Source organism: Mus pahari, chromosome 16 (genome assembly GCF_900095145.1).
Source record: "Mus pahari chromosome 16, PAHARI_EIJ_v1.1, whole genome shotgun sequence".
Classification (NCBI taxonomy): domain Eukaryota; kingdom Metazoa; phylum Chordata; class Mammalia; order Rodentia; family Muridae; genus Mus; species Mus pahari.
The window spans coordinates 49,133,684-49,189,185 of record NC_034605.1 but is presented as its reverse complement, the minus strand read 5'-3'; the positions used below and the strand labels follow the sequence as shown (position 1 = coordinate 49,189,185).

Here is a 55,502-nt window from a genome sequence, read left to right as displayed (position 1 = left end):
AGAAGAGCAGTCAGTACTCTTAACCGCTGAGCCATCTCTCCAGCTCCCTCCCCCCTTTTTAAATGTAGACATTTAGTACAATAACTTGCCTCTTAGAACTACCTCCATTTGTCCTTTAAGTTTGGGTTCATTGTGTATTCATTTTCATTCAATTCTAGGAAGTCTTTAAATTCTTTCTAAATATCTGTCTTGACTCATTTTTCATTCAGTATTGAGTTTTCAGTGTCCATGAATTTGCAATCTTTCTGTTGTTTCTGCTGTTGGAATCCATCTTTAAGTCATGGTTATTAGATAGGATGCAGGGTACCATTCCAGTTTTCTTGTATCAATTGAGACTTGCTTCGTGTCCACGTATGTGGTTAATTTTGGAGAAAGTTCAATGAGGCAGTGAATATACTCTTTTCTGTTTGAGCAAAATGTTCTGAAAATAGGTATGTGTGGTTCATAACATCTGTTAGCTCCAGCATTTCTCTGCTTGGTTTTTGTCTGGATGGCCAGTCTATTGGGGAAAGCTGGGCCTAAAATCACCTACTATCAGTGTATGAAGGTCAATATGTGACTAAAGCTGTGTTAGTGTTCCGTTTGTGAGCTTGGGTACGTTTCTGTTTGATACATAGATGCTTATAATTATAATATCCTTTTGGTGAATTTTTCCTTTGATGAGTGTATAATGTCCTTCCCTAGCTCTTCTGATTAGTTCTGGTTTAAAGTCTATTTTGTCAGATATTAAAATGACTACTCCAGCTTGCTTCTTAGGTCCATTTGCTTGAAATACTTTTTTCTCCATATTTTATTTTAACCTCGAAGTTATGTCTATCCTTGATGTTAAGGTATATTTCTTGGATGCAACAGAGGGATGGATCCTGTTCTCACATCCATTCTGTTAGTCTTTATTTTATTTTATTTTATTGGGGAGCTGAGACTATTGTTATTGAAAGAGATCAGTGAGCAGTATTTGTTGAATTCTATTATTTTGTTTTTGTGGTGTGTGCTTTTCCTCTTTTGATTTGCTGGCCTGGGATTATTTACTCTTTGTGTTTTCTTGGGTGTGGTTTATCTCTTTCCTTTTAGCACCTTCTGTAGGGCTGGATTTGCAGATAGATACGGCTTAAATTTGGTTTTATGGTATTTTTCTCTCTCTATCGTGATTGAAAGTTTGCTTGGCTATAGTAGTCTGGACTAGTATCTGTAGTCTCTTAGATTCTATAGAACATCTGTCCAGGCTCTTCTGGCTTTTAGAGTCTCCAGTGAGAAGTTGGGTATAATTCAATTAGGTCTGCCTTTGTATGTTACTTTTTCTTTTCCCCTTGCAGCTTATAATACCCTCTTTGTTTTGTATATTTAGTATTTTATTACGTGCTGAAAGGACTTTCTATTCTGGTCTAGTCTACTTTGTGTTCTATATGCTTCTTGTACCTTGGTAGATGTCTCTTTAGGTTAGGAAAGTTTTCTTCTATGATTTTGTTGAAAATATTTTCTGTGTCCTGTGTTTCTTCTCCTTCCTCAATTTATATTATTTTTAGATTTTTTTTCATAGTGTCCAAGATTTCCTGGGTGTTTTATGCCAGGAAGTTTTTAGACTTAACGTTTTCTTTGACTAAGGTAGTCCTTTCTTCTATCATGTCTTCAAAGCTTGAGAGTCTCTCTTCCATTTCTTGCATTGTATTTGGTGAGGTTTGCCTCTAAGGTTCCTGGTTAAGTTCCTAAATTTTTCAAACCCTTAGTCTGGGTTTTCTTTATTGATTTTCTTTCCAGCTTTGGGTCTTCAAGCATATTTTTCATCTCTGTCTGCTGTGTGTGTTTTCAGAGATTTCTTTAAGGGGCATATTTATTTCCCCTGTAAGGACTTCTATCATATTCATAAAGGTTATTTTAAGGTCCGTTTCTTGTGCAATACTCGGGGAATGCTTGGTAAGGGTACTGGGCTCTAGTAGAGACATATCGTCCTGGCTATTGTTGATTATGTTTTTATGCTGGAGCCTACACATCTGCATGTAGGAAGACTGTAATTCTAGGTGCTGATATCTGGTCTTGTCTTTGTTGAGTGGTATTTTGTTCCTTCGTCTCTGTTGCTCTCTCTTGTTCTTAGGAGAGCATGGTGACTGTGTGTTGCATGGTAGGACATTCTTCTGGGATTGGTGTGGCCACTGGGAGTCCCAGGTAAAATGTATTTCTAAATTAAGAGCTGACAGGTAAAAACAGGCGTGAGCTAGCAGTGGGGTTCTGAGGAAATCTGTAAGAAGGAGGAGAGCAGGGTGTTCCACCATGATCTGCTTAATCCCCTGGGAATGAAGTCAGAGAGTGAGGAGAGGCCAAGGACTGCAGATGGAGTGCTTCAGATCTGGAGATGAGGCTGGGGGATTAGACTTGAAGGGGCTGAGGTGGAGGTAAGGTCTGCAGTTATCCTACCTGCTTCAATGGCTGGAGGGGCCTGGGGGTTCCAGGAAGTGGTTGATGAGGCTGGGACTGGGGCTGGGATAAAGCAATGAGCAGAGGGAAGGAAATTTAGAGGGAAGATCCATGTGATGGACTGCAGATAGAAACAGAGAGGATGGAGAGGTTCTAGCAGGTGGTCTTTTCCAGAGCTAAGAATGAGATTGTATAAGGGGGTTCATTGTATTTGGAGGAGCTGAGGGAGAGGTGAATGTCTGTGGTTAGTCTAGCTGCTTCTTTGGCTGGAGTGGGTGCTGGTTCGTGGGGTTCCTGGGCAATGTCTCAAGAGTCATTTATTTAAACACAAACTTTAATGAGCATATAAGAACAAGGAAATTAAAGAAAAAAATGTTTATTTTCTGTCTAATAATGGTCAACTTGAGAGTCTTAAGACTGGGTCATCTATACCTGAAATGATGTTTACTGAAAACATTTACAGATAGTTTCACTGTTGGACATTCCAATCAACTCTCTTCCCATCTTGCAGATGTAAATGGTACCATTAAGAACATAAGCAGTTGTTATTCAAGAGTCTTTACAGAGACAGGAAGTTCACATGCCTCACCCAGTTTCCACTAAGAAGTGTACTGACTGTAAAGGTTTTGCTTCTGCTACGTTTTTGCACGTTCAACTTTATGTTAAGTAGCGTGATCTTCAAGACATGATGACAATGATGACACTCCCCTCTACTCTACATTGTCACTCACCCTCTGCATCCATGGGAGTGCCGGATCCAGAGCCATCCATGGGTCTTGAAATCTAAGGATGTTTTCTCCCTCGTGTAAGATGCTGTATGACTGCATACATCCCCAGCACTCTCTACATCATCTCTAGATTACTTACTGTGACTAATTCCGTGTAGATGCCCTAGAAGCATCTATCATACTGTATAGCTTAGGAAAGGAAGGCAAGAAAAATAGCTGTATGTGCTCAGCACAGATGCTATTTGTTTTCTGAATATTTTCTCCCCACAGTTAGTTGAATCCTCAGATAAAAAAATCCACAGGCACAGAGGAACTGCTGTCATATTTCAATTCAGCAGACATATCACTTGATCCTCTTAAAGGACTGCAAACCAGAGCACACAAGTTTGGGGAAAACTATTATTTCAATATTTATAGAGTTTGTGAATTTAATTTGTAGGTACTACGTGCTTGGCTGGATATAGTATGTGGTGATTTAAACATTATTCATAGACATGAGAATGATACTCAGTTTGTCCTGTCCCCTCGTGCAACTGGTTCAGCCACTCTACCATTTTGTAAGACTGGCAACTGTCACTATGGCAACACACTCTCTCAGAAGAGTCCCAGGATGGATAATAAAACATTGTGTTGCTCAAGTGTGGCTTTATTGAAATAATACCCTATAAACATTGGGGCATATCCTAGTTTCCAGTGTATTGTTAAATACAGGACTTCATTTGATGCATCTCTTTAATGGAGATTCTCTACAGTGCACAGACAAGGCAGAGACACCAAGACTTTCCAGGGTCATACTGGAGTAACTGCTGACTTGACTGGTACTGATTCTGCAGTGGCTTCCTTGCCTGCTACCTCAGTGGCTTGAGAACATCTAAGTTCTTGAACAAAGAGAAACCCAAGGTTCTCTTCTGCAAAGTCCCAAAGGAAAGGCAAATGAGAGTCGCTAAGAAGTTCCCAGGCCAAATCAGGACTGTTCCCAGCTGCCGGATCCCAGCGGGAAAGGCCGCTCCTGATTCTAGAAGATGAGTTTGCCTCTAAACAACGTTTACACCTCACTTCTTTTGTACCCAAAAGTCTCCAAGATACAAATGACAAACATATTAACAACCATTGCTCTGCCCTGCAGGAACTGAAAATAATCTGCTGTCAAAGATAGACATCTGTCAGGAATTCCTACATAGAATGATAAGTGTGAACGTGAGAGGACACGGAGAGACAGACAAGAACTGAGCAGGGGCTGGGGAAGTGACCTCTGAGATGACACAGGAGAAACAAGAAGACATTCACTCATAGCCGTAAAGAAAAGAGGAACATAGGGAATGGCATATACAAATACCAATAGGCGCGCGCGCGTGTGTGTGTGTGTGTGTGTGTGTGTGTGTGTGTGTTGACTCCAGGGAACTAGGAAGAGTCCATTTTGGGTGTAAAATCTAAGTTCCTTACCAGAAATTCAGAGCCTCTTTTGTTTGTTTGACAGAGTCGCATGTAGCCCAGGCTGGCCTTGAATTTATTACGTAGCTAAAGTTGACCACGAACTTCTGATCCTCTTGTTTCCACCACCCAAACACTTAGATTATGGGTATGTATTACCATACCTGGTTCATGTAGTGCTAGGGATGGAATCCTGGATTTGTACATACCAGACAAGCACTCTTCAAATGAAGCTACAACCCCAGCCCAAGAGTGGAAGCAAACCAGTGGTCTTCCGGTTAGCAATGGACCTCCTATCCAAAGGAGCCCCAGACATAGGCAATGCGTATTTTTATTTTAATCATTTAGGTGTGGGGGTAGGAAATTGTGGAGCAGAGGTCTTAAAGCAGATCACAGTTGAGTAGAGGCTGAGAAAACTGTTGGATGATGGATAAGGTATGGATAGGAGAAAAGTGAAAAAAAAATTGGATGGATGGATGAGATCTTCAGAATGTAAACTTGGAAGATTGGGTTCTTGACTGGATGTGGGTGGTTAAGGGAGGGGACACCCAAGAAATAATTCCAGTAAGATGAGCACAGCAGGCTCCTGAGCTCAGAGAGCATGCTGGGAAGAGAGGAAGCACAGGGTTGACCCTCAGCCCCCTTAACTCCTCCTACTCTTCCCCAAATCAGAGTTTTCATCCTTCACCATGAAGAGTGAATGATACTTTAGACATCTATGTTACTTTGTTTTCCATGGAAAGGGTGACCCAGGGCAGCTCCCACGAGGGACAGTGCTCTCCCATAGTGTGCCATCCCCATCCCTCAGACTTGACATGACTTTCACCACTAGGTGCAGATTACTTAAATGGTATAGATAAAACTATAATTAAACCAACTTCAAGGCGTTGCTTTATTCTTTAACAACAGAGAATTAAAACATAAGAAACACACAGAATATTAAAACACGTAATATATACATCTATGCAGTTTGTCATAAAGGACTCATCCGCAGGCGCGTCCAAGGTCAGAAATGAAAAGGGACAATTTCTTTTGGCACAAACGTAATTTAGGTAAGCTGGCATGGACTTCGAATCTAAGATCTCTAGTGCTGGAGCCATTGTGAAGCTACCCCTTTTTGGTAAGTAGAGCCTTTAATTCACTCAACTAAAATCCATCCCCTGATGCTCACAAAACCGTCCCTAAATCCAGGGCAGAAGTCTTTAAATAAGTAGAGACAGTCATTTTTAAAGACTATAAGACACACTAAGACTGTTGCTACTGGAGAGCATGGATCATTTTGTGAAACCTATTTTTAAAACGGCGTTATCAGAATATATTGTCCTCTTGGTTGTAATACATGTCTGACTCCACAAGCTCCAAACCTGTACAGGAGTAGTTCCGGTTCATCTGGGCCGCATCACTTTCACTCTTCTTCCTCTTCAGTGGCTCTGCTTCCTGCACATAAGACTTCTCCAAAGCAGGGGCGCTCACAGCTGGAAGGTCTTTTGTAAAGGGAACCTCCACCCTGCCCAGTGGTTCAGCTTCGTCTGAAGGGTTAGCTGTGGGCAGAAGCCGGTCACTCCGTAGCCTTTTTCTTATTTCCTCCTTTTTTGTCTGAAAAGTAATATTAAAGAATGAAAAAGAACCCTGGTGACGATTTTCTACACGTTCTGTTCATATTGCTTGTCACGATCACTTTCGCTTACTCAGCCTTGGCACAGACGGTTTCTGGGGGAACCCATGTCGAAAGAGACAAACATAGGGCTTATCCTTACAGACTACCCTTGTAGTCTAGTCCTTGTTCCCAGGGCTACCAAGCAGGAAGGAAGATGGGAAGGACATGAGACTAAAGCTATGTTCCTGAGGGACGGTGGGCTTCTGGTTGTGGGTTCAGGTGCTCACAACTGCAGGAGCTGATCTGGTGGTCGTCAGAACTCACTCTTGGCTCAGTACCCACCCCTGCCCGGGTTGTCCTCTTTTCTATAACCCCAATGGTAAATTCCCCCAAAGTTGACTTTATTCAGAATAATGAACAGTATTTATTTAGGCTGTATAGATGAAACAACAATTTTCAACGGAGTTCATGGTGCTGCGTCATTTCCACAACTCAAAAGTAATTTCTGAGAGGTGTGTGTGTGTGTGGGGGGGGGGGGGGGACAAAAAGCCTTGTGTCCTGTGCAAGAAGCACACAGGTCTTTGAAATGCAGAGAATCCGCGCATGCCGTCTGTCGTCTGTCTCAGGCTGCTGATAGGCCAGGTCTGGCGCATGCTCATTCGAGCCAGCAGGTAGCTCCTCTGAGTCAGCAACCACTGCTCATACCTTTCGGCGCTCCTCTGCCGCCTGCATCTTTTCTTCTATGTCTTGGATTGTGAAATCCTTCACTTCCTTTTTCACCTTAAGCTTTTTCAGTCTGGCTGGTGGCTTCCTCAGTGGCTTTTCAGTAGTGTCCACCTGGAGGAAGACATTTCATTTTTAGTAGAGACGTGATTTATTGCCTTGGCCAAGGAGAGGAGCAGGAGCGAGAAACCGTTTAAAATGCATATTTCAAAACATAAACTTTCAGCTGGCAGATAAATGCAATAAAAACTTGAAATCTGTTAAGATCAGAATTATTTTATTATTACTATTACTAATATGCGTACCTGCGTGCGCGCGCGCGCGCGTGTGTGTGTGTGTGTGTGTGTGTGTGTGTGTGTGTGTGTATGTATGTATGCAAGGGCATGGATATGTATCTACATGTGGATAGAGGTCAGAGGACAACGTTATGGGGTCACTTTCCCTTTTCCAGCTTAGGCATCTGTATCTTTACCTGCTGAGACACAGAAATCTTGGTGGCCCAACCACAGAAGTTTCAATGGTAAAATGTATTTCATGCCTTCAAAACACCAGGTTATTAGGACAAGGGCCAAGAATGTGCACCATGGAACCAGATGGCAGAGGACTCATGACAGAGATCTCAAGGCTGAAAACTAAACAAAAAATATGGAGGTGGGATGTGTGAAAGTCTAGCTCAGCATAAGAAATTCAGATTGTTTGATTAATCTATAATCTTCAGTAATAGCAATTGATTTCATAATATTCCATGTGTTACAAATTATTTTCACTTGGCTAGAGATTAGCTTTTATTACTTTTTGATCTTATGCTGGAGAGAGATCATTAGCTGTTATTGAGCAACAACACTTTGCTAGGCTTTGCTATTGGTATTTGACAGAAGTATAAAAAAAAATTCTCATTTTATATGAACGGCTACTCTTTCAGCAGTTCAGGACAGCAATAGTGACGTTCTAGTTACTTATCTAGTTATGAAAAGTAAAAGTATAATACAATTATAATAAAGGGCTACAAGGTTTTAACTTGCATCGTTCTCCAAAAATATGGCAAATGTAGCATGCATTTAGAACAGGAAATGCTAATCCTCTCCTCAGTCACCCCATCCACCCTTCAATAGGAACCTAGTTTTCAAATCTCTCCCTCCCTCCTTTTCTCCACTCCCCCTGCCGTGTGTGTGTGTGTGTGTGTGTGTGTGTGTGTGTGTAGGTATGCATATCCTATGGTACATAGATGAAGGTCTGAGGTTAGCCTCAAATGGCTGCTCTTGCCCCCCACTGTGTTTCAGAGAACACTTAGTTACTGCTGCTTATGCAGGATTGCTGGCCCTAGAGATTCATGGGATCCACCCGTCTCCACTTTCCACTTAGTTGTCAGAGGGCTGGGATGATATGGACATAAATGACCACAGCCAGCTTTATGTGGGTTCTAGGGAGCCAAACTCAGGTCCTCAGAGATTGCTTTCCCTGCAAAGCCATCTCCACAGCTCCTCCTTTGAAAGAGTGTGCTGTGTCTTTCTGGATATTCTCTGCAAGAATCTCTCTCTCTCTCTTTCTCTCTCTCTCTCTCTCTCTCTGTGTGTGTGTGTGCACGCGTGTGTGTGCATGTGTGCGTGTGTGTGCGCGTGTAAATATATAAATCTGAAAGGTAAGTGGGTACTTATTCTGAATCCATCTACCTACCAAAGACTTTGCAAAGCCTAGAGAGATGGTCCAGTCAGTAATGTTACTTGCTTCACAATTATGAGGACCAAAGTTTGACCCCCACCTCCCACAATGCAAATAGAAAAAGCAAGACAAGATGGCATGCGTTGTAATACCAGCAATAAGGAGATAGTAAAAGGCACAAATGCAGGCATATGCAGGCATATACAGGCAGACATATATATATATATATATATATATATATATATATATATATATATATATATGCATGGCATCTGCAATACTAAATAAGATGTAAATACACACTGCCCATGTTTGCTTTCATCAATTAGTACAGACACCTTTCTAGGTCAGTGTATATAGATTTATTATGAGTGTGGGGTGTAGTTTTTAATGAACTCCAAATCTTCATAAAATAAGACGTAGAGTTCATTAAAATAAACCAATATACTGTTCTGGAACATCTCTATAGAGATTTTTCTTTAAAAGACAACTGAGCTATTAATATTTATTATAATTTCCTAAAGACTGACTCATCAGAATAAGGAAAATAGATCAGGCAGACAAAGAGAGGCCATTTGACATAGTAGAGAAAGGCCAATGATGGGACTCAGGCTTGTTTTTGGATCCCAAAAGTGACTTTCAGTTAATACACTCTGTAAACTTGATGTCCTCATCGGCAACACAGACTAACAGCCTCTCACAGGATCAGGTTTTCTTCTCATTTGTTTTCAAGAGAGGAGAAAGCCTGCAATTCCCACTTAGTAAAGGCAACTACATCTCAGTGAGGCCAGTGCCTACTTTCAGGGGCAACACGTAACATCTCGGCCGCTGGCAGAATTATCACAATGAGGTGTGCAGACAGGAAGGGCGCCAGGAGCAGATGACAAACCAGAACAGGAAGTGCTGAAGCATACACAATCATGATGGGACAGGGGATTGCCATTTTTAAGATCTAGGATCCTTAGGAAGTCTTTACAGTCTTTTTCATTTTATTATGGGTGTTTTGCCTGCCTGTATGTACAACGTGCATGTAGTGCCCAAAGAGACTAGAAAGGGCACCGAGTCTCTGGGAATCAAAGTTACAAATGTCTATGAACCACACTGTGCTCAGAATTGAACCCAGGACCTCTGGATGAGCATCCAGTACTCTAAACCAACAAGCCACCCTTCCAGGCCCATCTCAGAAAGTCTTTAAGAAGGAAAACTCTCACTGAACTCGTGGTTCTTTACAACCATTGGGATGATTTTACGTAGTATGAGGTTTTTCAGTCCACAAAAACTGAGCTGTTCAGTAAAGCAAGTTCCCCCTGGCCCTCATTTTATGTTATTCTTATGACATCTGGTTCTTAAGCTTCCTGCTGGCAAACGCCACTTGCTGGAAAGAGGGACCTACCTGCTATGGAGGCTCAGACTAGAGATACTTTGAAATTTACACAAAAACCCTCATTAGGCATGTTCGCTCTCAGAAGGCTAAAAGATAACGGCAACCCAAGAGCCAATTAGGGAATGGCAAGCCAGACATCTCCAAACAGTCTGAATCTTGACAGAAATTGCCAGCCAATAAAAGATCTGAGAGCAGTTTGGGTTTTCTGGTAGGGGAAAATGCTTCCTGTGACCACCCCAAAACGACGCCTAAGGTTTAACCCTCTGCCTCCCTTTGAGTCGTGGACTGTACCTCTGAGGGCCCTTGTCCTTTTTTTGACTTTGATATGTTACGCTAAAACCACCTCCATAGCAATCGGGCTCTAGGGGCAGCTCACTTTGTAGAGTGCTTGCCTCATGTGAGTGAAGATCTTGGTTAACTCTCCAGTACTCCAGTATACAGCACTCTCCAGTGCTGTATAAATCAGGCGTGGTGGTGCGTGGCTGTGATCCCAGCTCTCAGAAGGTGGAAGCAGTGAGACCACCCTTGGCTAAATAGTGAGTTCAAGGCCAGCCTCGGTGACACAAAACCTTGCTTCAAGACAGACAAAGAAGACAAAATGAAAAAAAGAGCCCTATAAACAGATCTGTATTCTTTACAGATGAAGTTCGGGTAGGCAGGATCTTTGAAACCGTGGCGCTTACAGGTCTTAATGGTGTTCGCATTATGCACAGAGACGTCTAGACTCGAAATCTCAAATACCTTGAAGTCTAGAGAAGCTATCAGCTAAACTGTGTTCACTGGGAATAGTGTCAGAAGACTGAGAACTCTGAGCACAACACTAGGTGCTAAGAGATGAATCACATTTTTGGCCACGATACCCGTGCAGGTCTGCCTTACATCCGCTGCGTGTTCCTTAGGGCTTTCCTAATTAGCTCTTGACCTACAAATGAACCCACCTTGGTTATGCTTCCTAAGGGAGTCTCCTGCACTGAAGAGGCCAAAGCTCCCTGCAGCCTGTCCTTTGGCCTCCAAGCCCTCGGTGAGGGAGGTCGCTAGCTGTGGTCACTGGCATATTATTTGAGTCCTATCTCAACCAGTTTCCTCCATACCTCTCCAGGAGGCTCAGCATACAATATTAGAGAGTCTGCTGCCATGGGAAGTCCTTAACTACAGCGAAGGTGACCCAGTCCAGAAACAGAGATGACAATAACCTTTGACCAGGCAGGAGGAATTAGTAAATAATTCACCAAGTTTGTGAAAAGCAGCCAACGTATGCTAAGAGATGCAGGGGTGTGAGTTTGAGGTCAAAGGTACATGAAAGCAATAACATCCATGAATGCATGTAAGCCAGGCATGTGTGGATGCAGAAGTTGATCTCTACCACCACACACATTGACCCAGTCACATACATCTGTGTGTACTTACAATGCAGTCACTTCAAGACTCATTATAATGCTTTAAAATACCTGGCAGGTTCCTTCTCTGAGCTAATAGTCAGCTTCTTATTGGTTCCCTCTCGTGTGTGTGTGTGTGTGTGTGTGTGTGTGTGTGTGCAGGTATGCATGCATGTGTATATGTGCACATGTGGATGCCAGAGGTGGATGCTGAGTGTCTTCCTCTATTGCTTTCAGTTTTATTTATTGAGACAGAGTATGTTAGTTAGGGTTATTATTGCTGTGATGAAACACCACAACTAAAGACTACTGGGGAGGTAAGGGTTTATTTTTCATTACAGTTCCACAGCACTGTTCATCACTGAAGGACAGGAACTCAAGCAGGGCAGGGACCTGGAGGTTCCCGATGCAGAGGACAAGGAGAAGGGCTTTTTTTTTTTTTGTCTTGCTTCTCATGTCTTGTTCATCTTGCTTTCTTATAGAACCCAGGACCACCACCCTAGGACAGCGCCATGCACAATGAGTTGGACTTTCCTCCATCAATTGCTGAGAAAATGCCCTTTGCCAACAGCCTAGCATTACGGTTGTCTTAATGGAAGCTCCCTCCCCTCAGATGACGTTAGCTTGTGTCAAGTTGGCATAAAACTAGCTGGCACACAGGGGCTGTCACTGAACCTGGAGCTCACCAATTTTTCAAGACCAGATCTTCAATGCAAATTGGTGTGGCCCTCTCTGGGGACCTCAGTTCAGAGTACAAACATGCATGAAAACTGTTTATCCAGAGAGGACCTCATATGTGATAAAATAGAGGGAAATAGGTAAAGGAGAGAAGGTGCTGTGTTGGGTACAGATATTCCATGGACAAGCCGGGAGAGACTGACTTCCTAAGATGCTCCCAGATTAGTATAATGAAGGCACCTCACTTCCAGCATCCTTTATTCTTTCATACCTCAAGGGAAAATGGGGTGAAGGATGAGAAGAGGCAGGGGAGGAGAGACATATATCTGGAGTTCCCCTGTGTTTGCGAATGCCAGTGCCCCACACCATATGCTTATTTTTTTCAAGCAGTCTCACACTTACCCTAGCTGCAAGTATCATGCATTCATTTTCTCCCTGCTAGGCATGGTGGCACACACCTGTAATCCTAGCACATGGTCAGCTGACACAGGAGGATGGCAGGTTTGAGAGAGGTTAGGCTATACAGCAAGATTCTACCTCAGAGAACAAAACCCAACAAAGCTGAAATTCCCCCAGAGCGGGGAGGAAGTACCATTTGAGCATTCTGCTGGAAGCATCGCCTCTTGCTAAACGCTGGCATTTGTGTCCATTTAAAAATTATTTCCTTTGTATTTCCCCTGGTTCCTTGGTTCGATTCTTAATCAATTATGAAGCTTTCTAAAAATACCCTCTTCTTTCAAGTATGAACAGTGTAACTTCTCAGACTTTATACGACTCCCCGTCCATTGTTCTATTTTAACTGTGATCTTTTTATTTTAGTCCCCAACTTTCCACCAACTATCCAAGGCATGTGCTATGTCACATACTCAAGCTTATACAAGCTGGACGAGGCTTCAGCTCTGGCCACAGCACTCACATCTCCTCCTCTTTATCTCTGAGATTTTCTGGGGGGTGATCTCAGTCTTTTCTTTCTTAAAAATGTATTTTCAGGAATTGTCTTTTAACAACAAACGGTTGTGGTCTACAATTACAAATGCTCCGGCCCTTCCCGCCCTGGCGATGAACACAGCTTCACATGCAGGCTTATGGCCACAGTGGCTCTTCTCAGGCTGGGCTGTCCATGGAGTCTTCTAGAAGGTTCTGAAAGCATGGCAGCCATGTCCTATGCTCAAGCATTAGTTCGAGGTGGGATCTGGGTCTCAGTATTTTAAAATCTTTCTAACTCTGATGTCAGGTTAAAAACCAGGACATTGGGTTATAAAACAAACAGGGCTGTGCGTGTGTTGCCTCTCTGGCCTGTTGTAAACCTGGCTTATACTGGAGCGGGCAGGTTTCATACCACAGAGGAAAAAATTGTGGTGTACTTGTGAACTGTGACATGAAGTACTTTCGAGAGCATCCTATTCATGCTTCCTATTCTACCCTGCTCTACCATACCCTACCCTGCCCTACCATACTCCACCCTGTCCTGTCCTATATCACAGCAGAATTTACTTCGAGTTCACTTAAAGATATCAAAAGTCAAGCCCGTCATTTTCATAAATAGATGGATTTCTTCCTAACCAACCTGTGCATTCTCTTGTGAGGTAGAAGTCAGAACTCATTCACCTCCGGTAACTGGCTCGCTAATGTGAGCTGTGATTGTATTCCCCCACCCCCACCCCCATGTTAGCATCAAGGAGTTACTGCATTTCCCCTGAGGAGCCATCGCTTAGCAACAGACTGTTTCTGTAGGTCTCCCTCCACTGGAATTGCTCTCCCATCTTTTGACATGGTTTCTGTTTTGTTCCCCAGAGACTCACCCATAGTTGGGGAATAGCCTCTTCCCTTCATTACAGCTGTTTTTCTGGTAAATTCAAATACAATCAGATATTTATCATCTTCCAAACTGTACTGGATCTCAAAATATTGCAGAAATGTCAAATGACATTCTACTTTTTCCTTGCTGTGATACACCCTGATAAGAGAAACTTCAGGAAGGAAGTTTGTTTTAGCTCATGGTTCCAGATAAAGACTATGATGCCACAAAGTCCCTGATGGGACTCTGGCCAGCTTAAGCATGGTGAGCATGGCTCTGGCAGGCTCTGTACTTCTCCCCAATTCCTTCTGCCTTGCTAAAAACTATTAGATTGCATTCCCAAAGTCTATTCCCTTATTTGGCTACTTCCTCCTTCTGAGGCTAATTACCAAGTCTGGCTATCAAAGTATTGAAGTCCAGCAACTAAAGCCATCTTTGGTTCACTTAACGAACACACCCAATCAGAGCATACCACCACATTCTAGCCCATTCTGATATATCTTTCTTAGGTTGTTGGAGATGAGAAGAACTGTGGGTGGTGCCATTCCCTAGGCTGGGAAGAACTGAGGGTGGCACCATTCCCTGGGCTGGGATCCTAAACTGTAAGAAAAAGAGGAGGTGAGCTGAACATATTTAGCATGCTTTGCTTTTTGATTGTTGATGCAATTTAATCAGCTGTCCCACATTTCAGCTGTTAAGACTGAATGGTACCCCTCCCCCACAGGAGGGGATGTTCCTCCCAACCCTGGATTAGGCATAAGCCACACTCAAATACCTGTTTTGTTAGAGAGATCCTTCCTCAAGTGGGGAAGAAAAGTTCAAGTGGCTGCTTTCTGACTCAGGCAGAAAAACAGCAGCCAATGACCTTGCAGGTTTGATTTTTTAGAGGAAAAAAAGGAGCTCTGTGTTAGATCGCAGCATTAGGAAGGTTGGGAACCACTGTTCTAACCTCTCTTTTGCCCGACTCAAGTGATAGCTGGGAGCCTTGACTTAAAAACAAAAGAACAAACAACCAAATTATTTACTTTTCTTCAGAGTTTTATACAGAACTTACTAAAAACTTTAGGGCTGTAGACGTGAGTCAGCCTATGAGACCATGAAGAAACAGAAGGTTCCAGAAGTTGTTCTTGCCGTTACTTTTCTTTGCTGATTTGTCTCATTTTATTTATCATTTTTTGATCTGTGATCTTTTTGCCCCTCCAAATCCCTATAAAAACGTGTGTGTGTGTGTGTGTGTGTGTGTGTGTGTGTGTGTGTGTGTGCTGTGTCCCCAGACACAGTGAGACACATCTGTGATCCCAATGATGAGATGAAGAACCAGGGGTAGCCCTGGAAACAGGTGGGCCAGCCTATGTGGTAAAGTTCTATGCTAGAGACCTTATCTCAAATAATAGCTGGAAACCATCCCAGGACTTAGATTCTTCTCTGATCTCCAAATGTATGCAGTGCACACACACACACACACACACACAGACACACACACACACACACACACACACACACTGCATCCCCACATGAATGAATATACATCCACACTGCATTCCCCATATGAATGAATACACACACATACACACACACCCACACACAGACACACACACACTGCAGCCCCACATGAATGAAAATACACACACACTGCATTCCCCACATGAATGAATACACACACACACACACACACACACACACACTGCAGCCCCACATGAATGAATATGCACACATACTACATTCCCCACATGAATGAATATACACACACATATACACACACACACACTGTATCCCCACATTAATGAATATAGACACACAATGCATTCCCCACATGAATGACTACACACACACAGGCACACACACACACACACACACATGCGCGCGCGCACACACACACTGCATATCCCCCTCATGAATGAACACACACACACACCTCCCACATGAATGAATACTCACACACACACACACACACACACACACACACTGCATCTCCCACATGACTGAATACACATATACACAGACACACATTCACTTAAGTAAAAATTTAGAACTGGAGATGTTCATCAAATCAGTTAAAATCAGAAGAAAAATATTTTTCACGTTAATGTCAAACAAAGACAAAACAATATGAATCAATGAAGAGAAGTAGCAGGGTGACAATTTCTGGAATCTTGTTTCCTCATGGTCACACCTGTTCCTATGTCAGCACATCTGCTGGTGCTTTGGTATTTTGTTTTGTTTTTCCTTTCAGATAAACTGCAGTTTAGTTTTATATTCTACAAGGCAACACTTAATAAAAATTGCTGATAGTATGAAAGCTCGTTATTTACTGGGACTTATTATGCCCAAATTTAGTAAAGCCTGAAGAATGTTTTATTGGCCTCATTAATCATTAATGATCAGGGTGATTCTGAATCCACTGAGAATCACAGTGTGCGGAGAAATAATGGAATTTATAGAGGACAAATCTGGCTTAGATAAATGCTACCATTTATACCATAGGCCCTGTATACTGGAAATAATGAGTTGTGATTTATCACATTTCGTTGCTAATTTTAGGTATAAGCAAATGTTAATTACAAAATTACTTGCCATGACATCATACGACTCTCCATTTCTAAATACTTTGCTCCGGCTCTGTATGATTCCTTGGACAATTAGCTCTTCCAGGATGTCTGATGACTTTGGCCGCTCCCAACTCTCCGGGAGTTGGGGCTTGTTGGTCAATCCATTGGCCACTGGGTCTTCTAAAAGGAAAAGCATAAAGAAAGAGAAATGTAAGAATAAAGAATTTATCACTTCAATGCCAATGGGGACTGGACAGAGAGAGTGCTCTGTGGGTAAGAGGGCTTGTTGCAAAGTCATGAGGACCAGAGTTCAAATCCTCAGCACCCATGTAAAATGTCTGGCATAGTCATCATATCTCCAACTCCAGCACTTTGCAAGGAAACAGGGGATTTGGACGAAAGGATCCCTGGGGCTTGCTGGCTGTCACACTAGTTCCAGATCTAGCAAGAGACCCCGTCTCCAGGGAACAAGGTGAGAAGTGATAGATCAGGATACTTGGACATCATTTCCTAGCTCTATGCTCATAGGCATGTGCTCTCGCACATGCTCTAGCATACACAACACACACATGAACCATCCTCACACACATGCACACACACACACACACACATACACACACACACACACACATACACACACACACATACACACAAAGTAAAGAACTTAAAAATGCTAAGTGCATGCCTTATACAAGTTAGTGAGTAAAAATCTTGTCTCAATAGTGTTCTCTAAATATCTAGGTTTCTTTTCAACACTTTTACCATCTATCTATCTATCTATCTATCCATCCATCCCATATTTATCTATCTATCCATCCATCCATCCATCCCATATCTATTGTCTGTCATCTATCATCTATCTATCTATCTATCTATCTATCTATCTATCTATCTATCTATCTGTTATGTGTATGTGTGTGTCTGTATGTGTGTCTGTATGTGTGTGAGAGTGTGTGTGTATGAGTGCATGTGTGTATGTGTGAGTGTATGTGAGTATGTGTGAGTGTGTATGTGTGAGTGTGTGTGTGTGTTGATGAAGTTGATTTTCTCCTTCCACCAAGGGTGTCCCGAGGATTGAACTCAGGTTGGCAATGGCCATCTCCAGCCCTAGTATCTGGTTTCCATTATAAAGCTCTGCAATTTTTTGAAGCTCAAGTTGTTGTTGCCTTTACAGAGGAAAAGAATCAGCATAATCTATTCTTTATTGAGCCAGTCGCATGTGACCACAATCAAGTCTTGTCTCTGGGCTGCTATGGACAGCCTTTTTGTTGTAACAACGTCCATATACTCTGGTTGGATGTCACTGATCTGCTCCACTAATTACAAGGCTCAACTCCAGCTAAGGCGTGAGACATTCTTCTGGTGACTCTTATGAGCTGCTGTTTGGTTTCTATGCTTTGTATACAAAAGGTAAACAGCACAAGGTTGCCAAGGGCTGTCTGGTTCTGCAGCCCTGGTATACAGTTTCACCATCTGCTAAATCTACAGAGAGAAAGCATGCCTTTTCTGAAAGAGTCCTTGAGTCAGACCAGAATTGGAGCTAGAGCATGATCAGCTCAGATCTTATTAATGACTTTAAAGATGAACCCTGGAGCCAGTCACAGTGGAGGATTTATGAACTGCCCTCTTAAGAGGCCTCCTCATTGCAAATCATCCATTCGAACAATCAACCACTTCCACACCACCACATCATAAAATAAAGGGTGCCTGCTTGTTGTCCCAAAGATGGCCCTGCTTCTCAAGTCAGAAAATGACACTGTGCAGAGCCATCTGCAGTAAGTGCTCTTCCAAAAGCCTACTGTCAGTGGATGGAGGCATTTGCAGCTGTTCCCAACCTCCGTGGTTACAAAGACAACTTTCATGAGCTTTTGTGGTTTGAAAAACATATGCAGAGACAGCTACACATGCTGACCAGCTGTTTCTCATTTCAGACCATTAATCCACCTGTCACGAGAGAGGGCTCTGACTGACTATCACATGGCATCAGTAAAGGGCCAGTCAGCTCAGTACTTTCCAGGGCTGACTCTTCAGCCTCATAGGTATGTGAAATGGAGCCCATTCTTACTGCCAAGTACTTGCATATTTTTATAGAAAGCGCTCAAACACATAAGCAGAGCTTGGTAACATAAGGGACAATTCAGTGCACAGGCCATAAGTAAACACCTCCGTAGATTCAAAATGATTTTATTGGTTTCACGATTGTTAAAAGGTGGGCTTGCCAGGAAGGGTTACCATAGTAACGATGACTGCTTACTGAGTGTTTACTCACCTTACTATGTTAAATGCTTTATTATCTATATAGTACCCAGTTCAAGTACCGATCTGTGAGAGAAGGTCTCTAGTCCCTGTTTTACCAAGAAGTACACTGATATGATATAAGTTAATTGCTCAAGGGGGTGAGACTTGTTAGAGTGGTAACTGAGACTGAATTCAATTTCAACACCAAGTTCTCAGCCTCACTAGTCTCTTTCCTAAATATGATATAGGAGTAGTGGGACCACAGGTATTCCATCTTTCTCCCAGATGTTTCCAAAAAATATCACTAACATAAGGAAGTGAATGTAATCATTTCAACCCAATGCCTTGTGGTTCTGCTAAAGTATTTGTCTTAATAAGTAGAGTAAATACCCTAGACAGAAGTTCTTAGGAAATACCAATCATTTTAATTCATTCTTCTGTGTTTTGGAACATTGGAGCATATTAGGTAGGGCGAGGGGTTAGAAATAACCCTGTGCTTCTGTTTTGTTATGAAGTATGTTCGTGACTTCTCTCACTGCTGTGACAAAAAGCAACTTAAGGGAGAAAGGAAGGTTTTAGTTTGGTTCACAGTTGGGAGAAGTACGGTCTTCATGGAGATGAAGGCATGACACTGGGAGCAGTTTGGTCTGTAACACTGACTAAGAAGCAAAGACAGTTCTCATAGTTTCCTCCCTTTTTCCTTTTTAATTCAGTCTAGGACCCCAGCTCTTGGGGCGAGGCCACCTACATCCACTGTGGGTCTTCATTCACTCTGGAATCATCCTTACAGACGCAGCTGAGATATGTATGTCTCATGCTTGTCTTATGTCTTCCTTTCTTTTTTTTAAAATATTTATTTATCTATCTATTTATTTATTATATGTAACTACACTGTAGCTGTACACTCCAGAAGAGGGCATCAGATTTCGTTACGGATGGTTGTGAGCCACCATGTGGTTGCTGGGATTTGAACTCAGGACCTTTGGAAGAGCAGTCGGCGCTCTTAACCGCTGAGCCATCTCACCAGCCCCTATGCCTTCCTTTCTTAATCTAATTAGTTTACAATTGAGACTTAATAAAACCACCCAAATGGAGGAACAGAGTAGGAGACAAAAGGCCTGAATATATCAAGGTCTTAAAAGATAGAAAAGAGCCTTGGCGAGAGAAGCACTTGCAAGCACAGGGGCTGGAGTTTGTATCCCAAGAATCTGAAGAAAAGATGTGTGCATATCAGATTCTACCTGGAATCCCAGCATGCAGGAAGCAGAGACAGGGAATCCCCAGAGCTAGCTGGCTAGTTAAAACATTAAGTGCTGGCTTCCTCAAGACATTCTGCCTCTATATCAGGCAGGCATCAACTGAAGAAGATACTTGATATCAACCTTAGGCCTCTATACACACACATGCACCTCTACCCGGATATGTACCCCCGTATAATGCAAGCATTATTCTATCGGTTAGATCTCCTAGAACTGGATTTGCAAGTGGTTGTGAGCTACCTGACATGGGTTCTGGGAACCAAACCCAGGTTCTATGTATCAGCAGTAAGGGCTAGTAACCACTAAGCCATCACTCTGGCTCCAATCCTGGCTATTTCCTGATCCTAACGTGTAATCAGAGAGGAAACAATGGGGATGTGAAATAAATGTTTTCCCTCTAAATTAAAACAATGTTCATTCCCTCCAGATCTGTGCTGGTCACTTTGTTCCAAAGGCTGACCAACTATAAATACCATGTCATCAGTCAACAGCAAGACGGAGCTCAAAGGAGGGGAAACCACAGCATTGCCTCACAAGGGCCACAAATAGCTTTGAACTAGCACACCAGATCATAATTGCTTCTTTTATGTTTTTACTGAGTGTTCTCTGATGTTGTAGATGGGGAGAGTTAGGGGGGACAGTTTAGTGAAGGTTTTATTTATTTTTACAAATGTAAACATTTCCCTTAAGAAGATGACAACATTGTGAGGTTTACATTCCCTTAAGCCCTGTGATTTCTACTCCTAAAATGTGTTTTCAATTCTCAACAAGGGTTTTTTGTTTTTTTTTTTTTTAAGATGGCTTTAATTACTTCACCCACAAGATTAATGACTAGCTGTATTTACGCACATGATAAAGGCCTAAGAGTAAATTCTAATGTCTTGGAGATAAGAACCTTGCCATAGAAAGTACACTATGACCCCCAAAAGAAGTGATCAATGGGATGTCAGATACATGCATTATATATTTAGAGGTCTGCCAGACGTCTGGGAGATAGCAACAAGAACAGAGGCAGAGGTTACCTGAATTTATTCCCTTGTTTGTTTTACTAGGAGTTGGAGAATTTTCTGGAATAGTCCCAGGCAAGCTTCCTATCTGTGCTTGTTGGTCCAGACTTTTGGTGTTGTCTACAGTGTCCTTGGGCCATGCAGCTTCAGTTTGGGGACTGCAATTCTCTTTGGAAGAAGTTACTCTGACATCAGCCTGTGAAAAGACAACAATTTAGTGAGGGTCAAGCTTTCTTAGGAAAAGAACAATATAGGACTGCTTTGTGAGCTTTTACCAGTTAGTGTCTGCAGTACTCTCTTTAGAAATTACAGCCTGTGGATGTTATGGTATACAGCAAAGTGAGCTGGCAGATGTGATTAAGTAATGTTCCCAAGATGGTAAACCTTTTAGAATTTTTCACAAGAACCCCAGATGGAATCACAATTGTTCTTATAAGAGACAGGCAGAGAGATGGGGTTATGGTTTAAATATAAAATGCCCTTAAAGGGCCATGTATTGAAGACTTGGTCCCCAGCTGGTAGCCCTGTTGAGAGGTGACCGAATCACAAGAATGATAATCTGCTCAGTAGAATGACTCCTTGATGAATCATAGCTGAATAGGCTTAGGGTGTGGTACATAGTTAAAGAAAATAAGACACTAAGGAATGTAGTCTTGTCTTCAGACCCTTGCTCTTTGCTCTCTCTACTTCCAATTTGCAATCAGATGAGCAACTTTGCTCGATCACGCTCTTTGCTCTTATGCCTTGATTCACAGCAATGAAACCAAGTATCCATGGATGGAGACCTCTGAAACTTCTAGCAAAAATAATCTCCTTACGTTGTTTGTCTCAAACATTTGTCATAGTAATAGAAAACATGGAAAATTATTGATACTATGAATCCCATTAGTGGAACCACTCCTGATTGTGTGATTCAGAACCTTATGGATCTGGATTATTGGTAGAAATTTAGGAAAGTTTAGAGATACAGGTTGGAAAGAGCTTAGAATAATGTAAGCAGAGTTCAGTGGGAAATCATGAATGGACCATAGAAGTCCAGATTATCAATAGAAATGCTGAGAGTAAAAATGTCCTCGTGAAGTTTCAAATGGAAATAAGAACTCTAGTGAGGATTGGACAAGGGGCCATAAATTTAAATTCTGGCAAAGGACTCTACATTTTACCTATGTCCTGAGGATTTGTGTAAGGCTAAATTTCAAGTTGACAGACAGACTAATTTACTAGAAAACATTCTCAGGAAGAATATATTTACATTGTGGCATGGATATTGCTGGCTTCTTTTAGCCTAATTTACAGTGAGACCTGGTAACCAAAATCAGAGCCAAAGGAATATTAAACAAACAAACAAACCAAAAAACCTAGCCATATAGACAGAGAAGGACTATGTTTATAGTTGGTAAGGAAATTATCACCAAGTACTTGGCTTTGAGATAATAGGGAAAGTGCCTAGAAGAAAGTTCAGGAGTTGGCCTCGCGGCATCCATCAGTGGCTCATTGTAACTCGTATGAAAGACTTGGTTTTGAGATGAGAGCTTTGGAGAATCTGCCTATACAGGTCTACCCTGAAGATGTTTTTCTGTGTTTAGCCATCCATGTACATAGAGACTTCAGAGGGTATTTCCCCCTAGGAACAGTCCTTGGTGGCATTCACATGACACTAGCGTTTAAGACATCTAGAAGACAAGAGTTCTGGGATGCTGGAGGCTTCCACCAAGTTCACTAAGGAAAGTCTGAGGAGCCAAGCAAGTACACGGCAGGGTTAATGTGCTTGCAGTTGTGCCCCTGAAAGGGAATAACAAGAGGTCGCAAAGGTGAAGCCTAAGCTGCAACAGAGATCCTGCAATGTCATGGAGAACAAGGAACGTGTACTGAGGCAATTTCTGCCAGTGATCACCGGCGGCTGGGGATAGGAGTATGGGCTTTGGCCACCAAGGCTGCGGGGCTGGGGTTCTCCAAGCCACTGAAGTCCACATCTTGCCACCTCATGTGTCTGATGCCCAACGTAAAAAGGGAATTTACTGTTTGCCCTGCTGAGTTCCAATCTGGTTTCTTCTTCTTTCCCACTCCTCGTTTTGGAACAGAAATGTTTCATCTGTGTGACTCTCCTTTAGAAGTATATAACTCTATAATTTTCTCTTATTTTTTTTTATCATTGCTAAAGATCAAATTTGGAGCCTTGTATGTCGGCTGTAGGCAAATGTTCTACCATTGAGCTATACTCACAGCTTTTAGAATTTTTATGGGGACTCACAGCTAAGGGTTTGTTACAAGTCTTAGTCTAACCCATATGACAGGGTTGCACAGTAGGGCCCAAAGTCACCATTTTGAGCCCTACTATGGACACCAAGATTAACAAGACCACAGACACCAAATCATGTGTGAAACTAGAGATAGATATAAAAAAAATGAACATTTTAAAAAATGCAGGTTTTGTTGTTTAGCATGTAATAAAAACCCATTAAAATAACCAAATAATGTAGAAGAGAATCATGGTGGTATACAAGTCTGTATCAACTGAGATAGGCTATCGTAGCCAGTTTTCTAGCCAAACTATATAATCTAAGCATTGTGGAGAAGGGATTTTGCAGATATAATTGTATCTACAACCCATTGACTTAAAGTAGAAGAGATATAGTTCACCCTTAAAATATGTAGTTGACAGTCATTTGTGTCATCTATTTTCAGCACATCCTTCCCCAATGAAGGGAATATTCTTTAGATTGTCTGGGTGGGTCTCTTCTAATTAGTTGAAAGGCTTCTGGAGTAGACCTGAGGTCTACCGGAGGGAGGAGAAAGTATGACTATAGGCTGCTATTTCACCCCTAGCCTGCCTGTTCCTGGCCCATCCTGTAGAGTTTGGGTATAGCTGACCAGTCTCCTGTAAGCATTCCTTTGTCATACAAATCCACCCATCTACTCATTCATCCAATCATCCTTCTGGGTCTGTTCCTCTGGGAGAATCCTGACTGATACAGAGACTCAGTAGAAAATGGTAAATACCAACCCCTGGACAGAAGCATTATCAACATGTTGGTATTATTGTCCCCTAAGCATATTTCCTCATTGAAGACTTTAAAAAAGATAAATTAGAACTGTCTAAAAAGCCAATGAAAGGGAGTTCAGAATCATTCAGTTCTTGGGGAACTATAAAATAAAAATTAAAAGTTCCTGCAGAAAGTTAATTATGGAGTAACTGCGAGGCATGAAAACTCCACTCCCTAGTTTATGCCCTAGCAAAACGAAAAGAGCGTTCAGGTAAAAAATTTGTGTGTGGTGCCTATAATTACTATTCATAATGTTCAAAAAGTGGAAACAACTCAACTCAAATGTCTATCAGCTGATGGTTAGGGAAAGGAAGTGTATCATAATCATTCAAAAATATTATTTAACAAGAACAGGAGATTAAATACTGACACACATCATAACATTGACATTTAAAAACTTTCTTAAATGAGAGGCTCCAGTCACAAAGTCTGTTCATGCTCAGACCAAGTAGACTCAGTCTTGGTAAGTAGGTTCAGAGACTATGTAAAGCAAAGGGATGTGGGAGCAGGGGCAGTGAGGGGTAGAGAATCAGCTGCTTATAGATAGTCTTTCTTGGGGGGAAGGATGTGCTGAAAATAGATGACACAAATGGCTATCACCTACACATTTTACGGATGAGCTGTATAGTACATGAATTATACTACAATTAAACTGTTATTAAAAATGAAATAGGTTAGATTCTTTGTGAAGTCATATATTTGTGCGATACATTTTTCCACATTGACAATATATTAGAGACATTTACCCAGTTTGACTTCATTCTATTTAATGGTGAAAAGTAGTTATTTATGGACAATAGTGTTTGTTATTATATAGTTGACCATGTAACCACACCATAATTTACTTAGCCCATTTCTGGGACTTCTAATTTTTCAGTATTATAAACCAGGTTAAAATTATAGTTGTTCATATACATAATTGTTAGCTGATTTTGTTACAGTTCCCAGATGTATGCATTCTACCTGAAAGCCTGTGCACTTTCAATACTCTATCTATTTCTAGAGGGTTCTCCATAAGCACTGTACCAATTCATAAGTCCCTCTTCCATTTTTTATATAGTCTGCAAGCCACTAATACAAGACACAGGTCCCTGTGAAACTTTTCATAGTCTCATAGCAAAGGAATAAAAATGTAGTGTGTTTTTCTTCTATCTGTTCACCGTCATAGGCATCATCACCAATAATGAGAAAACAGACTCCTGAGAAGCGCTGTCTTAGTTGGGGTTATTATTGCTGTGATGAAACACTATGTCCAAAGCAACTTGGGAAGAAAGGGCTTATTTGGCTTATACTACCGTACCACTGTTCATCATCAAAGAAAGTCAGGACAAGAACTCAAAAAAGTCAGGAGCTGATGCTGGAGTCAGGAGCTGATGCAGTGGCCATGGAGGAATGCTGCTTACTGGCTTGCTCCTCACGGCTTCCTTTAGCCTGCTTTCTTATAGAACCCAGGACCACCAGCCCAGAGATGGCCTGACCTACAGTAGGCTAGGATATCCTCCATCAATCATTAATAAGAAAATGTTCTACAGGCTTGCCTATGACCCAGTCTCATGGAAGTATTTCTGAACTGGGGGTTCCCCTTTTCAGCTGACTATAGCTTGTATCAAGTTGACATAAAAGTAACCAGCATGAGAGCCTATACATAGAACATACTTATACCACACACAATATATAACATGCACATGCATGTGTATTATTTGATATGGAGAGAGAGAGAGAGAGAGAGAGAGAGAGAGAGATTGCTCTTGTTTCTTTCTTGTTGTGACAAAACCATCCTGAACAACAACAACAACAACAACAACAACAAATCGACGTAGGTGAAGAAAGGAAAGGATCTTGTTTCTACTTCCAGTCCATCACTGGAGGAAGTCAGGGCAGGAACTTAAGGCAAGAACTAAAAGCAGAAACCATGGCTTAATGTTGCCCATGAATCACTTTCTGGCTTGCTTGAAGGCACATGCTTAGCTAGCTTTCCAATACAGTCTAGGGCCACTTGCCTAGGGATGGTGCCACTCACAGTGGGATGGGATCCTCTACGTCTACATCAATTAGCAATCAAGACAGTCCCTCCACAGACATGCCCAGAGGCCAATCTGACTGGGAAATCCCTCAATTAAGGATGGCTTAAAGCCTTCAAGTAGCTTTAGGATATGTCCAGCTGACATAGCTGACCAAGATACTCTGTGATGCTTTCCTTTCAGGGGGTCATAGTTCCTGTTGAGCTTAAAGATCTATAAGCCCTATTGTGGGTTCTTTCCCTAGTTTTCAGATGCTTAAAGTCAGTAATAGTAAGAGGGATATTTTCACAAGTTCATTGCATTTTTCAACTCATGTTCTCTCTCTTTTTTTAAACCATCAATGTACAATGGGACCTGTAAAGAATGATTTTGTCATTTAGCATTTCTAAGTAGAGATATTGAAAAATATAAGAGGCTTAATGACAGCCACACTAAAATTGTGACAAAACACCACTTAGGAACTGTGCGGAAATTTGAGTGTGAATAAACCAGAAGAGCTGGCTTTCTTCCCCACATTCTGCTTGGAATAGATTCAAATGACCTTACAATGGTTTCCTCATCACCAGAGTTGCTTAGTTTGTGATGGGAAACCCAGCAAGGGTCTCTACCCATTTGTGTTTACAGACAGACGCTTTTGAGTCCTGGCAGTGGATAAAACTTAATGTGTAACAGACAGAACACAATCTTTCAGCATCCCCTAACATATACCAGCCTTCAGTTTCTAGAAAGAGATGAAAGGTTTTTCTCTTTGGAAAACTAAGAACATCTTTCAAATGACATGTCAATTTGTAACACGTTTTAGGAACGTTGGCCCCATTTCATGATCTAGATTGAGGTAGCTGTAAGAGTCACCAGCATTATTGACAAATAATTGAATCTCATTGGGGATGTGGACAGCAGTGCTCAGATCTGCCTATGAGTGCAAGGTTTATATTGTCACACTAGTATGTATTACATATTTATTGACCTATCTGTATTACATAAGAAAGGGTACTGGGTATTGTTACAGAAGGAGGATGGAAGGTTCCCCCCCACCCCCAGGATGAAGTTGTCAAAGTATATGGTCAATGTGCTTCTACACTTTGTATATTTCAATGCCTTGGAGATAACACTTTTGTCAAGTTTACCATTAAAAACTTAGCATTAAAAACAGCTTGTCCCAAGTCGACAGCTGTGAGAGAGTTACCAGCATTCTGAAATAAAACATCAGTTAAAAAAAGACACCAGTTTCACTATAGGCAGGTGTCTGTTGCTTGATTTTTATGGTGTGTGTGTGTGTGTGTGTGTGTGTGTGTGTGTGTTTAAGTAGTGTAAGTACTGTATGTATTTCTGTAACTTCTTTTGGGAAACATATTTTCCAAACAGCTTGGCAGGAATTACTTGTTGATACTCCCTGAGCTGAAATCTTCAATCACTTCGCAAGCAGCAGCATGTGTAAATACATTTGCCTGTGGACCTATGGGAAGACTTTGTTCCTCAGAACTAGAATTTTTGCTAATTTACTTCCAGTAATTTAATTACAGATAGCATCCCCTCAAAACCCACTCAGGATTGACTCTTTAACGAGATTTAAAGAGGGCCGAGAAATGGCTCAGCAGGCAAAACTCTTGGTTTACAAACATGAGGACGTGAGCCTGGATCTCCAGCATGCCCACATACAAATCTGAGTGCAGTGTGAGCCTGTAGTCCCAGCGTCGGAAGACAGAGACAGGGAACCTCTAGGGGCTTATGGTTAGCCAATCTAGCCAGTGAATGAGCGCCAGGGTCAGTGAGAGGCACTCTCTCACAGAATAAGGCACAGGGTCAAGGAGATGGCTCAGTTGGGAAAAGCACTTGCTGCTAAGCCCACAGACCAGAGTTTGATCCCTGGGACTCACCTGATGGAAGAAAAGAACTGACTTCCACAGGTTGTTCAGCGACCTCCACTGGTGTGTACACACAATATACAAAATGCAATACTCATATTGTAGTGAGCAACAGAGGAAGGTACCCAACATTGACCTCTGGCTTCCACAAATGCACGTGTGCACACGCCCCCACCCCCAGCACACACATGTGTACCCACACAGACATGTCTGCACATACACATGCATACGTACCATTTTAAGATGTAACTTAGTCCTTTTTGCGGTCAAAAAGCAAGCCTTTTAACAGATGTTAGGGAAAACTATGAAGGATCCTCCATGATCACTCATTAAGTTCTAAGCTCTCTCTTTCTCTTAATCTTAGGCCAGGAATGTTGAGTTTCTCATATAGAAAAAAAGAACATTTCTCCTACTGAGAAAAGCTGCTCATGCTTTTCCTGGTATGATGCATTATTTTTCCTGCAATGCCTTCACACCTATTGAGACAACGGTAAAAGTGAGCTGGAGGTCCATAGACAACCCCCAAGGGCTTTAATTTAGAATATATTCCAAAGTAAAGAATGAGAAGAAATGTAAATGCTTCATATACGCAAACACGCTCATCTCAGTGTTTTTATTAATTAATTAATTTATTTATTTGATATCACTGAATTCCTAAACTCGAGGGAATGTCATGGAGGCATTGCTATAGTAATGGTCACTGAGTGCTTAATTAATAATAAGCCTACCCTTCCCAGTTCAGATTTGCAAAGTCAAGTGCATGGGAAGAGAAGATGTATTCGGGAGTCAAGTGAGTCTGTTTTCCAGTGATTTTAACGTTGAGCTTCCTCCCAGTCACCATCATTACTCCCATTAAGCTGCCAGAAGACAAGAACAAAGTAGGGGATCTGGGGGGTGGGGGAGGGGAAAGCATGGGATCACAAGGTGTCCGTTTGTGGTTGGTTTGTCTGAATCAGTGTGCTATAGATAAAATGGCAAAGACCGGCTCTGTCTGTAGGGACAGCTCACGGTGAGAGAGGATACAACAAATGAACAATGTAAGCTCTCTCCTCAGTCCAACAGGAGACGGTAGGTCAAGCTCGCCAGCATGGTGGCCAGGAGCAGGTGTCCAGAAGCAGCAAAGGGAGGAGTGACAAGGAATTGCCTAAAAGATGGGATGTGTTACCTTTACAGGGAGAAGGGAAAACCTGATGGAAAAACAGAGGGTACAGTGATTCCTGGGGGTGGAAAAGAAAGTACCCGCTGAAGGTTTGCTTAAGACAGGCACGTGGGCAGGAGAAAGCTGGAGCAGGCGTCAGGGTTAGCTCAAGGGTAAACATGGACATCTAAGCTAAGACTGGTAAGGGTTTATATCAGGATAATAAAAATATTGCCCTAACTTATTTTCTGCTGCTATTCTGTGTGAAATATGGGTGTGAGCACTTTATGTGAGTTGAACTTACTCAATTCTCATAAGAACGCAACAAAGATAAATACCATTTCTGTCATTTTATGGGTCAGGAAATGGACACTGTAGCAGTTAAAGGATTGGTTTATAAGCACGTCTGTGGGACACTGCCTTGATTGTCAGTTGACGCAGAAGGTCCCAGTCTACTGTGGGCAGTACCATTCCCTAGGCAGATGTCCTGAGCCTATAAATGAGACAATAAATAGCCTTATCCATGGTTTCTGCTTTAAGTGCCCCCTTAAGTCTCTGCGATCTAGAAGTGTGAGCCAAATAAATCCCCCTCCCAAGTTACTTTTAGTTATGTTATTTGTCACAGCAACAGAAAGAAAACTTGACAAACATCCAGGACCCTTTGTAGACTCTGTGGTGGCTTGACAAATACACTAATCTTTCTGACTAGTATAGGTAACACTTGGAAGGACTTGACTTGTGGCCCTGACACCTGGTCTATATAATAAAACCATATTTAGTGATAATTACATGGTGGAGCAAATGAAAGTAGCTATAAAAGAAATATGAATAGTGAAAGATTTCCTACATATAACCCCACCTGAGAAATTAAATAGATGAGTAGTCTGAGCATAGTTAATCTAAATTTCATAAATGTATTTTTTTGGGAAAAGAGAGGGGAAATGTGGAATCAAAGCAACAATAACCGAGGTGCCCAGAGAGCTGCCTTGGAACTCATGAGCCTGTGGAAGAGAAGGGCCTTCAAAGCAGAGGATAGTGCTGTGTCACCGGGTGGGGTGGAGCTCTGCGCTGAGGGATGGATTGAACCCTCATTAGTCCTGCTGAGGAACAGGACTAGGAATGACCTTCCATAGGGCCAGGGAACAGCATGGGAAAGGCAGCGAGGTGTGGTCAGGCCCGGAAGGAAGCACTGTAGGTCATTTGGCCTGGAAGAGCAAGAGTCTGTGGAGATGAGGGGTAGTACAGAGAACACGACATTAGCAAGCGAGGGTAGAGGGTTAGTACAGGATGGGGAGGGCTTTCTTGAGAAGACAGGAGGCAGTGTGTTGGTGGAGCAGTTCGGTTATGACAAGAAGAGCAAAAGACCCTGTGCCCAAAGTCATCCTTGGCTACATAAAAAAAAAGTATTGATACCTTAATTAAACTCAGACAATCACTGTTTGGAACAGAAAGCAGACCATAGCATTTGTATGGGTGGCATCTGGGCACAAGCTTCTCTCAGAGCACTAGGGGCTGAGCTATGGAGCCCTGTAGCACACCCCAGTAGGCTGGCTGGCTACCCATCTATTTATCTATCTAAAGATAGGCTCTGTCCTATCAGGTGTGTCCTATCAGGTGTGTCCCAGGTTTGCCTTGAACTCACTCTGTAGCTGAGGATGACCTTGAATTCATGATCCCCCTGCTTCCTGGGCACTGGGATCACTAGCACACCTGAGTTCTGCATTGTTGGGATGAAAGCCAGGATTTTTGCATGCTAGGCCAGCATTCTCCCCACTGAGCGACAAGGCCCCATCCTTCAGGCTTGCTTTTTACATCTGCTCCAGGGGCTCAGATGTGCCACACCCGTGCGGGGGGTACCATCACTGGCCTGTGAGCACGCTCACACCATGAGAAGACAGTGGACAGCAGCCTTGTGGAAATGGTGAAGAATGCCTTGTGGAAACGGTGGCCCTGAGTGGCTGCGAGCTGCTTCCTCCAGCCTGAGAAAAGGAGTTGCAAGTTCTCCTTCACTCTTTGAAAGTGCAATTTTGATGGAGTATGTGGTAGCCCGCTCCTTGGGTCACCCAGATGAGTTGAGGTCTTGATACCGATGAGATGCCCATTCTATAGGTGAAACTATATAACTTTCCTCACAGAAGAGAAAGAATTCTAAAGAGACCCTGTGCCCTTCCCTCTAGTTATTTGACTAGTGAGACAAGGGTTCCCCAGAAGTTGGAATTTCTCCCCAAGTCTCAGGTTAGGAGAAGGAACGGCTGAGTTTGTGTCAGAGGCAGGCTTTGGCTCTTCCACACAGGTCTGACAGAGTCTGGAGCTGAGACCATGATGGAGTCGGTGATGGGCCAGACCATACCAGGATCAGGACTGATTCATTATCGGTGCTTCTTGCCCTAAAACGTTTTAATTACATTCGTATGTGTGTGCGCACATTTATGGAGCGCAGGAAATAGTTTTAAGCAGTCAGGTCTTTCCATCTACCATGTGGCACCAGGACATTGAACTTGGGTCTTCAGGCTTGGCATAAATACCCTCACCCACAAAGCCAGCTCTTCCTCAGTTCAGACCAACAGGTCGCCTCAGGACTCCAAAGACAGACTTGGGGAGACTTTGAATCTCTGTTTTTGTTCTTCCAATGTGGCCACATTGAAAAAAATTTAAAAATTTTTCTACTTTCCACTATTTTTTTTTTTTTTTAATGGGCTGATGGGGTATAAATGGCCAAGCCTAACTTATTAGGTCTGTCGGGGCCTGTTATTGTAGAGTTGGGGAAGGATGATAAACAACCCAGCTTCTGAACCCCCACTGCCCTGTGGGAACTTCCCCCAATATCTCCAGGTAAATGATACAAGCGGAGGCACAGTGGATTGGAAGGGGAATCTTAAAAACCAGGTTCCCTCTAGCTTTGTCCCCCCAACCCCCAAAAGCTGAACAACCTAGACGATGTAGATGGATGATTGACAGAGCTCTGTGTGCTGTAAAGAAATACAGAGGACGGGCTGTTCCAGGACTAACATTAGCTGGTCCTGCTCAGGAACTCCCACCTTCGCATGAGACATTAGGCTGATGGCAGAAACCACTACCCCTCCCATGAACCTGCATCTGCCTGCCGGGGCTGTGACCTCAGGCATGTGTCTGTAGACACAGATATACAGAGGCACGCACACTTTCTTGATTTAGAGACACCAGCCAACAGTGGCAAAATAAACTCCTTGCTGTCTCTTGGTTCACACTCAGTCACAGACCTACTAAGAGGGTGGTAAACTGCCCACTGGCTCCAGATCACTTCAGAGCTTCCTAAGTGTGGAAGTGTGGGAAATCTGAGTCTCCCTCTCCTCTCCTCTCCTCTCCTCCCCTCCCCTCCCCTCCCCTCCCCACCCTATCCTCTCTTTTCTCCTCTTGTGTCCTCCCTTCTGTTCTCTCTGACAGTGTCTTGCTACGCAGCTGCAGTGTTCACTATGTAGTCCAGGCGTGTGCTCCCACAAGGTCTGTGTGTGATTGTCTGTTACCTTGGATCCCTCTTCCCAGCCCTTCCTGGGAGAGGGTATGCGGCTCTGGCTCTGGTCCTCCGTTTGCTGGGAAGGTCCACAGCCCATGGCTCCTCCTCTCTAGGCCGTGCCCCCCCGGAGCTTCTATCTTGTCCTGGAGTCCTTGTTCCCCAGTCAGGGCCCAGCACGCCCTCCTCCCATACCTCCAGGCTCAGCATCTGGGCAGTTGCTGGAAACTGTTGCCATAATAAACAGGCGTCACAGTCACATAGACCTGGGACCTGAGTGAGCGTGAGCGAGGATGTGACTTTTGCAAGGGAAAGGATCTGAGAAGCCATCCAAATCTCTTCTAGGAGGGAGGCAAAGGAAGGGCTGAGTCTAAGCAACCTGCTGGACTGGACGTTCATTTCTTTTTCTTTGCCTGTGCCGCGGGGCACGCCCCCATACCCCTTATCTGGTCCAGGCATCACATCAGCAACAGCCTGGGGCAGGCCACGATGTACACAGCCAGCAGAAGACAATTAAATGCCACAGGATGGTCACACAAGAAATAAACCCCGCTTCATGGATGAAAATCACCCAGGACCACAAATAGCTTTGTGGCTGCCAGCGGGTCTGGAAATCATTTTCGACTTGCAAAGTCCACTTTAGGAATGGTTGCACAGCAGGGCGGGAGCGGGGGTGGGGTGGGGAGGGGGAGGAATCTCTACATTGTACAGAGAACGAAACCAAGAGGGTGTCATCCCCCCCCCCCGCCCCCGCCGCCCCTCATCAAGAGAGGTGGAGCAGGGAACTGCGAGCTGCCCACTCTAGCAGTAAGCTTCAGAACTTTAATCCTCTTTCCCTTCTTGAGGACTAAGAAGGTGAAGTCAAAAAGATGCGTGACAGGTCTCAACCCTTTGTTTTCAAGGCTATAAATTTAGGCTTAGGGAAGCCACATGACTTTCCCAAGCTCTCCAGGGAGCTAGTTACCAGAGGAGGAGCTGTGACCAGGACCCAGGGGGCCAGTTCTGTCCCTCTACTTCTCCAAACAACTGGAAAATGCAACCCAGGCTTCCTGGAAATGCAAGACTCCCAAGATCTTCCCAATGAATCAGGAGGCCAGCTTTGCTCTAAATAGCTAGATCATATAGCTGCTTTACTGTGTACATTTGTTTACAGCAGTCCAGGCTGACCTCAGCTTACTATACAGCTCAGGAAGACCTTGGAACTCCACATCCTGCCTCTGCCTCACAAGTGTTGCGATGACAGTGTGTGAAATTACTTTAAATGTTTTATTTTTGGCCTTTTTGGGACAGGGTTTTCCTACTTAGCCTGATCCTCAGTACAGAACACTGGCCTGTCTCTGACTCACAGAAATCCCCCTGCCTCAGCCTCTCAAGTACTGGGATTAGAGGTGTGAATCATCATTTTGGGGCTTATTTTTCGGCTACTCTGTTGCTGCTCAAATAATGGTGTTAAGTTTTACTAACGTGGAGAAAGATGTATCAAACCCAAGTCCAAGTCTTACTTTTATTTTTTTTTTTAAAGTCCAAGTCTTATAACTAGGGCACAAAGAACAATGATGTCAACCTCTAGAAACACAGGTCATGGCTGAACTAAGTTACTTTGGAAAAAAAAATCTCACCTAGGATTATCCAACCCAAAAGGCACTTATAAAATGTTCCTGGGAAAGTTCAACCCATGTTGATAAAACTGGAGAGTAACTGTAGCAGATACCTGTGTTTTCTTTGAAGTGATCTGTTTTCAGGGGGTGAATGGGGTGTTACCAAAATGTGTTATGTAGGCATTTTCTGCAGCATCCTAAGACTGTGGTCCAAAGCTATGAAAACACCCTTTTCTTAGGAGTGTGCTGGGGCCAGTTCCTGCTGGTGCAGAAGAGCCCCTCGCTAGCACTGATGGGCCCCAGCTGCTAAACACAGCTGGTACCAAAACTAAATCTCATAACCTTACAGTGAGTTATGTTGAAAACAACGGTAAGAAAGAGAGAGAGAGAGAGGAGAGAGAGAGAGAGAGAGAGAGAGAGAGAGAGAGAGAGAGAGAGAGACTGGGAGTAGCAGCAATGATGTAGAGCATCCCTTATTACTTCAAAATAAAAAAAGGTAAAGGAAGAAAGGGAAGACATGGGGGGGTGTATTATCACCACATGTATTAAAAGGAGGGGCACACTGGCCTCAGTTTAGAGATCTCTACACCAAAATCACAAGTGGGATCTGTGGTGGTACTCTATGGTCATGTCTCTCATTCCTGGTGGAGAGAAGGGGCTTTTGTCAGTTAGCATGGAAAAAACTGGATACTCAGTCTCTCTCTCTTTCCACTTTTTCTTCCCTTCTCCAACTTGTCTCTCTCTCTCTCTCCCCTCTGTCACTCACCTCTCCTCCCCCTTCCCCCACCTCTCTGTGTCTCTCTCTGTCTCTGTCCCTATCTCTCTGTCTCTATGTTTCTGTCTCTCTATCTCTGTCTGTCTCTCTGTCTCTCTCTTTTTCTCCTCTGTCACTCACCTCCTCTCCCCTGCTCCCACCTCTCCATCTTTCTCTGCCCCTGTCTCTTTGTCTCTGCCTCTCTCTCTCTCTCTCTCCCTCTCCCTCTCCCTCTCCCTCTCTCTCTTTCCCTGCCCCCCCTTCTCTGGCTGGTCTTTCCCTCACCAATGCTTTCCTCAGTGACAGTCCTTCTCAGGCTCCAAGGAATGCTAGGATTATAGGTGTATATAATCACACCCCACGAAGTTCACCTGCCTGGGAAGGGCAGTTAACCTGCAGCCAGACCTTCCAGCCACAGGGAACACTTCTAGTTTAGTCAGAGGGGAGCACATGGAGTGAGGCGCATCGCACTCCATGCTGAAAGCCTTCCTTCCAATTTAAGTTCCAGCTCTAGGCATTTGCCAAGAGTGGGTGTGAACCCTGGCTCACTGTTTGTAAGCATTCTGTCAATGGGTAGAAAGACCCTACACTGATTTTCATCTCCAAATACACCTTGAGTGCTCGCTAAGGATGAGGTCAATAAATGAAGCTGATGATTCTTATTTCTTGTTCATCAATCTATTACTGGTTCAGGAAGGGTTAGACAACCTGGACCCCAAATCAGTTTTACATGCCTGCCTTTACGTGACCCATACGCTAGGGATAGATTCTATGTTTTTAAAGGGTTGAAAGAGACCAGGAGACAACCGTTATTTAGCAATTTAAAAATTATGCAAAACTCAAAACCCTGTGTCTATAATAAAATTTTACCAGAATATGGCCCATCTGGTCTGTTTACCATCCATGGCGCGTGTGTGTTACCAGGAGCAGAACCAAGGAGCTGCTGCAGAGAGCATATGGCCTGCGGGGCTTAAGAGGGTCATTATTTAGATTTTGTAGAAAATATTCAAGGCTCTTGATTTTATTTGTTTGTTATTTATATTTTGACTGTCGGAAGCAGGGTCTCTCGGTGTAACTCATCATTCTCCTGCCTCAAACTTCCTCTGAGCTGTGACAGTAGGGGTGTAGCACAGCGCCTCCCTCCCTGGGGCTTGACTCTGGATCTTGACTTTGCCTTCACCTTCACACGCCAAAGGGTGCACATGCGTGTGCGTGCGCAAACATTTGTGCCTGTGCCTGTGTGCATGCATGCGTGCGTGTGTGCATGTGTGTGCTTGCTTGTGTGTATAATTATATATGTGTGTGTGAGTATGTATGTGTATGTGTATGTGAGTGTGTATGTGTGTGTGAGTGTGCATGTGTATGTGTATGTGAGTGTGTGTGTGTGAGTGTGTGTGTGTGTGTGTTGGGCATAGGGTAGGAGTGGGAGGTGGGTAGGACTCATTAAACAGCTGAGCTCCCAGCCTGTAAGACACTGAATGTGGCTCTATTCAGCTGAGCATCTCCCTCCCTCCCTCCCCTTTGCTGGAGTGCCCTGTTCCGCAGGAGGGCTATACAGTACTGAATAAAACTTTGCTTGGTTGATTTGCTGGTTTTCATCAGAGCTGGGGTGGGGGCATGGCTGTTTCTGGAAACAAGAAAGGAAGGTAGCAGAGTGTCAGACAGGGGTAGCAGTTCAAGTGCCACCTTAACTTCAAAGATATCTATCTATCTATCTATCTATCTATCTATCTATCTATCTATCTATCTATCTATCTATGTGTATGTGCAGGTGTTTGGCCTACATTTTTGCCTGTGCCTGTGGAGGCCAGAAGAGGGCGTTGGACTCCCCTGAAACTGGAGTTATGGGTGGCTATGAGCCATCATGTGGATGCTGGGAATTGAACCTGCGTCCTCTGCAAGAGTCACAGGTGCTCTAACCATGGAGCTGTCTCTCCAGCCCCCCAAGATCTCATTTTAAAGTTGCACGTTCCAGGTCTTCACATCCACCTTGTGATCATTTCAACCTGACAACTGCGGTTCTGAGAAATAATCATTGGTGCCGTCCATTCATTGTGCTACTCAGAGCTAAGCTCTCTGTCTCCTAACCCACTCCACCAGAGTCCACTCCCAAGGCGGTCCACAAAGCATTCTGTGATGAAGGGAAGTATTATCGCCAGTACCACCCCCCAAAATGACAACACAAGGGCCAGGCCAGCTCTCCCAGTAACACCCGCCAAAGATGGAAATAGAGTTGACCCCAATGCAGAATGCAGGCATGTTTGCTTTGTCCCTTTAAGGGACTTGGTGTGACAAGCACAGAGCAACCTGAAACAAACAAGCCCATGAACAGGGGAACAATTGTTTGCCGCCGAGCCTCGGCCTCCTTGGCGTGAGGCCAGCAATCTTTAGCGTTTGCTCATTCAATACAAACTGGGTAAGCACAGAGAGAAAGCACCAATCTTGAGACACGAATCAGAGAAGGGCAACTTAGTAGGCAAGGCTGCTGAAATAGTCCTATGGGATTATAAGACTTTCATTGATATCCGCCCTCATGACTCTGGTGTGAGCCGAACCTGGTTTAGGCATTCATGTATGCTCATAGCGGGTGGGGGTGGGGTGGGGAGGGGCAGGGCGTGTGGGTGAGGAGGTGCCATCTTTGCTAACTGGCATCTAGGAAGTTGAGCTTGCCTTTCAGAAGCTGGCAACAACTCCTCCAGGTTCTGCATGGCAATTTCACACACTGATACCCTCACAATGAAAGAAAAGTAATAGTTAAGCGATTTTTTTTCTCCCCTTCTAATTTTGGCAGTACGTGGGCAAAGAGCACTGAGACTTTTTGAATTACTGGTGTGATTTTCCCATGCTGGCCTTCGACATATTGTTTGATGCTCCAGGGGAGTTTGCCTGCTTAAGGAACTGAGAGAAAAAAGAAAGAACGTTCTCTAAGAGACTTGATTTTTTTTTTTTTTTTAATTCTTGTGCTTGGAATGTGCCTGAAAGAATGCTATGCCAGCTGGTGAGAGTCTCTTCCTGTTCTGGACTATAGACTAGCCTCTTGGGAGTCATCTAGGGAGGAAGGAAGTACTAGCTCCTCCTCCCTCTTCAGATGAGGGAACTGTCCCCCAGAGGCTGGGAGTGGGGCGCCAGCTCTTGGAACTCTGATTCTCAGAGCTAGACCTATCACAACTGTTCTGGAATCATCTCTGATGCTCGCACAGTGCAGATTCTCAGCAACACGGACAGATAGATTAAATCTGTGTTTGTAATTCCTTTGAGCTTAAACCCAGGGCCTCAACAGCCCTTCAGATATATCCACAATACCAGAATTGGCCTTTCTAACATATATCCTGATAATTCTGATACAAATGGATGCCTGGCACATCTCAGAGAGAAAAGAACCCAGCCTGCAGAAAGGGACATCTACTTCGACCTTGGGAAATTAATTCATTTTCTCATTTCAGTTATTCTTTAAGATAGTAGGCTGGTAAAGTAATGATTATGTGAGCATGAGGACTCTAGTTAAGAGACCCAGAACTCATGTAAAAGCTGGGTGTGGCTGCATGCATCTGTGACCCCAATGCTTGGTGGTGGCCAGATAAGCAGCTCCCTCCAGCTCACTGGCTGGCCACCCATAGCCAATCAGTGAGCTCCAAGTTCAGTGAGTCATCATCCTGTCTACAAAAAAAATCAAGGTAGAGAGCCATTGAGAAAGGCATGCAACATTGCCACTGTCATGGTTTGAATATGCTTGACCCAGGGTGGCACTATTAGGAGGTGTGGCCTTGTTGGAGTAGGTGTGGCCCTGTTGGACTAGGTGTGTCACTGTGGGCATGGGTTTTAAGACCCTTGTCCTAGCTGCCTGGAAGTCAGTATTCTGCTAGCAGCTTTCAGATGAATATGTAGCACTCTCAGCTCCTCCTGAACCATGCCTGCCTGGATGCTGCCATGCTCCTGCCTTGATGATAATGGACTGAACCTCTGAACCTGTAAGCCAGCCCCAGTTAAATGTTGTCCTTATAAGAGTTGCCTTGGTCATGGTGTCTGTTCACAGCAATAAAACCCAAACTAAGACAGACACATATGCATATGCACTCTCCCTCACACAAATACACAATACAAACAACACACACATAATTAAATAACACACACACACACACACACACACACACACACACACACACACATACACACACTAAAGCAACAGTAGCTGCTTCCTAGTGTTGTTGATCCACTAGGTTAAAAGGGGAGGGATGCCTGCAAAGTACCTTCCCTCACCATCGTCATTATGCAAAGTAGGGCACTGAGGTAGCTTAAACCACACTTGGCTACTTAAGGGGTGCCCCAGACTATCGCCTTTTTCCGGTCTCCTATCTGCGTGGAACGCGTCTCTGGTGGCAAGTGGACTAAGGAGATATGACACGAGAGAATGTGTAGAATCTGAGTGTAAATTTTCAAATCGAGCCTCCAACTTTTTATACAGAAGAAAAAACAAGAAAAGCTAGGTGGGACATGTATACATCAAAAGATGGCAGGGACCAGGCTGTTGTTGTTTACCACTAAGAAGGGAGCCAGGTATAAAGCTAGTCTATTGTTAAACCCACCACCAGAGGTTCTTAGTAAATGCTTGATTATGCTGTTCCTTTGGGCCTAGTGAAAAAAACCTGTCTCGGGGGATTTCCTAACTCTTTCATGGTTAACCCACTTATTCGCTAGGCCATTGTGTATTCCCTTGTTTGGGTGAGACTACTGTCCTAAGTAATCACTCGGCAGACTAGCCCTGAGCTATTCTAGCTCCAGTCTTTGTAATGCCTAATTAGTTTCTACTAGAAGTAAATTTGAATGTTACTGAATAGGTAACCTTCTCACTGAATTCCTACTGAATTCCAAGCTCATTGGCTTAAAGGATTTTCTAGGACATTGGAACACTGGTGGAGGCTCACCTATGTTAAAATTCAATCTTTAAAGGCACTTACAATAAAACAATACTGAAAGAGAGCATACACCATACTAATGCGGGGATAGGGTTTGAGTGTACAGGTTATGAGAATGCCCAGGTTCCAGGAGGCTGAGTTTCCTTGAAACTCTTTGCCTCGTGACTGCTTCCAAGCCTCTCGGCCTGTCAAGCAGACTTCACTGGAGTGGGCATAGCAAAGGGGTTTTGTTTTTAAGTGGGAAAACCCAGTAAAATTGTAAATTCTGGCTGAATGCCCATACATGATCAAGTTCACTTCCTTGCAAGTAAACTAAACTAGGTTTGTAGTTAAGAGTTAGACTTTCTTTTAAACCCACAAACTTAATCCCATCTCATTTTAGAATACAGTCCTTGGTAACTTCATAGATGAACACATTATACTTAGACTATATCCAACCCCTACTCCCCCTAACTCCTCCCAGACCCCACCCTTATCCCATTTTATACCGACACAGCCCAGCTTTCCTCTGGCCTGATGTGTCAGCTAAAAGCTTTAAGAAGACCAAACCACTGAGACAATGTTGCTTCCTGTCATCTCACTGGACTCCAGCCCTGCCCGGCTTCCCTCTGGGGAGCTTCTCTCTGAGTAGGGATGGCTTTGCACATCTTCACAATCCTCCACTGTTCTGTTCAGCACCTTCCCATCTTCTCTTTCACTTGGCTCCATAGTTACAGCAGCAAAAGCGAGTGCCTCTTCTCTGTTCTTTTACAAAACAGCTACAGCAAGGGCCTGAAAGCCAAAATGACCTGGAGGGAATTAGGATCCTTCAAGGAAGCCAGCTGAGCCTCACATGGAGCTTCTACTGATTTCTTCCTCACTGAGGATTGGGAAACTCAGGGATAAATGTGGTTTGCTGTGGAGGAAAGAGGAGGGGCATGTGTGCGCATGCACACACACACACACACACACACACACACAGATGGAGACAAAATTAGACAGATAAGTATAGGAGGTAGGAAAATATATGGATAAATAGCTGTATGGGTAGATAGAAGGACAAACAGGCAGATAAGAAGTAGATGACAAAAGTGGTTAGATAGATATGATAGAGTGGATAGCTATTAGGTAGATAGATGGTAGATATAGATTGGGAGAGAGAGAGAGGGAAAGAGGGAGGGAGAGGTAAGCAGATAGATAGATAGATAGATAGATAGATAGATAGATAGATAGATAGATAGATAGATAGATAGATAGATAGATAGATAGGCAGTTTATGAGGGTGAGTGTTGAGGCACTTTGGCACTTTTCCTAAACAGACAAGGGTATAGGTGTGATGGTTTGAATATACTTGGGTTAGGTAGGGAGTGGCACTATTAGGAGGTGTGGCCTTGTTGGAGTAGGTGTGTCTCTGTGGGCATGGACTTTAATACCATAGTTCTAGCTCCCTGGAAGTGAATCTTCACTTAGAGGCCTGAAGATATAGGCCTCTCAGTTCCTACTGAGCCATGTCTGCATGGATGCTGTCATGCTCCCACCTTGATGATAACAGACTGAACCTCTGAACCTGTAAACCATCCCCAATTAAATGTTGTCCTTATAGGAGTTCCCTTGGTATCTGTTGGTATCATGGTATCTGTTCACAGCAGTAAAAACCCTCAGACAGAAGTTGGTACCAGGATTAGTTCTAGAGGGACAAAAGGTTAAGGATGAATCTTTTAAGAATCTGGAATTGGCTTAATAATTCGCCAGCACCTTAAACTACTGAAACCTCTCCAGACATACTCTCCTGGGAAATCAGAGAATGTTGAAGGTCCATGGTGGAAACTACATTTCAGGCTTAAAGGAGCTAAAGCCTTTGATTATCTTGATCCATCAATTGTAACTGACAATGAGTAGGTGACCCAGTATACAAAATTTTGTACAATTTTGGGTGAAAAAAGGAAAATGATTGCTGGGTTATTGCTCTGAGTATCCCTGGACAAATTGATGAAGGGGGAGAATGAGCTGTACAATAAACGTGAATGGCTCCAGATGCAAATAGACAATCTCAGCGTTTCTAAGTGTGCCATGGAAGAGATTCTTCTCGCTGCAGAAAAGTCAAACGTAAGCCCTCCATTATAAGGTTGGCTGAATTACAGCGAAAATTCAAGTCTGAGCGTCAGAGGGTGTCAGCAGTTAAAGTAAATGACAAAGAATGGGATCCTGTAACTTGGGATGGGGATGTACGGGAGGACCCTGTTAAAGCCAAGAACTTTGAATCTTCAGATACTCAAGGGTTTTACCCCATCTAAGGAAGTAGCCCCAGCCCTTGAAATAGTGCTTCTCTCACATGAGGAGATTAATCCTTTCAAGTCTGAGAAACCAGCATTGACTTTCTCGGAGGAAAATGCCAGGCAAGGCAATACTGATGTTTGTCAGAGCCCACCAATAGTTCCTTCTAGACCTATAACCAGACTCAAGGCAAAGCAGACCCCTAGAGGGGAGGTAGAAAGTGTAGTCCATGAGGAAATGTGTTACACTACTATGGAGCTTAATGAGTTTCCTAATTCATTCAAGCAGAAGTCTGGGGAATATGTGTGGAAATGGGTTTTAAGGGTGTGGGATAATGTTGGAAGGAATATAAAGCTAGAGCAGTCTGAGTTTATTGACATGGGCCCTTTGAGTGGAGATTCTAGGTTTAATATGGAAGCTCACACAGTTAAAAAATAAAAGGTGTCAGAAGTTTTGTTTGAATGGTCGGTTGAAGCGTTTATCAAAAGATGGTCTTCTGAAAAGGAGTTGGAGATGCCTGATATCCCTTGGCTTAGTGTTGATGAAGGGATTTTAAGGCTCAGGGAAATTAAAGTGCTAGAGTGGACACTTTGTATAAAACCTAATCCTCCACGATGGGAAGGCCCAGAAGATATACCCTTTATGAATCCTATAAGATGCAAACTGGTGAGAGGGGCATAGGCACATTTGATGAGTTTTGTTCTTGCCCTTTTCCTTGTGCCAGACCTTAGGGTCGGAGTTGCTGTTGCTCAATTGGATGAATTAAATGCAATGAGTTTAATTGGACCCTTAGGTAACAAGGGCCAGGTGGCAGCATTGAATCGCCAGAGACAAGGTGATTGTAGCTATTATAATGGACAGTGTAGACGAAACAATGTTTATAATGACCTAGCCCATAATGGTCAGCACTGGAGAGGTGAAATTTATAATGGTATGACTCATTTGGACCTTTGGTACTGGCTAATCAATCATGGTGTTTCCAGGCATGAAATAAATAAGAAGCCTACTGCAATTCTGTTTGATCTGTATAAACCCCAAACTTCTCAAACAAATTTAAAAAAGACTATATTGGATTGTGGCAAAAGGCAATCTTTGCCAATGAATCAATTTCCAGACTTGAGCCAGTTTGCAGACCTAGAACCCCTTGAGTGAAGGCGTGACCAGGTTCCCCTGAGGAAGTATCTTGATGCTTCCTAAAAGTATTTGCTGTTAGTCTTTCTCCAATTCTTTCCCAGAGGAACCTACCGCCTTTTTACAAGGGTAACTGTACACTGGGGGAAAGGAAATAATCAAACTTTCTAGGGTCTATTGGATACTGGTTCTGAATTGATGCTGATCCCAGGAGATCCTAGGAGATTCCAGGAGAAGGCATTTGCTAGATCAATAGTTGCATATCAGGTACTAGGAGATGTGTCAATAAGAAACATTGTGGCCTTCCAGTTAAAGTAGGGGCTTATGGAGGCCAGGTAATTAATGGAGTTTTGGCTAAGTGACTCACAGTAGGTCCAGTAGGTCCCCAAACACATCCTGTGATCATTTCCTCAGTTCCAGAATGTATAATTGGGATAGATATACTTAGAAATTGGCAAAATTCTCACATTGGTTTACTGACCTGTGGAGCGAAGACTGTTATGGTTGGAAAGGCTAAATGGAAGCCTTTAGAGTTGCCTCTGCCAAAGAAAATAGTGAATCAAAAACAGTATTACCGGAGGAATTACAGAAATTACCGCCACCATCAAGGACTTGAAAAATGCAGGGGTATTGGTTCCCACCACATCTCCCTTTAACTCCCCTATCTGGCCAGTGCAGAAGACAGATGGATTATGGATAATAACAGCTGACTATTGAAAACTAAATCAGGTCGTAACTTCAATTGCAGCTGCTGTAGCAGGCATTACTTGAGCAAATTAGCACATCTCCTGGTTCCTGGTATGCAGTTATTGATCTAGCAAATGCCTTCTTCTCAGTTCCTGTCCATAAGGACTGCCAGAAGCAATTTGATTTCAGTCGGCAAGGCCAGCAATATATCTTTATAGTTTGCCTCAAGGAGCTATTAACTCTTCTGCTGTGTGCCATAACTTAGTTAGAAGGGATCTTGATAGTCTGTCTCTTCCACAAAATATCACATTGGTACAGTATATTGATATATTATGCTGATTGGGTCAAGTGAGCAGGAAGAAGCAACCATTTTGGACTCATTGGTAACACATATGCGTGTTGTGGATGGCCCTGTGCTGCCTGTATTTTGATATTAATTCCGCTTTCCCAGGAGGGGTTGTCTGGATTGAGGAATGAGCCACCTACTCAGGTGACTTCTTGTTAACCTTCCCCCAATGAATAAAGGGCCCAATTACTGGGCGAGTAGGTGGGACTTCCGGGTTGGACGGAGGAAGAGAGGAAGCAGGAGAGAGTGAGGGGCTTTTTGATGGGGATAGCATAAGGACAAGATGGAGCAGCTAGTGTCTCCCAGTTTCTATGGTGAAACCACCAGGATTCGCCACTGGAGGATTTAGATTTAATATGGCTTACAAGATTAGGATTCTAGTTGTTGCGCCTAGAGACTGAGTTACCGTTGTTTCTGAACTAAGTTTGGGTTCCAGAGAGAAAGGTAGGGTGGCAAAGTGTGGGTTTGCCAGATGTGCACCAAAAAAGGCCGTGGGGGCTTTTGAAGCGTGGGGCTGGTGTGGTAGCAACCCATCAGTGGGAACTTAGTGATCTGGGTGGACAGATTTTGGAGCTCTGAGTCAGATAGTCTCCATGAGATAAGAACAGGTAGGTCAGCCATTGCCTGCCAGAGTATAGCTGGCCAGCTTGCCTGGGCAGAGAGTAGCTGGGTATAGCATGGGAACTTTTTTTTTTTTTAATATTTCCCCATAATATATGTGTATCAGAGGATGGAAATTAAATCCAACCAAAATTCAAGGGCCATCTACCTCAGTGAAATTCTTAGGAGTTCAGTGGTGTGGGGCATGCAGATATATTCCTTCTAAGGTGAAGGATGAGTTATTGCACCTGGCCCTTCAGACCACCAGGACAAGGAAAAGGCAAGGTTGGGAGTAAAATTACTCCAACTGTACAATTACCGTCTATCAAGATACCGTGATAACTTCCTATAGCCTTTTCTCCTAATGCATCGTGGTCCAGAGAATTCAATCTCCCATCCTTGTGGAGTCATGGAGAGAGGTGTTTTCTGTCCTTAAAAACAAATGGCATTATATGCAACCTGGCTGTCAAGTCTTTGGACCTGGGGCACCAGGCAGCGTGGGACAGGGAATCCCTGTAAAATGGACACCACCTGGGTAAGCCTCTACCCAAGAGTCTGCCCAGAGGAGGTCTCCAGGCTATAAAGAGTGAATGGGGAATACACCTGAGTAGAGTCTAGGAATGGACAAGGGACTCAGCTGAGAAGAGAGGCCGGGCAGGACAAGGATGGCTAGAATTCGTAAGAGCACCAGAAGCTCAGGTTAGCCAGAGGGAGGGTTGTGGAGAGTTGCAGGGGCTGGTAGTGAAGACTCTTTTACATTAGCGCAGGAGAATGCAGAGAGGGAAATTCCTAAAAAGAACCAGAGAGGATGGGGCACAGAGTTGTGGGTACCCATTCACACCAGTCAGACTGGAAGACAGATTTAGTAGTGGAGAAAAGTTAGCCTTTCCCTCTTTACTGCATGCTATTACCTAACATACTGTAAAAGGAAGACCCAGAGCTGGCATGGTGCATAGCTGCAGGATGATTGCCTCGTGTGCATGCACGCAAAAATGAACTGAGTTCTGTAGCGAGTGCCAAATGAAGAGAGAAAGGAGCAAGACTTGGAACCGAGCCCCAAGCAGTGAAATTGCACACCAAAAACCCAGTTCGGAGATTCTGGACCCGAAACAACCCTGTGACCCCCAAAGTAAAAACTGATTAAATCTGATGTCTATCTGACGTCTTGCCAGGCAATGAAGCAGGAAAGCATGGAACCATAATTCCAGGAGACCAGTCGGACCTCATCCATGAATAGTACGGATGTTCCAATTCTAAACCAAGACACTAGCGTTCGTTCTAGTTTCCTTTCTGTTGCTGTGATGAACAACCACAGCAATTTAGAAAGGATTTTTCTGGCACTTCCTCATTGTCATAGTCTATCATTGAGAGAAGTCAGGACAGCAACTCAAACAAGATCCTAAAGGGGAAGTCGTGGACAAACACTGATGGTTGGCTTGTCCTAAGACACATGCTTCATCTGTTCAGGGAATGTCACTTCCCAAGTAGGTGGGGCCCTCCTATATCAATTAATAATCGATTATAAGTAATCAGTCTCATTGACCCCAGACATGTCTACAAGCCAATCAGATCTGGCTGTTCTCAAAATCAAGACCTCCTTCTCAGGTGACTCTAGGCTGTGTGCCAAATGCACAGTTAAATGTCACCAGGACATACTTTTTATTATTATATCACGTACACTCATAGACTCATAGAATCAGAGAGAATGAATAAGAACATGAGAAACATCAAAAAGATCTGAATGGGCTTTTCTATTTTTTCTTTCTTTTTTCCTTTCTTTGTTTATTTATTTATTTATTTAAATACAGGGTTTCTCTGTATAGTCCTGACTGTCCTGGAACTCACTGTGTAGACCAGACTGGCTTCAAATTCACAGAGACCCACCAACCTCTGTCTCTCAAGTGCTGGGATCAAAGGCGCGTTCTGCCACTGCCAAGGCTAAATGAACTTTTCAATCTGAAACTTTCATGTATGAGATTTAAAAAAAACAAACCACATTCAATGGGATCAATAACCTATTAGACACTACCAAGGAAAAGATGAGAGACCTACAAGACATAGCAATGAAATTATCCCAAGTAAAACCTATGAAGGAAAAGATTAAAACCCCCAAGGGCCAGTATCATGAACTGAAGGATAACTTCACACACCCCATATATATATATATATATATATATATATATATATAATACATTGTGTGGCATGAAGTTATAGCACAAGACCAGGAGGTAAGAAATGGAAACATGACCGAAGTAAAGAAAAAAACCTTGGTAATATCTTTGGATAAGTTTCCAAAGATTTAAAAACCAACCTTCCACACACACAAAAATAAACCCACGCTCCCAAATAACTGACAAGTGAGTTGTGTGTGGTAGCTAGCTCATACCTGCAGCCTCAGCTCTTGGAGGCTGAGGCAGGAGAATGGATGCGAGTTTGAGCTAGCCTGGGGCACATAATGAGTTCTAAGCTAGCCTGGGCTCCTTCATGAGACTTGTCATAGAAGCATGAAGCAGCTTGAACAGCAACACTTCCTAAGGACATGCGGCAATGGTTGCCCGTGATTGCAGAAGTCTCAGAGTTGACAGTAGCTCATTCTGTGATCTCGTAGGTAATTTTTCCTGTCTGAACATCTAAGCGTGGACCTACCACCTCCTGTTGGATTCTTTTCAAAAACCAAACAGCTTCTCAGCTATGCCAATTGTTTATTGAGACAGTGCCAGAGAAGGGATAACAATGTCCTCAGGTCTCCTTTAAGGAAAGGGTGCTGGTTGGGGGTGAGGCTCCTAGAGAAACTCCATTTCTAGCTTTACTCTGAGAGAAGTGAAGGTGAGATCTCTCTCCCTGGAGTCCTTCTGTACTAACAGTGGCTTTCGGGCTGCGGCTGCTGGGGATTAAGTCACTGAGAGCCACTGGGGGGCGATATCACCGCACCGATACTAAGTGCTAGTCATGCAGTTTACTGTGTCCAAAGCTCTGAGTAAACTTAGGTGGCTGGCGGATGATCTGGTGTGTCTGTCTGTGCTACAATTAAGTGCTAATCCACTAATTATGTCTCCTCTCAAAGTAACAGTGATAATCAGTGGAAGCAGCCTGTACAGCCGGGCAGACTTCTGAGCTGGGAGTATTTGCTCCCTTTTCTTGCTTCCCTTTTATAGGGGGACTCTTTGGAAGAAAGTGGGGAATGACTAGGCAGCAGATGGAGATGCCTAAGAGGCAAGTTTATCAGTAAACTCGAGACCAGCCACAGGGTTATCTTCCCAGCATCTTTCTCAAAGAAACATGATTGGAGTTGGACGTTTGGAGTCCTATCTCCTAAGAGCTCTGACTATCCTTTAGCTCTTCCACGAGTCTGCTACATTTAATATAGGCTTCTTAAGTTCCTAATATAGGCTCCGACACTGTGTCCTGCAGAGACAGCGGTAAGGATACAATGTAAGCAAGCAAGGATACAGTGTAGTCCCTGACCCAGGGTACTAGGATCTGGTGAGGATGAAGGCAATGGATTAATTATCAAATCTCTAGTCTCAGATCCCATAGATGATAGGAAGAAGAGTCTAAGTGCCTGTGAGATGGTCTAACACAGGAAAGGATGACCAGAAACTGATATCTGAGGGACAGATGAAGCAGCAACTTGGGGAACAATACTCTAGGTTGACCCTAAGGAAACCTGGATTAACCAGAGAGACATGATGTCCTTTAATGACAGGACACTCTCCAGATGAGGTTAAGAGTTTGAGATCTTTTTTTTTTAACTTGGAAAATCAGATGTCTAGTGATCCATTCATGTCTTTGTAAGGTCAGTCTGGCTTCTGTTTTGGGAAAAATGTTTGGAAGGGAACTGGGATCAAAGCAGTGGCAATGATGAGGAGACAGGGAGACAGTCTCATCATCAGGAGACATGTGACAAATGCTTCACAGAGAAGCGAGGACACAACAGATCCCATACACACAGTGAACAAAGCAGGTGAGGCAGGAGCAAGGCATCAAAGGTGACCCTTTAGCATCTGGCATGGGATGTGGTGGAAGAAGGAGACATTTACTGAACTGGGGAAGAGGAGATGATAAACAGAAGAAGACCGAGGGCTCAGTTTCAAACAGGATCATTCGGGATGCCAGGAGACATTCGAGTTGGGGAGGTAAGGAGCTGAGGGAGATGATGTAAGGTGGAGACTCAGTCTTAGGAATCACTAGTAAAAAGCCCCAGAAATAGATGAGATTACCTCTAGGGACACTACAGCAAGTGTACTAAGAACCCAGGAGGACCAGCTAAAAACCAGACTAAGAACCAGCACTTGCAGAGAAGGGGGGGGGGACCTATAGAAACAGAGGGAAGATCTTTTCAGATGGAGTCACTTGGGTCAGGAGAACTTTCACAGTATACTCTAGAGCCCCCTCAGTGACTAAAAACCATCATTCTGTTAATCCAAAGGATGTAGAATCCAGTTTAGAGTTTGAAAAGGAAATGGATGTCACATGATAGTCAGAAGTAATTCATTGATGTCATATTGGATTTCCACAGCTGCGATTGAAGGCCGGTCATATACAACCAAAAAGTCGAAGGGTTCATTTGGGCTCACTGTCTTAAAGGATTTTTGTCTGTGGTCATTTGACTTGATGGATTTGGGCAGAGGCACGGAGCGCTGGAATGTCTTTGTTATATTGCTGACAGGAAGTACAGGGAAGCAGACAGGAAGAGGTCAGGGCAAACATACCTCAAAGGGCAGGAGTCTGGCGACCCACTTGTTAGCACCAGGATACTCCAAGCTCCGCCTAACCATGTGACCCTTGACCTGCGTTGCCAGGACAATGACCTTCAATCCCACAATCCACTTGGCTCAGTTCCCACCTCACTGGTATGATGTCATTTTCTGTATAAAATAGGAAGCCAACCCCTCCTCTCCCTCCCTCTCTCCTCTTCTCTACTCTTCTGCCTGCTTCGCAGCTCCCCTATTCCCGCATAATAAACCTGGTTTATCCGCTCAAAATATAAAACTACTTCCTGTAGCCAGGCCTAAAATCATAAGGTTTTCAGAAATTCCTGAAATCGTTCCTCCAGCTGAGCAAACCCACTGGGAGAACATTTCATATTGAACCATAACAGATGGGTTATAGATTTAAACTCGAGAGGTAAAAATTTAAGACTTGGAAGGACGCTTTCGGGTTTTTAGAACACTAAACGTATCTTTAAACACACAAGTAGAGAACAACTGTACAGGATAAGAACGATAAATACAACTTTTAGTATTTAAATCTAAGAACTGTTTCATGGGGACTTGTGGTCCAAGTTCAGCCTTGCGGCTGGGGTGTGTGAACACCGCTTGGGCAGACAAAGGGGAGGGGCTAGACTACATACCATCCTCATCGCCATCAGGGTGCAAGGTTGGCAGAACTGAGCCTAAGATGGGGGCCCCAGCCAGGGTGAGAAACGACGCAGGCTGAGGATCCCTAACTCCCGGGCACCCAGTTGCTGCTAGGAAACACAAAGAGTTGGGAATGGGGTGGGGGTGGGGATGGAAAGGCAATGGGGTGTTGGGGGAATCCGGCTTAGCTCAGGGTGAGTGTCTGGAGTGCTGGAGGCTTTTTGCAGGAGACTTAGGTGGTGAGGTTCTGTATGATGAAGCCCGCCCCCCCACCCATGGTGGTTTTTGATGGGAGAGACAGTCCTTGTCCAAACTGTTTATTGGTAGTAGAAATTAGACAGGTAGAAATTACTCAGGGTGGACCAGAGATTAAATATCTTTTACAGAAAGGAATGTCTGGGAAGGGAAGCTTACTGGCCCACCCCCCAGGGCCTATCTACAGACTTCATTAACATGGAGAACTCTGCGCTCTGTACTGTGTCCTTAGTTGAAACGATCCCCCATGAGAGGTGTCCTGGTCGTGTGCTCCAGGACAGGAACCAGGTCAGGAGTAGATAAAACGCCTACCATTCTCAGATACGAAAATTACCAGGGTTTCTAAATCCACTCAACCTTCCCAGGTTTTGTCTGGTGACACTGTTCCACCGGCACCACAGGGGCTGGAGCAATTGCTGACTTGTTAAGAGACCATACTGCTCTTTGCAGAGAACCAGAGTTAGATGTCCAGAACCCATATCAGGCGGCTCAAAACTGCCTGAAACTTCAACTCGAGGGGACCCAGCATACTTCTCTGGCCTCTGTGGAACTTACATGCGCGCAAGTGTACGCGAGTGCACGTGAGCACGTGCGCGCGTGTGCGCGCGCGCACACACACACACACACACACACACAGTCACAAAACCAAAATGATTTGACTATCTCCGCCAGGGATTCTCCAATGCCACCTCTAGGGATGTAGAGAGACACTTGCCTGTCTGCCCAGACCTTAGGGATGGTCACAATATCTGTGATTATAACCGAGTGAACCTGGAAACCGTTCAGATAGCTGTCTCAAGATAACCAATAAAGGAATTGTGGCATATTTACTGAAACCCAACACGACATACCACCACCTGTAATGGGAAGGGATTAAGCTCTACCGCTGTCTGATACATTTTAGTGGGCAGAAGATTGCGTACCAAGTGTCTAGTCAAAGCCTCAGAATATGTGCACAGGCTCTAGAGAATAAACTGTCTAAAACAATGGATCAAAACCACTTTCATTTCAAAATAAGAAAGAAGCACATAAAGCAGACCCAAACGCAGAGTTCTGTTTGATTTTTTTTTTTTTTAATTTGGTTGCCATCAGAGCGTTTTAAAGGAGATGCTATAATTATAAGATGTAGCTCCAAGATGTCCCTCAAATGCTTGGGCATGAGACTCCTTGCTTCTCTTTGTAGACAGGGATACTGTGTGAAAAATTTGAGAGGCAATGACTGAGGCTTCAGTGGGCGTGAGAGTCACACAGAAAGCCAAGCAGAGAATAGGAACCACATTTAGGGACTTGGAAGCTCGCAAATTTTCTACCTTCCCACATAGCATTTAACTCTTAAAGGCTGTTCATTTCGGTGCTAGAAGGTTCTATTCCACTGTGCTCTGCGCGGTGCAGGCAATAAGAATGTGTCTATTTGATCCAACAGACATCGCAGATTGCTTCAGACTATAAATAAGACTACATTAAAAACCAGTGGCAGCGTCCGCCTGTGGCTGGCCTGGTGGACCGCCCCGCTCCACTCCGTTAGGCCATTCTCTTGGTGAAATTCAGAGCTGTACAACTGGACTCAAGATGGCATTAACTTTGGCCTTGCCTGGGAAGACATTCCCATCTACGCCTGCTTTCTGTTTGAAGGATTGAGTAAAAGGGAGATGTGGAGGTGTTGCCTGCTTCCAGAGCCTAAACTCACAAGTGGAGTCTTCTTGCTTCCTATTCCATCAGAGTAAATGGTGCTACTGTTTTTGGTTCAGTGTTCTTTTCCATTTCTGGTTATCATGATCAGAGAGAGGGGTAGGGAGGAGGGGAAGGAGAAAAGAAATTCTACTCTGTTCCTGAGACACTCTCTGATCTGCCAGGCATCTTGCTGGTTGTTATCCCAGGATCTCTCACACGCAATGTCCCTTGGCTGATGATGGTGTGTGTGTGTGTGTGTGTGTGTTGGTGTATTTGTTTAGCTATTTTATTGAGTTCCTATGTCTACTACCCTTCCAACCTTTATTCCACCCTAACCCACTCCAACCCCACAACAATAGGTAGGAGAGGAAGAAGGTTAAAGGGAGAAAGGGAATGTAGACCTCTTTAGCCGACTTCCTGCTGATCGAGGGTCTTGAGTTCCTTGGGGCAAGTTCAGTCTCCATGGTCAGGATATCCAATTTCTCCTTCTTGTCTCTTTGCTCAGGACCACTTGGCAAACTACAGCAACAGCAACCAGGAACAGCAGCAGAGACCAGCATTAGGGGGAGCAGCAGATGCCACAGGCTCTCCTGGGGTTCTCCCATTTATATCCTCTCCAGAGTCTCCAAGATTAAACTATCTGCAGCTGCAAAAACCATGCCCCTCCTAGAGCAGGAGACAGTCATAGGCAGCAGCTAAGGACAAACTGAAGCAGCCCATATCCCACGCCTGGGGTTAAAACCAAAACATGTTCACAGACCATAACTGGGCTTTAAAAGAAACCCAAACCACACTGCATGTGCGTATTCATGAGTGCACTCATGTGTGTGCGGTGGGTTCATGCATGCGTATTTGGGTGCACTCCCCCCACGTAGTACGTGTGAAGGCCAGACCTTGACAACTGGATGTCTTTGTCAATTCTTCCTCCACCTGCTTTTTTTAAGATAAGGTTTCTCCCTGAGTCCAAAGCATGTTGCTTCTGGTAGGTTGGCTGGCCAGTGAGTCCCCAGGATCTGCCTTTCTCTATCCTTATGAAAAGTGCTACGGACACACCCCTCCATGCCTGTCATTTTACATGACCATTGGAGAGCCAGACTGAGGCCCGAATGCTTTGCTCAGCAAGCATCTTACCTCCTGAGCCATCGCCCCACCTCCCCAGCCTCTATTCGCTGTGTTTTTCATGAAAGAAGAGGCATCGTGTATATTCATGGCATATGGGGCAAGGTCACCAAGCTCACCTCGGACTTGACACTGACTATTCCTGAGTGGGGAAAGAAATGGGAAATGAGAGTTCGACAAGGGTCCTCAACCTGCCCCTTCTGGGTGAATGAGTCCAGCATGGTCCCTCAGACTTCAGAACCTTCATTCAGCTGTCCCTTCTCTCAGAAACATCTGACTTCTTCATCCATGAGGATGGGGTGTGTGTGTGGGGTGGGGGGTTCTAGGTGGTAGGGGGTTGGGCATGGGGAAGGGGCTCCTGTTCCTTCAATGGCCAGCGATTTTTTTTTTTTTTTTTTGGTTTGGTTGTTGGGTTTCCCTCAGAAGCTTTTATAAAAAGCTAGGCTTCTTTTCAGAGATTTCTTGTCCTTCATTCATACAGCCTGCCTGGACCCTGAGATGATTGAGAGCAGGGATGTACGTGCCCCTCCACAGGTGTGTGTTCCTTACTTTTTTCATTGCTTGATGCAATGCCTAACAAAAGCAGCGAGAGAGAGAGAGAGAGAGAGAGAGAGAGAGAGAGAGAGAGAGAGAGAGAGANGAGAGAGAGAGAGAGAGAGAGAGAGAGAGAGAGAGAGAGAGAGAGAGAGAGAGAGAGCGAGCATTTTACAATGGCTGAGGAATGGAGTCCTCTCTGAGGTCGCATGAGACTGCTTGCTCCTTCTTGCCAGTCAAGAAGCAGAGAAAAGGACAGGTACTCAGCTCTCATTCTCCGTTTCCTCTTTTTATTCAGTCCCAGACCCACAGCCCATGGGATGACACCACCTACATTCAGGGAGGCTCTTCCCCTTCAGCCAGTCCTCTTTGGGAACAGTTTCATGGATCTATCTAGAGAAGCACCTCACTGAAGACCCTCACATGCCAGTGAGGCTGAAATGAACCATGATCGGCATCTTTCTGAAAGTGGCTATGACGTTAATATCTAACAACTGAACAAAGAGTATTTAGAAGGAAAAAAAAAAAAACAACCCCTCACATCTTGCCTTTGAGAATAGCTATCTCACATGTTCAAATCTCATTATACTAATTTAAACAAGCAAAAGACCCTCCCCCTGCCCCCAGCTTGTGCTGGTAGCCCACCCATGGAAGTTACGTTCACTCTGGTCCATTGGATTAACATTTCGTAAATAGCTCGGGATACTGGGATAGTTTGTTGCCAGGGAATATTACATCAATGAAACAGGATGGGTTGTGGAGCAACACGGTTCTGCTTTCCACTCTTTCTGGAATGATCCTTTGCTTCCATTCTTGTGACCTGATTTCCACTACTCTTGTCCTATTACCAACCTTTCTTTTATTACCCTTAGACCATCTTTAGCCACAGTCCCCACACTAGGTTCTAGAAAGACTGGTAGGCATCTAGGTGGTCAAGGTGATTTCTTCATCACCCATGCTATAGAGAATCTGTGATCTGTGGATTATTCCTGCACAGTATCTCCTGCCCCACTACCTGGGAGAGCTCGGTGTTGGCTTATATTTTGCTTAGCAAGACCAAACAGTTACAAAGCCAAGCAGTATTGCATTGAAGTTAAGGGGTGTTATCTCCTCACTAAGTGAATGGGTTCCCTGCAGATGTTCTTGATTAAATCTCCCATTTCTCTTCACTAAGTGTACCACTGTGGACAAATGAATTGCTTTAGGCCAGGCTTCTATAACAGCATATCTTGTACCAGGCAATTTAAACAACCACCATGAAACCCCTTATGGTTCCAGAGGCTCAAAGCCCAGACTGAAGGTGCTCATTCACTGTTCCTGATAAGGGTTCTCTTCTTGACTTGGTTGACCACTCTCTTCTTAAAGATGTACAGAAAGATAGGAAGGTGGGTAGATAGGTAGATAACAGATAACAGATAGGTAAGTAGACAGATATGTAGGTAGGTAGATAGATAGGTAGGTAGACATGTAGGTAGGTAGATGATAGACAGATATAGATAGATGGAGAGATAGAGATAGATAGGTAGGTAGAGAATGTCTTATCTTTCATAGCTCTTCTTATAAAGGCACCAGTACCTCTAATAAGGGCCTCAACCTTATGATTTAATTAATCACCCCAGCTCCAAATAAAACAGGACATTGACTACTAGGACTCTGGTACACGGAGTCATGGGAACACAACATTTAGTCTCTGTCACTACTTCTCCATGGTTTAGTTTCCTTATCAGTGAGTGGAGCGAGAGTAACAACATTGATTGGGATTATGTCCTGCATTAGTCAGGGTTCTCTAGAGTCACAGAACTTAGGTGTGGGAAGCCACGTAACGCCATTACAAGATGGCGCTGGCTACCACTAGCCACCGCCCGTGTATTTCGGGTAAACAACCAA

General features: G+C 43.8%; 1 protein-coding gene across 1 annotated transcript; it reads right to left on the bottom strand.

Moving 5' to 3' along the window:
• Positions 1–5,441: 5,441 nt before the first annotated feature.
• Positions 5,442–32,592, bottom strand: Stmnd1 (stathmin domain containing 1). The gene is made up of 5 exons (XM_021216141.1): positions 32,408–32,592; positions 20,852–21,032; positions 16,358–16,509; positions 6,871–7,002; positions 5,442–6,164 (listed from the first exon to the last, which is right to left on the bottom strand). Exons 1-5 carry the CDS (start codon positions 32,492–32,494, stop codon positions 5,877–5,879), a joined length of 840 nt encoding a protein of 279 aa, XP_021071800.1. The 5' UTR covers positions 32,495–32,592; the 3' UTR covers positions 5,442–5,876.
• Between the last annotated feature and the right edge of the window lie 22,910 nt (positions 32,593–55,502).

Coding starts and splice junctions, on each gene's coding strand:
- Stmnd1 (XM_021216141.1), bottom strand. CDS start 32,494: ATGGGCTGTGGACCTTCCCAGCAAACGGAGGACCAGAGCCAGAGCCGC. Junction 21,033..32,407: donor GCTGGGAAGAGGGATCCAAG/GTAACAGACAAT, acceptor GTCTTTTCACAG/GCTGATGTCAGAGTAACTTC. Junction 16,510..20,851: donor AAACAAGGGAATAAATTCAG/GTAACCTCTGCC, acceptor TCCTTTTAGAAG/ACCCAGTGGCCAATGGATTG.